Source organism: Apaloderma vittatum, unplaced genomic scaffold (genome assembly GCF_000703405.1).
Source record: "Apaloderma vittatum isolate BGI_N311 unplaced genomic scaffold, ASM70340v1 scaffold8737, whole genome shotgun sequence".
Lineage (NCBI taxonomy): Eukaryota > Metazoa > Chordata > Aves > Trogoniformes > Trogonidae > Apaloderma > Apaloderma vittatum.
Window position 1 is genome coordinate 1 of NW_009725712.1, and position 57,596 is coordinate 57,596.

General features: G+C 37.2%; 1 protein-coding gene across 1 annotated transcript; it reads right to left on the reverse strand.

Annotated features, from left to right (window-relative positions):
- Positions 1-1,570: 1,570 nt before the first annotated feature.
- Positions 1,571-24,047, reverse strand: STX18 (syntaxin 18; the record flags this gene model as incomplete). Its single annotated transcript, XM_009873004.1, has 7 exons — positions 23,925-24,047; positions 22,427-22,494; positions 10,167-10,282; positions 8,988-9,065; positions 8,818-8,884; positions 6,104-6,219; positions 1,571-1,659 (listed from the first exon to the last, which is right to left on the reverse strand). Coding segments are annotated over exons 1-7 (657 nt in total), but the record flags the coding sequence as incomplete, so codon positions are not given.
- Between the last annotated feature and the right edge of the window lie 33,549 nt (positions 24,048-57,596).

Here is a 57,596-nt window from a genome sequence, read left to right on the forward strand (position 1 = left end):
GCCAAGAATAAGATGTTCCATCACCTTTCTGGGCGTTTAACTATGAACAGAAATTCTCTCACTTAGGCCTGGAATCACTCCCCACCACAAGTAAATAAAAAGAACTTATTCTAGGGAAAAATTCAAATCCTAGGCGGGCTAAAAATCAGCATTTTAAGATGTTTGTCTTTCTTCAGCCTTGATAACAGAAACAGAACAAAACTCATAGACTTCAGCAACTCATATCTAAGTTGTGCAGTATCTGAGGCCTTGCCCTAAAAAGTAGAAAAGGATTTAATGAAAAAAGAAATATTTATTCCTGCAGTGCCATGGCAAGGGATGTAACATGTTTAAAACTTGGAGTGTGAGGCCTACAAAACGCAGTCCAACATTTAGCAGTCAGTTATTAGTAAGCCCTGTCAGACACATCCCCTCTGTTGCTTGTTCCCTCCTGAATCTCTGGAAGCTCACAGCAAGGGTGGTGGCTAATATTGTGTCTAAACAGAGAAGAATGAAAAGACATAGAATTTTCTTTGAAAAGAAAACAGAACGCAGGAGTAAGCCTTTAAATTCCAGACTGGCCCTCAAGGACAGTACGAGAACATCATGAGCAGCCTCTGAAGAACGTTTTCTCTTTGACAAACCGTCCCATAATTAGGTGCAACATACTCATCCCTGACAGGAAGAGCGATGCACGCTGTGTTTGGGAACATCTCTGATCACTGCCAAGGAAGCTTAACGCGTTCATACTGCAGCAGCCCTTTGCCTTAGCAAAAAAAACCCCAAAAATCAAACAAAACAAACCTGCTACTGGCTAGCTATAAAGCAGTCTGTCTGTCTGTCTGTGTCTCTCAGACAAGGCAGTGTGCTGACACAGAGGGGTTTTCTAAGATTTTTTTAATTATGAGCCATGTTCAAAATTATTCATTTTAAGAATATCAAAAAGTTTGTAACAGATAAGCCGTCAGCAATCATGCCTGTCAGAAATTTTGTATTATATCAGTTCACCTGCAAGCAGAATTGGATAAAACAACACAAAAACACGTTGATAATGGGGAAAAGCAAAAGAAAAAAAAAAAAGTAAAACTCATAACATTATGTTGTGACAGAAAGCTTGTAGCTATTGCTTCTTGCAAACGAACATGATTTTGATAATCCAAAAACTAAAAAGGAATAAAACCAAGTATAGTATAACTATTAAAGGTGAGTTCCAGAAATAGTCCCAGTTAAAAATGGCCAACCCTTTATTCTTTCAGAAGTTTCACAATACTTTTTCTGATGTTCCCCTGACTTCTTAAAAAAAAAATAAAAATCATAATTGTAATTTTAAAAACAAGTTGAAATTTTGATTGTTGAGAAATATTTGCTACCAATTCCATGTCTCTATGTAAGTACTTTGTAGCAATTTCAAATACTAGCTGCTACCAGAAGGACCAAGAAGCCATGTGCAAAACATATATCTTGTTATGGCGTTGTTATGCATACAAAGAAAGTTGAAAATGAATTTGGGTTAATCCATACTTTTAAAAAATATACTAATACAGCAGAAAAAACTTAGTCAGACAGACAATAAGACACAAGCTACACTTACCATTTGTATTTCTTCAGGTGACAGCTCATCTTCACCTTTGCTATCCCCCCATAATCCAAGGTTACTTTGGGCATCAGGCAGATTCCTGTCTGGAAAAGAACCAGACACCTGAGACAAAGCAGAACTGTCAAGTGAAAATCATTTTTCATTCATTTGAAAATGCTGATGACATTTTCTATTTGCAGCACAAAATCACACCAATAACCTTTAATTTCTCAACTGGGACAACAGTCTAAGCATGTTTAATTTTGTGAACTGCAAGGAGCTGCGCGAACATAGTGACATGACAGGGAAGGCACCAAGTACTGTAGCATTTGTAGCATGAGTTAGGGCATAAAACACGGCAGCATTTGTACTTTAACAGAAGAAAACACAGTTTTCAAAAGGACAGTCCGTATGTGACTACCTTCCAATGAGGCCTGAGAGAACCACCAGCTACTCGTTCCAAAAAAATAAAAACCAAGTTGCAAAGGTGTTCTGAGCCAAGCTCACAGGCTGAATTTGCTCTCCTCGTGCTGTTCACACTGCGTACGCCAGCGCAAACCCTACAGCTGTGCAAGGGCTCTCCCGGCATGTAACAGGAACAGGATCCGATCCCAAAAACTAACCCTCACACATCATTGCTGCTTCATTGATTTCAACAGCACTTCCCCTTTGATTAAACCTAATCATCTACATAAATCTTAGCAGGAGCTGGGCATAAAAGATCTTAAATGGCTATTTCTGGGATATTCCCTTCTGGAAGATTTATTTTTAGGCTTAATTATATACTTCTGATTATAGGCAAAGCAGCTAGAATGGAAAAGAAAAGAAACTATGTTGCAGGAACCTACTGTTTCTGAAGTTGTTCCAGCAGCGGTGTTTAAAATCCTGCCGACCCAACGGCACTCCTGAGGTGGCCTCTCTCCTCCCCGCTGGCTGTGGCCCGGCCAAAAACCCCAGCGGGGAGGTTTGCACCACCCCACCACACGTCAAATCTGACCCTGCTGTGACTGATCAGGTGCAGGTTGCAAATTAAAATACTGAAACATTTAGTTTTTCCTTTTTCATGGATTTTCTCAGGCATTTTATAGCATTTTCACTTGTTTTGCTACAACCTTCCAAACCTCATTTCTTTCAATTGCATAAGCAGTTCTGATGCTTCGTCATTCAGATACAAATTTGTCTTGGGAAGCCTCTGAAAGGAGCAGTCTTATTTATAAATAAATATATGAAAAGGATAAGTAGAAGTTTTTCCCTTTATCCTTTACTATAATATTTGTGAAAAATCTTGAAAAATAAATGTTATAAAGCGAGTACTGTTGTGCTTTTCTCCCTTGTAAATGTGTATTTTGCTCCTCACAATCAAACCAGGACATATAAACAATGTTACAAATGAGGAATGTGGATAAGCAATACAGGAAATTTTTAAAAGAAACAAACTACCCCAACTAAATATTCCTTCTTACAATAAAAACCAAGAATATTTTAAAAGATTGTTTAGAAAAGATTCAACTCTATGTTGTCCATGGGGTATCATCAGTATTTCATGTCTATTTCACAGAAACACATAACTTATTTACTTAGGTAATCAATGTATTTACATGACACCAAAATTATAATGAATTATTTACTGGATTCAAAGAAAGGAGATAATTAGTTTATGGAGCCAAGAAAAAAAAGATATATTCTTATTTTACCCCAGAGGAACCAATTACTTTCAGGCACTGCCAGTACTGTTAAAAAAACAGCACCTGTATCCAATGCGGTTGCTAATAAGCAAATATATTTATGGTAAGAGGCATCTCCCCAGGGTTCCTCCTGTCACTAAGGTACGTTTCTGGCTACTGGGAAAGTTGTCCTGCAGCTTTCATGGAGCCGACATGAATGCTTTTCTAGAATTCATACTGCAAAAGCCAAACTGCATTTCTTTTGCAGAAAGAGAAGCAGTTAACGCACGACTGAGATATAAAGTTAATGATAAATCCTCTGAACCCTCTTCCATGAGGAAAAGGAGACAGCTGCTAAGCTTGCGGACCAGTTCAAAAGCTACTCATTATTTACATTTTTTTCAATAAACAAAACATCAAGTTTGTAATATGGAAATAAATACTCTAAGAATATAAAAGCAATCTGCAGAGAGACTGTTCTCCTACCATGAGGCATGTCCAGTATAATTCCAATGTAAATGGGTGCTTTGCGTCAAAACAAAAATAATCACATTTTGCTTGCTTTCTGCCAAAAAAATTCCCAAACAGATAAAACCCAAATTGGGCTCCAGCATGCCAAGGAGGACATTCAGCTGTTCATCATAATGTTCAAATTACGGAGAGGACCACAGGCTGCTCTCAGAAGAATGTCCTTTACAGCTGAGATTATTTAAGGGACTCAGGCACACTGATGACAACTAATTCATAAACACTAACGATCACAATCCCCTAAACCACCAACATCCTGAGGATGAAATGGTTTATTTCTAAATGTGATAATTTCTCCAGTTTGAAAAGTTACTTTAAAAAAGCAACAACAAAACACAAAAATGAAAAAAATACAAAGGCTATCAAATGTAAACTGAGCTTCTTGTTTCCTAGTCATCTCCTTCATGCAACTCCCATGCTTTGACAACCACCTACCAGAGAAGTCACAAGGTGGATTTCTATAAGCAGCAGCAACTGACACTTACCCTGATGTGAGGAATCACAGGCTGTGCGCATTTACAAACTGTTTCTGACAGATTTATTTTGGTATTCAAGTTTCATAGTTTTTCAAAGACTAGTCAGCAATCCCTCCTAGAGTATTGCACCAGCATCACTTATACGACAGGACTCCTACCTTCTTACAAAAAAAATAAAAATACTGAAGCATAAACTAATGAAAGTGAAAACTGGAGTAATTAAAATTAATGTGCAATAAACAAAGCTTTGTTGTTGTTTATTGCAGTGGTTTGCTGTGTCCAAGGCAACAAAAGAACAGCATTTTCCACAGCGTGGCACATTGTTTTTGAGCTAAAAATTGTAATGACTCTTACGTGGTGGGAGTGCCCGCTTCCAGAGATTGCGGAGACATTCAGTAACAAGGAAAGAGCAGAGGGCAATGAAGATGCTACTACACTCCTACTTCTCTGCAGGCACCAGCTCACAGCTGCGAAACCCTGATAACATGTTAAGGTGAAACTCATCCACGTGCCTGGGCGCCGCATCACTTCAGGCATACTGTAACAACGTAGCAAGCACTAGAAATGACATATGATCAAAATCTTTACTTCTTATGATAATTCAGTGCCAGGGAAGAAAAGAAAAAAAAAGAGCACGCTGATAGGGCTGCATAAATACAAACTGGTTAGGAAGATAAGCAGTGCCATATCAGAAAAAGAAACCTATCACACACTGTGAGGTAATTCAGTATGAGAGTCTTCATCCAGAAATGAAGTACCCACTTCACGTGAACCCACCCTTTGTATGGCCCTGAAGTCACCAACCAGAGGGACTTTTCTAATAAAAATCACCAATGAAATAATAATTGTTTATCAGAATAATATGGCCATCCAACACATTTCTTCTATCCTGATAAAGCAGTATTCTAAGGTAAGGTCACATTTCACACAGCTTCTGTTTCTCCCAGAAAAACAACCAACAAACAAAACAAAAAAAATCGACAAAAAAACCAAACCCACACCAATTTCACGTTGTAAATCACAGGGTACCTTGGACTTCTCTAGCCAACACAAGCAGGAGAACTCAAGCCAAGGAAAGCAACTCCAGAATCACAGAAACAAGATTTCTCTCCAGGTACGAAACCTGCTATCACCTGCATAGCGGTGGTACTCCAAAGGGCACTCTGCCACAAAGTTCTGACAGTGTGCACATCCCAGGACAGACCGAAACAGCTAAGAAAAGGGATTTACATCTCCCAGCCTCTGAAGCAGGCCACCAAGGAATCAGAAGCAATGTTCCTAAGTCCTGTCAAGACCAGCTAAAATGCCCCAGGAGTCAGAGATACTGCTCTGGACTGGTGGCTATCTCCCGCCTGCTGGAAGATGAGATGTAATCCTTACCGTATGGAAACTCAATGCTGAGGAGAAGAACATTCCCAAAACTATCAGGTCTGGCAGCAAGGAACCTTCCCTCAGAGCTTATTTTACCTTCATGTTCCTACTGCAGAAGTGTCTCGACTCAAGGTCTCTGTGCTTAAAAACTAGAAAACATTCCCAGAAAGTTGTTGAGCTACCTTCCAACTCCTTGCCATCAGTTAAAGGAACACGGAAAAATCAGACAGATCTCGGAAGGTAAGTAGGTAGATGGGTACTGATAAAACTAAGTAAAAAGAAAGAGTTTATACAGAGTCTATTGAGAGGATAAGGAATCCAGCAAGGCATAAGACTATTTTTGGCTAGTTGAAGAAAGCATGTCAAAAAGGCTTCACAAAAGCCTGATCAACTCTAAGTAAATGAAAACAGAAAAGGTGCAAGTCACAGGAACAGGCCCATGAGAAAAGTACTATTGAAGAGACAGGCCTTGCCACAAAAAGAGAAATATAACTACATTTTATTCTTACCTTTGCTTTCCTCAGCAGAAAGTTTTTCATCAGAATCATCTAAAGGATTCTGTGAAGACTTCTCAGGGGAAAGAGGTGATTTGGACACGTTGCTCTGCTCAGGTTCAAGTCTGGACCTAGAAGGACAGGAGTCTGTTTCAAGTTATAATTACTATTTTACTTTATATTGTCAAATATCATAAAGGGAAGGTAATAAAATACAACAGAATTAGCTTTTCCCTAAAACAAGTATTTATATGTAACTAGTTTTAAAGAATAGTTTAACCAGAATGAAACTGATCCTTACCTTGATTGCCAAAAGACACAACAGACCACTTACAAGCAAGGAAAACTGTGTGCAGGTATACATATACACTACACCTAAGTTTCTGCTATATAATATTAATGCAAAGACAATGCAAGAAAGCAGAAGCATGTTTGGGGAGCACATATTAAATATCTCTAAAGTATGTTTCAACATGGCACCAAAAAAGGTTTAAAATCAGTGGTAATTTTTTTTTTTCTAAGGTTTCTTGTCTACAATGAATTCTGTAACTGCTACACAGTAGAAAGTTAAATGCAGCAATTATGCTCTCAGAGAAGCTAAAGAACAAAAAACCAATAAGCAGTGAGCTGAATCACCTGCTGTGGCACCTTCATCACTTCCTCCCCTCTCAAATATAATTAACGGTTAATCTCATTATGATCTGCAATCTTCCCCTGCTGCTTAACAGAAGGTGTTGCATTTTGTGTTCCTTTTCTTCTTTATATTGTACCTAAAGTCTAACCCATAATTAGAGAATTCTGAGAAAAACAGAATATAACGCATTAGTCATCACTGAGTGACTATGGTATTTGGACAAGAAACCCAGTAACAGGGAACCTTTCTTAGTTCTAAAAACTCTGCAAGTACTGGGCTTTTGGTAATTTTACAAAAAAACCCCAAACCCCAAGCCAAAAAAACCCAAAACCCAAACTAACCAAAACTTCTTATCTCCTCCCTCTCAAGTCCCAAACTTGTCTAATAATAAGGAAAAACACTTATCCAGACGACCATGCAGTTCAAATAATAGTTGTGATACTAATAAAACACCAGTTCCCCAGATAATAAAAATATCAGACTGATTTGAATAATTGCATACATAATTCATAAGATGTTCTAATGGAAAAACAGGTTTAAAATTGAAATATCATTTTGAATACCAATAAACATAAAAACTAAAAATCACAGCCAAGTAGCTTTACAGAAAAAGCTGCTTGTATTTCTATTTCTCAACCTTCCATTCTGGGGAACTGGACCTATGTAATTGGTAGAATTTAATCAAAAAGTATGAGTTAATACATAAAGGCAGCTTTTGTAAGAAGACTGTAACACTCGCACAATTTGTTGAAAGGCTTAGGACATTTATCAATATGAAAGGAAACAATGAAGAAGGATATTTCTACTGCAGACCTTTCACTATTGTCCGATATGCACATATTTTAAGTCAACTAAATTGCAGAAAAGAAGATCTGTACTAGGATTAATTTACTTCTGAAGAAATATATTCCTCTATTGTTTGTTGTCCTTACTTCGCACGGTATGCTAATGTACAAAGTTTTCAATTAAAAAGGAATAAAATGCCTGAGATGCACTATTTAAAGAATGTCTAATTCTTTTAGGTGACGAAACATGTTCTTATTATCACATGAAGTGTCTGTTGAAATCCTTAGGGAAATTACAAATCAACTAGTTGAAGATATATGAAAAAAAGTTTTTTCTTCAAGTCTTCATAAAGATTGGTTTATACACTGCAATATATTAAAACTGAATTTTAATTTAAATGTCACCTTAGCCATTACATCACATCTGCAATGCACACAGACTCCATCTGGTACACAACTGTTTTCTAGTTCTTGCATCCGTAACAAGAGTCAAAAAAGTATCTTCCAACATCATATAAAACAACTGCATATTCTGTGTTATTTTTTAATGTCTGATAGCTCTTTATTTAAGTCGTATTCTAACTTCTGATATAGCTTTCTTAGCTCCATATTTAGCATATTTTCTCTGTTTAGTCGCATCAGAAATCCTGAGCTTGTTCTCTGTTTAGTCATCTGAGAAAACTGGGATTTCACGTGGAAACAATACTGTCAGAACAAACAGAAGAGCTACTACATGGTAGCCAATTCTATAACTGCAGGACCCATGCAATGCTTCTTTGAAGTTCTTCGGCATGAAGAATATTATTAAGATTATCTATTTTTACACATGAAAAAATACCACATATTCTGTTTCTGTATGTTTCTTCTGAAGTTACGAGAATTACAATGCCTTACCTTCTCTCATTACTTCTTACCAAGTTTTAGGCTGGGTTTGAGGTATTTTGCTTACTTGGTTTTGGCTTGTATGACTGTTATGTCTCAGGAGGATATATTTGAGCGAATCTAATTGTTCTTAATCATGATGAATCACTCTGAATAAAATGTACTTAGGGACTTCTGAAAACATCTCTCTAGTTTCGATGTAAATAGCTGATTGAGCCAAACACCAAAAATTCATAGAGCAACATCAAGTTTTTGAAAACCGCTCACATGCCAGAAGTGTAAAAGAGCCCCAGAATGCACCTTCTGACAGCAGAGGTTGCTCATCCAGCTACAGATATGTGTTAAAACAATATTAAACGAGAATAATAGTTTTGTTGAATGTCCTACCAAAGAAAGGCAAAGTTAAACTATTTTTTGACACTACTCACAGTCTCTTCTTATCTATCACTCGTTTAACTCGGATGGCTCTTTGCTCAGAATACAGCTTACACACTCCTGTTCAAGATAGCAGTGAACAAAATTTCAGGTTAGAAGAGAATGATTTCTTTCTTGGAAGATACAATCATTCATTTTTAACCATTCAATAAATACCATGTACTTTTTAAGTAATCTTCAATGAACTCCAAGACAGCTGTTCTGTGCTCCTTTACCTGAGCAGACTGGACACCCTTGTGAGCTGAAATACAAAAAGAAAGATACAACACAATCTTTCAGATTTTTACTGAATTGCACAAAAGTTTGCATTTTCAATATATATGCAAGTTATATTCGAGAGCCTATTAACTTTTCACATGTTGAATATTAGTATTTGTTTTAAACATAGCTATATTTAAATACAGGTTCTGTGAACCAGCAAGTCATTACAACAAACCAAAAGCTGAAAGCAATTCATGTCTTACAACATTTATATTATTGATTTATTATATATGCCACTGGGTCATATTATGTCAATTAAATTTCTAACAAGAATAGATGTCACCAGGCTAAGCATAGCAAAACAGATCTAGAGATTTCACTTGCTTGAAATACTGAACTTCTAACATCTTAAATCCTCCAGCACATAGACTATGTGGAAATCTTTGGGATTTGTTGTGTCAAGCATCCTTTTAATTCACGTATATTAATATTTCTTCTTTCGATATTATGTAATTCCCATGCATGACTGACTTTCAATTATTCCAAGTAAAGCTATTCTGATGGCATTTCAAAGCTGATGAAAATCTGTGGTACAGTGATAAAACCCATGCAACAAGTCAACTTGAAAATGGCAAAACCAGGAGGTCTCTCTACAACTTTCACAAGATAGCGTTGTAAAGGTTTGACCCCACAGTCAAGTTGTCAAAAACACTGTTACTTTATCAGGACTCTGTTAATTAATTATCTCAAACTTGGAAAGATTATACTTGTAATACCTTACAGGTGGACAAGCTAGAAAAAGACAGCCATTGAATGCAGTGAGACTTTGGTTCAGGCCTCCATGCCGCAGTGCTAAATTACTATTCAAGTAGCAAATACTGAAAGACCATCTTTTTTACACTTATTAGGGTATTATTATAATACAATTCTATGCTCTGGCTTCGCCTTCCACGAGCATTGAAGAAAATTAAGTACAGTATTAATCAGCCAATGGGATTACACAGATGCAAACACAAAGGCAATGAATGAGACCTCACCAATCTCTTCCCAAAAGCATTTCAGATTCGCTATCAAGGCATTATATTGGCCTTTAACAATAACAAAAAAAAAACCCATCACAGTAAAGAGTTGCTCAGATTACCTTCTGTTCTCAGCTGATGAATGGCATCGGCACACGTCCTCATAAATATCTGAGCATCTTGATCTATCTGATCACGCTCTGTATCTGTCATCCTCACATACTCAGACATAATATGGCTGAGAAACAAGAAAAAATGGCACTTAAGAAATTCCCAAGATAAAATCTACAAGCACATGTTTTAGACCTTTCTTCTCACTCGCCATCTCCACAGCTTTTCTCCAACACTGATTTTCCCAGAAAAAGGAAAAAGTGCAATGACTGTCACTGACAAAAATGCCACTACTAGAAAGCTGAGAGGTTTTTAAAAACATTTTTGACTAGTAAAAGATGTAGAAAAAACCCCAATATATCGTTTAACTCATATATAAACAAATACTGAGCAGATAAGGAGAAAATACAACTAGAAAATATATTATAATCCTCACTACTTACTCCAGTGAAGCATATTTAAACTCTAAAAACATCAGAACAAGCAGGATAAAGGAATAGCTCAAATATTGAAGGCAGTATAAAAGAAAATGGAACTTATTTTACTTAAATTTACATTTTCATTATTGGAAATATTAAGCATCATTTTTAAAGTAGCTGTACGATGAAATCTGTGAATTCAAATCAGAGTAAAGAACAACACTGGAAAATAATGCACATTTTTAATATCAAGTCAATTGTAAGATATATCAAACCCAGATGCCACTGTTTATTTCTATTTCAGATGAAACATTATGTATGTAATATTTTCTAACAGGATTAATATATTTTTTGGTTACTAAATTGATAAAAATGGAGGCTCGTCAGTAAAATATTAACACACTGTAGACAACTGCCAGAAGAGCATACTGTATAAAGCTATTTAACAGTCCCTCCACAACAACAGATGACAGGATGATAAACCTTTTCTACAGCAGCTTTTCCTACATTCGTCTTGCGTTTCCTAATGATACAGTCAGCATAGCTTACTATATTTGTTTAAAAAATAAAGGAAAAAACCACTTTAACTCATACTCTCATTTTAATTTAGATTTTTCTTCATATGTGAAAATTTCCCCACTTGTTCACAGCATATATAACGCAATTATATGAAGGCAAGTAAAAAGCAGGGACCTGGAATTTGCAAGGCTAGCCTGACACCCTTAGAGATCTCTTACACGCTCCTCTGCACTAACACCAGATTTTTCCTGTGTCCACTGCCACGGGAATGCCCACAGCCAATTCACATCGCCTCAACTCACCAGCTCTCATCACATACAAAAACCGCTGTCAGGCTGGGTCTCCCCGATCTCCTCCACAAAATTTTAAGCTTACTCTAATGTCTCTGAGTATTACAGTAAAATGTCTTCATTTCCATCCCATGTGACTGACTGCACGTGAAAAAAGCAGCAGAGGATGCGTTTGGCTTGAAAATTCGTTTCTGCTTACTGGCCAGCTAGTATACAAGCACAGATTAGCCAGCCAACTAATTAGAGTAATATTGTGTATTTTACTTGTTTGTTTCAAACACTACCATGTGTTTGATATCTAGACATCAGGATTGTTTTTGTCTCTCATTAAACTACTCTAAATGCTATAAAATCATTTTTTGTAACTTACACTAAGCTTACAGAAAAGCAGCCATATATAGTGTTTCCACTAGTATTTTACTAGCTGCAGTGCTCTCCTTTGGTCAGGACAGATGAGTTTCATAAATCTGTGGCAAAATCCCCATCACATCTGTAATCAGTAGTGTTCTAGGCTGTAACTTTAATTTTCACTCTCTGAGAAAGCAATTTCTGAATGACGAACGATTTGAAATAGTCTGCTTTAAGAGACATGTGACGGAAAGGCTTTCCACAGCCTGGTTAAGGTGACATATTAGTAGTTAAACATGCAATCTAAGATTACTCACATTGTTAAATATATTAGGACAGATCTCTCCCCAACTCCCTTTGGAGAGCTTATGTAGATGGGGCTTTTATTACTAGTTTGTGGCGTAAGTTCTCGCCATGTGTAAAGCCATAAAAACCACTCTTACATCCATCTCCACACGGACAGAAGGGGACCATTAAGGTCATCTGGTACAGAACAACGCAGAACATTGTTCAGCGATCCATGCCCAGAGAGTTACTTGAGCACGTTAAGGCACATAGATTCAGAAGGAAAATGAGGATGGAGTGGCGACTTCATGACGGCCCCTTGATGAAACAAACAAAAAAATCCACTCTTCTATTTCAGTTTCCAATAGTAAGTTCTGGCTGGTCTCCTACCGAATAGAGTATAAAGTTCTTGTCCTTATGTGTCTAAGTTCTTGAACTGTGCCCACCTTTGTGGTACTTGCAGAGTTCTAGGCTTTCAATGCACTTCTGAACATTACAAAGCAAAATAAAGATCACAAATTGCAAACCAGACTTAGAAATACAGATGGAAAAACCTGCCTCAGGCAGGCTTTATTTTTTACTAACAGTGTAACTAGTAGTTAGCAATACATTGAGGATAATTGTAACAGCTTTTAAGGTTGGGAAGCGAGTTGCTCAGTTACTTGTCATAATCCCTAATACAAAAATACAGTATACGAAATTCTTAAATAGGAGTTTCACAGCTTCAAAGGTAGCAAAATGCAGCTTGATCCAGTAAACAAGAAACAAAATACTTTATATGTAAGCAGTTGTTTCCAGGTTACATAGTGGCTGGTAAGAGCGCTTTTGAATAAGCTGGGGAAGGCACTTGGAGGCAAGGACACCTGAAACCCAACCTCCCTGGGAAGGCAAGAGTGGAGTCATACAGACACATCTCCTTATGCCAAAATACATGTGGCACCCACCAGTGCTCACAGGTTACTGAAGTCCCCACTGAACTGAAAATCCATCTAATCGTTATCCTCCAGCCTTACCATAAACAAACCATTCATTTAAAAAGAGCAGGACAAGGAAAAACAAATAGCACAAACATAAAACCAACCAACCAATAAAAAAAAAAAATCCATCTATCTGTGTCCTGTATGTCAAAGATCCAAATACTTGCTCTGAAGTGCAGTGGCAGTATCACAGCAATGGACTGATATATCACTAAATCAAGAAAGGTCAAACAAAACAGGTTTTTCAGAAGCAATCAGCAGAATTAGCCAAGAAATGCACTGACTAACGCATGCAGATAAAGAAGGGAGAACAGGGGAAAAGAAATTCTACATTTTTATTCTAATCAATAGCAGAAAGTTTCATAAGAAACTTGGGCTGAAAGGCAACTTGGGTTATTTGTGATTTTTAAGAGAATGGCAAATTCCGTGAGCTTTTTATTGAGCTCAAACACAAAAAGGAGAATACAGAAAGTGCAATTTAGGTCTGATTGGTATTGACAAGTGTAACGGAATTCAGCGAGCAGGGACACAATCAGAAAAGGGTCAAGTGCAGGATGAGACACAAGGGATGGCAATGATAACAAGAGATTGCTCTACAAATATTACCAAGTGAAACACCTCAGAAAGTGGTATTGGCCTGTTACTCAGTAGAGAAGCATAATTATATGCAGAGTATGAATAAATTCTAGATGTTGATTGCCTTTTTTTTTTTTTTTGCACTAACTTTTACCACTAAGGTCACATGTAAGCTGCAGTTGCTATTTCCTTTGGCTTGCTGCTTCTAAATCACGTGGGCACAATTTAGTACCTCCATCATTAAAAAAAAAAATTGTTGATATTTTCATCAGTAAACTCCAGTGCCAGATGATATATTAATAACAAGATGCTGAGTGACTGAGTATATGATACAGAACGCTATGGATATCAGGTCGCAGCATGAGTGTATGTGAAGGTGCAGTGCCTCCTGGGATAAGGCTGAAGGCAAATTTGATGAAGCATGTATCCCTCTCTGTGTGCCAAAAAGTGTCCTAACTGCCTTCCAAAAAGTCCCAGGGTGCACACATATCCATATAGGTGTACTTACATAGGAGACCAGGCCCTGGAATAAAATAGGAAATGCATCAAATGAAAGGATGTATTCTCACTGCCAAGAACCAGGGGAGAATAAGCAAGTGCTAGGTTAATGATAAGATGAAGTGTAGCAACTATCTTTAAAAAAATAGGGTTAAGGAAAAGAAAAAAGCAAAGGACATTTAGACCACCCAGCTTAGGAAAACATAGGAACAAATAATGAAGCAATTTTTAAGCGCTCAGAAAAGAACAGAAAGACAACCAGTAGCCAAGATGTACCACGAATAAGTCGTACGCAGTGTACTTTATTTCTGGGATGCAGTAACAGGTCTTATGGATGGATGAAAAGCAATCATTGCTGTAAAACCTCTCTTTAGTTTGTTTTTTCTTACTATCTCATGTGACATTCTCATAAGCTGAATAAGTGAGTTAAAAGACACAAGCACCAAATGGATGTGGAACTGTTTGAAAAGCTGAACTCGGAATAGTTATATACCAAAACAGAAAGACGTGCTGTGTTGTGTTCTGCAGGGGTTTGTCCTGAATCTGACACTATTTTAATATTTTCATTAACAACTCAGACAGCAGAGACATAAAACTAAGCAAATTAAAACTGCATCAAGAGACAGAGATGCCAATTCAAAACAATACTGCCAACTCGGAGAAATGACATTAAGAATTTGAATAAGGAATGGTCAGAGGCTCTTCCCTGCACCAGCAACAATTACTTGAACCTGCAGAGAATGGGGAACAACTGATTAGGGAATAGTTCTTGAGAAAATCATCTGGGAGCATATCTGATTATAAATCAAACATAACAACAACATGTTGATGCATAAAAAGTCATCATTGCAATGGGATGCATAAATGCGATATAATCCATTACAAATGAAAGGTAATATTCACTTAGCTTTGGCTTCTGCTGGAGCTGTGCTTCTTTTCAGCACCTCAGTGCAACACTTGCCGGGACAGTGTCCAAAGGAGAAGAAAAAGTATGATCAGAGATTGAAGAGAACATGTACAAAACCCCAAATATACTGTAGTTGCTGATTCTCGAAGAGCCTGAGGAAAACCAAAATAAGTAAGTGTAAAAAAAATATATAAAATTCTAGTAACATGGGTAAGGAAACAGGAAAAAGCAGAGGGAGGATACAGAATCTCCACTGAAAGAATATTTAAAAGCAAGCAAGACACAGCAGTAGAATAACCTAGTCATTCTCTTTTTGATTGTGCCAGCCATGCTTCTCCTGGCCAATCATTTCTGTGATCCTATTTTGCTCATAAAGCACACGACACCAGAGCTGATCTGATGGCGGGTGTTACATCAGCTTTTGGAATTAGGAACTCTTTCTGCTGGTGCATAAAATATTTTCTGCTTATTGATTCAAAAAAAGATACCAAAACAAGCAGAAAAACTTGATTTTCCTCCAACAATGTGTTACGAAAGAGAGAAGCGGTAAGCTGAAATAAACCAGCTGTGAAATACTGACATGTATGTTTTAGAAGAGATATGCTCACCTTGCCACCTGCAGGTGTTGCCTTACAGATGCATATCTAAACACTCCTACACACACATAAGTGTGTAGGCATATGCACATGCTCACGTGTGTGTATAAACTTACTTGTAAACACAGCAGGCATTTTAAAAATATTTCAATTCCAGTATGTTTTATATTATCTTATTTTTTACTTTACTCCTAAATTTAAACATCATCTAGTCGAGAGGTGGCATCCCTGGTGGCAGGGAGGCTGGATTAACATCCTCTCTAAGGTCCCTTCCAGCCTAGGCCATTCTACGATTCTATGATTTTGTGATCATTTATTATGTTTTGAACATTTTAATTCACTGCCTTTTTCCATCCAAATGCTGTTGCACATAGCCAAGGCAAAAACTTGTCTAGTTGCATGACAAAACATTCCACAACAATATATTTAATACTACCTTTTTTTTTAGTCTTTTTTAAAGTCTGTGGGGAAGCTTCAGTTACTAGAAGTGGCAGAACAGGCATGCCTGAATTAGTATTTTTAGTTTTGTAAACTATTGCTGAGACATTCCAGAATGCTGCTAGGAAGAACTTCAATTTCAAAAATGTGATATAGGAACTTAGCACAACCAAAAAAAAAGGAAAGAAATACTTTGAAAGCCATTTCCTGGAGACCAGGAAAATACTACCTACTCCTCCATGATGAAAGGCCTTATAGATCATCTACATGTTTTACTATATCTATATATCAAACAAACCTTGCTTCTTGTAAAAATGCAATTAAGTCAAGACAAGAAAGCAGTCTGGCATTGTAGGGGAGCCAGTAGTACACTATTTTTAGAGTCCTTTAATAGCTACTCTTTTTTCCTTTATTGATTAAGCCCAGGAAATACTCTCCACAAAACACACAGTAAGTATTCAACAATTTTCTACTAGGTGACAAATGTGTAACTGATTTATTGTCTTTTTTTTTTCCCTGCCCAGCTTTACCAAGGAGATCAATGCTAGTGCAAGAGACATTATCACTGGGTACCAACACTATGGGGCCGGTTAGCTCAGTCAGTTGAGCGTGGCGCTAACAACGCCAAGGCTGCAGGTTCAATTCCTGTTCGGTCCCCATGTGTTGCCTGATCTAGTCAACAGGTGGCGTCCCTGGCGACAGGGAGGCTGGATTAAAATGATCTCTAAGGTCCCTTCCAGCCTAGGCCATTCTATGATTATTTTTAAGACCAAAAGTATATTATTTACAATAAACAACATATGAAACGTTCAAACACTTAACTGCACATCCAGCCCTTCCTGTGGCAAATTCACCATTTCTACTCAGAACCGATCTATGCTACACTGATGAACTAAGTAAGTATCTCTGCAGTTAAATTCTATGTCTAATATTCCCAGATGGAAAGCTCTTCTCAAATATGTCCATTTTAAGTATGAGGTGTTCTGTGTTCAAAATCTAGAATTCTTTTCACTCGTTTCCAACATCTAATTGAAACAGCAGGAGTAACTGCTGGTCTTTAAATCGTCTAAACTTTAAGATCCTTCAGAGAAAATGGAGTTTGTGTAAGAATCCCAGGGAGGCATTTCAAAGTCCAAAGTGTTAGGGCACTACAGCTAGTTCTTTGAACTGTATTTAAATAAACATGTACAAACCACCTTGGTGGTTCAATAACCAAAAATATGAAGGAGCTAATAGCAAGCATACAAGATGAAACATCAGACAAGTTTCCAAAGACTGAAGACAGCATCTCTCACCGCACAGTGTAGAAAGCAAAAATGGACTGAGAGGAAAAAAATATACAGAATGCACAGCACTCAAATACTAAAAATGGGAAGGTAAGTAACAGTCCTTATCTGACAGGAATGATCACAATTTGCTTAATAAGCAACTGTAAAAAAGCAGCTGCATCTTGTTAACATCTCCCAGAGCCAAAAGTCCCTGCCTTCTCTCCAGGAAGAAGGATCAAATTCTGCTCCTGGAAACAGTTCCCGACCAAAGTGAGATGAAAGAAATAGTCACCTACAGCTAATTATGTACAGAACTGAAAAAAAAGGAAAGGTGCTATTAGTTTTTCTGTTAAGGCAACATAAATGAGAAATTATCTCACTAAAGTCTCACCAGCATATCATTTACGAAGAAGAATGCAACATATAGTCAGGAAGGACCCTTTACTTCAAGTACTGTTTGGCACCAATTCAGTGAAGTTACACATTAGCCAAATGAAACACTGCTGGGTAAGCCCTTAAAGGCTACAACGTAGCAGGGATACTTTTCTAATACATAGATGCCTGGTGTCTACCATATTTACTCATGAAGTGGAAATAACTTTTGTGATTAACTAGTAAACTTCAAAAAAAAGTTAATCAGTTCTGTTTTAACGAAAAGTCCTTGGTTATTTTTCTTATACATGGCCTCAAGGACTGCATCCCATATGTGCTTTCTGAACACCCCTATGAAGCTTAATAAGCCTGGTTAAAAAAGCTGCTGAGGAAGTCAGAAGAAGAGATAAACCCTAAAATCAGCAGAAGAGATAAACGCTAAACCATATATGAACAACTATTAAAATACTGTTTACCATTGCTGTTTTTAAGTATTGTCAGAGCATTTTCCAACATAAATTAATTTTCAAATAGCCTGAGATGTCCTAAAGCATTTCTTTGATGAGATTTCTTTGAAGAGTTTCAGTTCTTTCCAAAGATTCTTGGAGAGAGACTGCAGTTAACAACATCACAAGTCACAGCTCAGGCACAGCTGCTATTAGCAGGAACAGCAATGATGCAACATCCCACGATTTAGACACGTTTCTTATAAAATACTCTGCCACTGAACGCGTTCACTGATCACAAGTATGACATCAAAAAGGCTTTGTTAGGTTGTATATATGAAGCCACACAAGAAAACACTTGAAATTATTTAAGTCATTTTTCCTTACGACAAGGCTCTAATGTTAAATAAAAGTGATGGCATATATAAAGTTATTGGTTATTCCATTAGTAGGTGTAACCAGTAACAAGTCACTCGCAGTCTCTGCTACTTATTCAGCCCAAGTTTTCACAATTATAGCCAATATAACCCCCAATTTTTAAAACAAAAGACAAAAAATAACCATACATTTGGGGAGAAGTTTGAAAGAGGAGTTTCTATACGTGCCCCTCTGTAAATCAGTCTTCTAACACACCAGCTTCAAGTTTCTTTCCATCGTTAACTCTTCCTGTCAGGGGAAGATGATACCACACATTTTTGGTACCCAGAGGAGAGAATCACGGTAGACAGCATAAAACAGGCAAGGACAAAACAGAAAACTTCCTTATCACAAAAAGCTGAAAATCAAGGTTTTAGAGAAAACAAATGAATCCTAATAAACAGAAGAGGCTAAAGATGCAATGGCCTGTAGGATTAGATCACCGCACGGCTCTTTTCATGTGTTCTGCCATTCACATATTTTATAGCTAAACAGTCAAATCAAAAAGAAAGAAGGTGAATAAGCAATTACTAATTCTTGAGCTTCTTGGACTCAATTTAGGTATGTCACTTAAACGTTTCAAGTGTGATAAAATGGGTCAGGGCCTTAATTTCAATTAACCCTTCTTCCAGTTGTCTTTCTCATTGCTAAAAATCTTCCTCTGAAACAAATTAAAGACATCTCCTCTGTAGCAGGATATCTTACGCGTGCCAAAAATAAAAAATCTATTATTAAAGTATTTATAGTCTGCAAAAGTAAGGTCAAAAAAGCAATCAAGAACCTGGACGTAATACATTCTAAAGAAGTTTTAAAAGGCATACAGTAACGCAACTTGGTAACTCAAAACTCAAACTCCACCAACACATCATGCTATAGTTGGAAAAACAAATAGCAGGGCTGACAAAAGAGAATTGTCAAATTTCATGCGCAAAATTAAACCTCCTACATAAATTCTAGTCTTAAATTGTCTCGAAATTTTCCCGATAGCTTAAGTACTGAAAAGTTACGATGCCTTGAATGAGTGAGGCATTTGCTAAGGTTGTAAGACTGACAGCATAGATGCTGTGATGCTCTTTGCATCAATAGAGCAGAATAGCATAAGCAATTTAGTATGGAATTTGACTGTACTACCTATTTTAAGTTTGACCATCAAGGACAGGTTCAACTGCAGCCACAGATAAAATCTGAAGGATTATTTTATGGTTTAATAAAGGAAATTACATATCTTTTTCTTCTCTCCTTAGTTAATAACTGAGGTATGGTGGGGTAAAAAAAAATCGCTGAGAATTACTATGATAACAGGTTAAAAGAGAGTTTCCAAAAAGGACATAAAAAAACCTTTCGGAAACTGAAATAACTTGAACAAATTTTTACTCCTCTTATCACTTCACTGTTATGCATGCTATTGCTAATAAAATACAAACACTATCCAAAATTTAACCACTACTTACTGTTTGCTACTACTGCAATCATTTGCAGTTTCTCAGCCTATGCTGAGAACATAGTTATTTCAGTATTAAATTGGTAGCTCCATCTAGTGTTGTTCATGCCCTACTCCAACAGCAACTGAAAAGCAGGAAGGTACTTGTCAGCCGTAGCTGCACGCTACTTCTGCTCGCTGCATGGAAAAGCAGCTCCTCGTACACCTTGCACACAGAACTGACACCCCCAGCCCCTGGCTTCATTTTCACCCGCACTGACAAACAGCTCTCATGGCCTTATACTTACAAAGGATGCCAAAAATCTTTTTTGTTTTGTTTCGTTTTTGAAACAGCAAAGCCCTGCTTTTAAAATCTCAAGGATACAAAGAAAGATGCTCAAAGTCTTCTGGCAATTTATCTGGGCACACATTTCGATACCACTGATGGCACAGTATTGCTGTTCCTGGTGACAGACCTTTTCATGCCCGAGAACTGTTCCTTGGAAAGACTGTTCCTCCAGTATGGACTGAGGCTGAGGAACAGCAGATGGCTCATCTGTTTCTATGGTCTTCTCCTGGGGGACAGATAGTTACCTGGATAACACTCCTATTTGGTATCTGCGAAGCCTTTTGGAGAAAAGAGCTTAGCATCTTTAACCCAAGACTACTTTAGATTGCATTTTCTCTACCTTGACTGCAGGAACAGCTTAGCTTTACTCAGGGTTGTAGCAGAATCAGTCACTCCACGCAACACTGCATTATATTGAGGGACTGGAGAAATATAACACAGGAAATCACGAAATTTCAGAAGATCCTTTAAAAGGGAAAGCTTATCTACACTGTTTCGCTTGGATATCACTCCCCTCCAAACAAAATCCAAACAACCTAGTAGGCTGTATGCTTCTCAGATGACTGTGAAGAACAGACGTTCAGCTGCTTTAAGTGATATTGCCAGCACCAAGAAGGGCATTGCCACAATGATCCACCTTTGTCACTTCAAAACCAGCTTGCTCTTTTTCTCTTTAAGGTGGAAACTTCACTTGGCAGAAACTCTTTGGCATCTTTATAAAAAGTGGACCCCAGTTCATTAATGCATCCCAACTGGGATGTGTTCCATATTGCACACTCTGTACACTCTTCCAATTTTACATCTCATCGGAATTCTATAGGTTTTGGTTTTGAACCACGAATCTCAAAATAAAATAGTACCCCATAATCCTGAAGAAAGACTCAGCATAACCAGGGTGTCAGATCAACCCACTTCAAATAACTGTGATGAAGGCCAGGCAGTTTAGGTGAACACTTTTTTCCTCACACAAATACATTTCCCTGAAGACAGCACTGACCGTATGCTATGTTCATTTTTTATCTTAGACTTACCTATAAACCAAGAAAGAAGGAAAGGAACGATTAGTTAGATGTGTGGTCTGAGCTATAAAGATATGCAGGGGATATGCATGTTTTTCAAATAAATATTTATAGCAGTCCTAAGTGTGTCACAAACCCATTTCTACCACATGAAATAAACTGATGATCAGTTCAATTGGAACTGCTAAACTTATTTAGAACGGCAAGGAGAGTTAAGTGGAGATACCTATGATGCACTTCTTACTTCAGGAACGAAATACTGTGCAACTTATAATACGACTGATTTTGCATGTAACATTAAAAAGCTAGTTTTCTGTTTCTCTAATGATATAATTATTTGTACTCATTTCACTAATATACAAGCTGCAGTAACATTTAGATCTTAGGATAATTTGATTTAGTATTTCATTAAGAATGTTAAATCTGCGGATTACAAAATACTCTTATTTTTTCTTACCAACATCAATCTGTAAACTTGTATTTTAATCTTCTAAAAATCCTACTACTAAAGCTATCAGCAATTAAGCAGATACAGCGGTTTCAAATGTTGCAGAAGAGAATCAAAACTTTCTCCATACAATAACAACCACCAGAACTGAAGACTAATGTTTATCACAGAAAAGCAAATCTCATGTTGCTGTCCCCTGACACTGTGTTCCCAATGGTTCCTACAACTGGAACTCACATTCTCAAGCCTGAAGAGTTTGCACCATCCTCCTCCAGGACCTGCAGATGCTACTGCCTGTGCTCTTAGTGCTAAGGGGCAGGCTCAGTGTCACAGAGTAGAAGGGAAAACTAGGATCACCGAATCACATACTTGGCTCTCTTGGGAATTGCTTCAAAAACCTACTCTGCAGGTCCTTAAAAGGTGTTGAACTAGAACTGTCAGGTTGTTTCGTTACAGAACTCACTCTTGAGAGCCAGAAACCTTCAAATTCTCAGTCTCATTTTATCTGAGACCATTTTCTTCTTGTGGCAGCACTATTTTTCATCTTAAGTAGCTTACGGTCAGCTAATTAATAAGCAATCTACATTTTGGTTTTAGTCATTACACCGATAGATTTTGAAGTAGTTCACTTAGTAAAACTGAAGAGAAATAATTCTATTTAAACACAACGCACACTTACCTGTAAGCATTAATGTAATCTTTTCTATGTTGCAACAGAAAATCTTTCAGCTTTCCGATATGAGAAATCTAAATGAATAGAAATAATAAAATTAATCCATTATCTGAAGTTTAATTATGGTTAAAGTTCATTATTTCACACTTCAAACATTAATTTGTAAATTTATTTATTCTGTAATTAAATAGAATCAAAAATTCACGTTTATATTAGAATTTTCATTTTGCATTACATTAAAATAATGTAAAAAAGATCTGTTATAAGAAAGTACAACTCAGAGAAAAGTAGTAAAAATACATAACCTATTAAAAAAGTATAAACTAAACACTAAATAAAACTACAGCATTTAACATTAGAAATATTAAACATAATAACACAAAACATTATCTAAGCTGACAATCCAGAACCTAATATACATTTTGCAAACCAAATTAATTTTCGAAGATCATGCAAATTTTAAACATTTTGCCAGGAAAAATGATCTAAATACTTAAGTTCAGTTCTCAGAACTTGTAGGACAAGGTGCTGTCCCCTCTCCTTTCTCTTTTTGCCATAACAGAATGATCAGTTTGTGCTCAAACTGGTGTAGTATTTCTATAACCTGATCATCATTAATAACTTTTGCCAGAACATACATCTCTCAAACTTCTACTTCTGGATATCTACTTCACCATCAAATCCACTTGATTATCTTTATCTTTACAAAGATCCTTTGAACAGATGAAAAAAACCTCTTAAAAACCAGAAAGAGCTTTTACAACTTTAGTGTGATTTGAAAGATCTGGTGTAGCATAAGATGCTGCTTGGTTTAGAAAATGGAGTAACCACAGAAATCTAGTTTAATTGGCCACAGAAATGAGACTACCAATACAACTTCCTTGGCAGGTCCTGAAGGAGATATGATGGGGAAGAGGAGAAAGGGAGAGAATATATATCTATTAGTGGTAAATATTTTCAAGAAGAAGGCAGGAGGAACTTTTCTAAAGCATATTCTCAAATATTCATTAATAATTCGGTGTAAAAAAAAAAAACCCAACCATGGAAGGAATTTTACAAAACAATAGCTGTTCTACAAATACCATAAATGCGGTTTGCTCCATGTATCTGGGAAAAAGCATCAGAAGCTGTTCAAGTCTTAAAATCCTATTTTCATGCAAATATTCCTTGTAATTAAACAAAACAAAAAATCACCACAGAGAAAGAACACAGAACAGTTTGGAGAAATAGTAGATTAATTCCCCTAATTATTTTTTTCAAGAGATCAGTAGCTCTTTGAAAAAAGAGGAAAAGACCACACTGACTTGTACAACTAAAGTGCTTCCTTGTGCAAATAAGTAAGCATAGATCTCCCTATTATTATTATTATTTGCTCTGTTTCATTTTTACTACAACTCATCCTACTAGATAAGAATTTCCCCAGTTTTCACGTTGAAATTTTTCCATGCGATTACCAATACAGGAAATTTAATACCATGCCTAGAAAAGGGAGCTCTGTTAGTACCTCCAGCAGATCCGAGTTTTCCGAGAGCACGATAGCACCCTCGTACGCAACGAGGGAAATGCCGAAATCGCTACAAGATCTAGGAGGCACAAAGAAAACCATTGAACAGATGCTCCTTCTCATCGCCACTGGAACTTATTTTTGTATAGTAATCTCTTTCTCAGCTCCCTCATGAAATTTGCTGAATAGGTCAACTACGCTTGACTATGAAGCAAAACATATAAAACACTCATACAGTGTTTCAGTAGAACAATACTACTTAATAGGCAGAAAGAAAGTACTATAGAGGACAAAGAGTAGAAATGTAAAGTAAGAAACACATCTCAATACACATTAATACATCAACAAACGCTGAACTAGAGAATAGATCAGAAAATTTTTATAAGTAATAAATCTTAATATTACTGCAACAGCTACAATTTAGGAGTGATTAACAAGCAGAAAGAATCAGAATGACAAGCAAGAACACTGTCTTACAGTAATTAATTCATCTAGTCACAAAGAGCATTCTATTTAGGCTAAAATTGTCATCGTGTGTTTGAATTGCACTGACCCCACTTTGCCTTTCCTTCATTTGTAAAGCTATTTTCACGAATTTAGAATGACACCATTATGCCCATACTCACATCAAGCTCTTAGTTCCCAAGATTTGCATCAGAAGTGAGACTTGTTTTTCTACTTTCCCTCAAGTTCTAACAGCATCTTCTGTGATCCCGCACTGCTATTTGTCTTTTGCCTTTTCTTCCTGTGTATGACTGGCAGTATTGAATTTAATTTGTCATTACCACACCAACAAAATTAAACAATTTTAATGAAAAATAAAGTCTCCCTAGCATTAAAGAGAATGTGAATTATTTATACATATATGAAAAAGTGTTTTGTTCTGTTTTGGTTTTCCTGGTAAAATGCTTAATCTTCTGCAGACACAGAATATCCTTGATTATACAAATACAAATCTTGAAAACAACTCCAAGGTCATTAACCTGTAATTATTCTGGGGTTATCAGAGGCACACCACACATTTCTTACAAAATTATAAAGCTCCAGCCTCAAGGTAATAAAGCATCTCCCTGTTACAGCTGAAAGGTTTACTAGAATCCTACTGTTCTTATCATGAATAAGAAATGCCAAATTTGCAGATATATTGATTACCAACTTCTATCCTTCTGTTCTTGCTCCAAAAACAGTCTTTTCCCTTAAAAGAGCATGCATGTAAAACATGTGTTTGAGTTTACCATTAACAATGTTATCTCCCTCTAACTTCTGTGGCCCCAGATGACCTCAAGCTTTTAGCTTCTTCTCACAAGACATTTCTGAAGTCACCTAACCTGTAACTTTTCTTTGTATTTGCATCAGTTTGTATCCATCCTTTTCCAAGGCAGAGGACTAGGAGAGCATTCAGTAGTGTTAGCTACTTTGTAACTCATCAGAAAAATCTCTTCTCCCACCATTTTCATTCATTACTTCTGAGCTTTTCCTTTGTTTTGGTCTCTAAATACATATTCTAACGCTGGATCTCTTTCTTCACCCCAAAATTCCAGACCTCAGAGTCATTCAGCACTTGCTGTAACATACCATGCTCCTCCTTCTCAGCATTCTCTCATCGGTAAGTTTTACTGATCCATCTTACTCTTGGATTGATTTTAAACTTCATCTTGTTTCACACTGTTCTTACTTCGAGGAATACAAAAAGTAATTCCACTACTAACCTCTCTTCAGGCCAACACTTTTTTAAACACAGCGCTGCTTCTGCTTATCAATCTTATTCAGTTAATATTTTCTCTGCTAATCTCCTCTAGACTTCATATTTGCCTTTTCCAGACACAACCACCAGACATCAGGTCATCTTTTCTAAAAGCATCAAATTGCTTGGGCACATTCTGTTTTTAGTAAGATAGTAAATTATATTGCACTCTATCTTACTTTCTATTTATCTTTTTACCTTTAAAATCTTTTCTCAAGCCTGGACCACTTCTGGGTCAGGCCCTGCTGAAGCCACTGTCAGTCTCCCTCTGCTGACTTAACCATAGACATTAAATTTGCTTCCCTCTGATCAAATGGTAGCACCTTCAATTCAACATATTATCATTAAAAATAGCTGCCTTCAGAACATGAGATTTCTCAAATCCACTGTGTCTGAACTCAATTCAGAGATTATCTGACAACCATAATTCAACTGTATTAAAGCTCTAAGATTCTGTGCAGATTTCCAGTTCTGTGCTCTGGACATATTTTGCTTTTCCCCTACATGGCTATTCTTAACTTATACCACAGCTGCATGATAAATCCACTTTTTTGTTAATTCTCTTTTAATTTACATAGCTAAAGAATACTTGAAGTTTGGGGTTTTTTTTAATCCTGTTAGCTAACTCATTGTGAATTTTGTCAAATCTGATTTTATCTCTGCAGAATGTTTTCCTCTGCAACCGTTTCCTTGGCCAGTTGGTCTTTCTCTCCTCTCCTGCTTTTTACTGCCTTTAGGGTATTTTTTTGGTATTTTCTCTAATTCATTTTTCAAGTAGACCTAGAACAATTTTAAATCCCACTTGCATTTCAGCATAGCCTTTTTTCCATTCCCATAGTCCATCTACGCTTCCATCATAACCACAAGTTCCTATTTGCTCTGTTTGCCTATTTGCAAAACAACTACACCACCAGTTGACACAATCCTCAAAGGATAGATGAAAGCAATTTGAAAACGAAGCATAAACACATATAAGTATTGGCCTCTTGTCATGGTTCCCATTCTCTGTCTTTGAAACTTAGCTTTTTTCTCTGAAAGTCTGGAGTGGAGAAATAAGTCTCTCCTTCAAATGCTTAAATTATTTCCTTTTTTTGCCCTGAAGGGATAGGAGGGCTTATAGAAACACCCTTCATAGTTGCAGTACTCTTGCACTAAATTATGACTAAACCTATCAATGTAGAGAAGAATCCAACTGAATTTCCAGATATAGCTGGCATTTTCCTAAGAACCATGGGGTAAAAATTACCTTTTCTCCCAATTTTGCCAAGACCAGCTATATTGTTATACTAACAGTATGTTCTTGAGCCTCTGATCACCATCAGAATAATGGAGGGTTAGGTTCTCCCTGACAATAAAGACCATTTATGAAACTCCAGGCTCTCCCTCTTCCCATTCCCACTGGCACTCCCTTGACCGTCAATCCAACACATCAAAACATGGAAATGACTATTTTTTTTAAATTCCTCTTCTGCAAACTGGAGTTACTAATGCTTAAGGCCAAATACAAGGAATCAGTTTCTTTCACTTCAGCTCCACAAATACCTGTATCAGCACAAAGGAGAGCAGCAGCTGGATAGCACCAGTAGCGAACTTCCTAAAAGACACATATACCAGGAAAGGAGGTGTATTTAGTTACAACTTGAGAAACCTGACAGAAATTCCTAAACTCAGGTATGAATCTGGAGGCTCCAGACATTATATAAAAACTCCCAAGTGCAGTTCCAATCATGAAAAAACAACTGAGTCTCTCTACAGTGAAGCACCAGCAGTGTGGCCACAAATGCATCAGCATCACGCAAGCAAAAACACTCTATAAAATCCACCTTAAAGCCTGCAATGTAACTTTTAAAAGTTACTTTAGGCTCTACTTTGCACTTTTAAAAGTCCATCTTCATTGTAAACTACCTATTTGATGCATGTATCTGTGGGGTTTTTTGCTACTGTAGATGTTTTTTAAACAACTCTTATTAAAACATAAAAGCAAATAGAGCATATAATGCAGGTCTTACAAAAGGAAGCTGTGAATGGCTGCCATCTGCTACCACAGGTGGCATGCACAGCTCTATTTATACCGGGGGCCTTCACTAGAAATGCTAGATGTTCCTCTCTTTAGAGATTTTTCCTACCACTTTAGAGCAGGCTATATTTTTTTAAATAAGAAGAGAAACAGAAGAGCATTCCCTCCAAAGCAGCATCTTCAAAAGATGCATATACTTTCGAACGAAGACGCTCACTGTGCTTCCTCCAGTATCTTAGCAATACGTACAACATTTCTTTCCACTCCCAACAAAGAATTGATCACTCATGAAACAGTGGGTTCCAATTTGCATACGTTTAACCCACTGCAAGAAGCAGCAGCATTGTTTACGATTAAAATGATTGGAGTAGGTTCCCGTGACATATTGTAGAGAGAATTCGACAGCGCTGAATAGTTATTTTCATTGAACAAACTTAGAATACTAGGCTTGATAAAACGCTACCAGAACAATAAGCGAGTATTTACTGCCATATAAAATTGACTGTTACACTTCGCGCTATATTGCCACTCTGAATTCTTAAAAGATGTACTTTGTTAAAGGAAACTTTAAAAATACTTAAAAGCAAAACATAATAGAAAGGGTCTTGCAAAAGTTGTAAGAAATGAGGCATTTACTGCTGGTTAAAAAAACAGCAGCACTGACAAGCATTGCTGATGGAAGCATTATATTAACCATTTAAAAAAAGTTTTACATTTAATTTTTCAATATGATCAAAAGGACTGATCTTCAAATGTCTTAACCTAAATAGACTTCATCTAGAGAATCATGAATTGACCACATTCTGCTCTTAAGAGCAGAAAAATTAAGATTACTTACAATATTAATAACTAGACATCTATCATGTTTTTGTTTCCAAACATGCAGTCAATCCAACATAGCCACTGCCTATTTCTGAAGAAATTAAGAATTTCAGTAAAAAATTTGGTGATGTAAAAGGACTGCATGTTTCTGACAAAAAAAAATCGTACACAGTGTCAGTACTAGTAGCTACAATAATCAAAAGAAAACAAAAAATATTTTCCGTGGTTAGTGCCTGTAATGAAGGCAAGCATTTTCAGAACTCTGGCATAAAACCCAAACAGAATAGATACTGTAAACAAAAAGTCTACTTATATTAAATACATTTTAAAATAACGAGCTTGGGTTCTTACCTAAACTACTACAGTTGGGAAAGATTAGTTAGAAAAGTTTTGATACAGAAATGACTCCTGTGGAAAAGCTTCCACTGCAAACTACCTCTGATTAGACAGAGTTATGAACTTTTAAAAAAAGATACAGCACATGAAAGGCCAGGTCCCACACAGCTTCCTTCTAGGTTATATTTTATGCGCTGTCAGCCCATTGAATTCACACAGGCTCCCACAGGATGTTGCCTAAGAACAGTTAAGATTTTGTTTTAAAAATACTATTACCCCGACTCTACATTTCAGAAACTGCAATCTTCAAAAGACAAAAGTATGTCATTCCTTGATACAGTGACACGCAACAAAGATTAAGCCAATGAAATTAAACCAAAGATTAAACACAGAGCTTCACCTCCGAATTTAACAGCGAGAAAACGATTCTTTCAAGGCGGGGCGGGGACTTTCTAGTCGGCCACGGGGCGGCGCTGTCCTACCAGAGCGGCGGCGGCGGAGCCCTGCCTGCGGCCCAACGCCACCCGCCGGCTTCCCGCTCCTCGGGCTCCTGAGGGGCTACATTTGGTTTAGGTTTCCCCAGCAAACGGGAAAGTTGCTCAACCAGGTCACGCAGATCAATTGCTCTCGTAACCCGAAACCCCAAAAGAGTAAATCCTACCTGACCTGTGGCGTGGGGGTGGCCCGCTGCTGGGCGCGGGGAGCGGGAGGGAGCAGCCAGCCAGCCTGGCTACCCCTAATCGCACCGAAATTGTGCCTTGGTGCAGTTTCTGCTTTACATCAGCCCAGATGTTACAGCAGCAGCAACAGGGAGGGAAACATTTTAATTTCACTTCATTAGCAGGCGTGCATTCAGAGCAAAGCAATTAGCGTAACCAGGAATGGAAGAGCCGCATTAATAAGATGTGCAGCACACAGGATAAGTTATTTGAATTAAATTAGTTACTTGAAATAGTTACTTGAATTAAAAAAATTCACTGTTTGAAGGCTGAGGCTTTTTGACTCTTTGAGGTAAAGATGGTACAAAACTTCAAAAACGATTAAAAAAATTAAACACATAATACTACCAGTATTTTTCTAATTTCAAACAACCTAGTATCTTTTAATAAAACCAAAGTAAAATTTTTAAGGAATCACTGCAAAAATTTGCATTAGCTATTATGGGATATTGGAAGATAGAAAAATCTGTTTGCAGAATACCGCAGACAGTATTTAATGATATTTAGCAAATTGATTAATAAACCTCTAAACTGTAGTAAGAAGAAAAGCCGATTTCCTAACACCCGGTCTGGAGCAGAAAATGCTTCTTTTTGGTTAATATCAAACTGGTAAAAAGGAAAAACCAAAAAAGCAATCTTGCACAGAAAACAAAAAAGTTTTCTTTCAAAGGAAATACTTTTTGGGTTTTAATTCCTGCTTTACTTGACATATATTTATATACACTGACTATGGCTCAAAAATTCTCTCTCATTGACTTTTAGTACTGTCAGTTCACTTTTGTAATACTTAAACAAATGCAGATACGCAGTGCACTTTAAAGGCTATTTTGTCTGGGTTTTTTTAATTCACTGTTTATCATATAAAATAGAAAAACTGGCAGTAAACAATGCACTATCAGACTAAAAGCCTCACATTTCTTTTTACCAAGCTTTCCTTAAAAATAATCCAGAATTGGTAAAAGATTTGGTCAAGTGCATGATGAAGAGATTACTTTGGGAATTTTGCAACACAACTGTAAACAATTTTTCATTCAAGACTTCTAGTAAGAGTAACACAAAATTAAAACCTAAGAGCTCAAAAGCTCCAGTTTTCCATGGATGACATTAAGAGACTGAAAGTACCCAGTATCAGTGGACTGAAGTTTTACTGGGCTGTTATTTAGGGGTGGGGTTGCTGCATGTTTTAAAAATGTGTATGGTACAGCAAACTCGAACTGTACAGAAATTTTGAAGCTGCTGAATTTTTAAATTGAAACCACCCTAAAGTGTATTGTGTATTCTTATAACTACTTTAATGCTTTGCATTTCAGGCATTTATAAACACAGAAAAAAAATTATTACTTTGTAGGATAGTTATTTATAAACACTTAACTTAAATCCTGAAAAAGAAAACTGCAATTCATATAGAATTTAAGATAAAGAGATCTGTGCTGATTTTGTTGCTGCTTTCTCAGGTCTTGTGGGAACATGCTGGTTTGATACCTGCTTGTACAAAAGCACATTTAAATATTCTGAAAGTTGTCCATAGAGACAAGAGGAACACGAAGGGCCCTTCAGAAAAAAAAATAAAAAAAACAGGCTTTCTACAATGTAACATCATGCTAAATGTTTTTAGTAACCAGTCTTCATTTTTCCTCTGTAGCAACAAATACTTTCACCAAAAAAAAAAAAAAGGCACATCTGTCTTTAATAAAACTTACTATTTCCGTTTTTTTTGTTTATTGTCCAACTCTAATCATAACTTTCTTAGCATTTATATTTTTACACAGTCATCCAAAACCCCATTGACTAAAATATAAACCCCCACAACAATTGTGGGGAATGTCTCGGTTGAGAGATAAAAGTAAATTGGTCAAAATACATATTTGCAATAATTGGCCTTTACCATTGCTGTTCAAAACGCTCAATTTACAACCTTTCAGTAATTGTATTCAACTTTGCTTATGTTTTTCTGAAAGAGATATTTTTCTTGTCCCCTGTTCTCACAGTCTGAACTCATTTAGTACTATGTTTTCTTGTCTCAAAGCTGTTTTACAATATGGATTTCCAGTCTCATTTAACAGTAATAGAAGGTTACTCTGACCATCACTATGAAATTCAGAATCCGAGTTTCTGTAACGCAGAGAGAGCCACACGTGCTTCACTTTGGGACGAAATGGGATCTGTTTCAGCAAAAGCCGCCCCAGGGCCCCGGAGCAGCGAAGCCGGTGGCACGGGCTGTGCCAACTGGCTCTGCTGAAGCAGCCGCCAGCCCGGAGCCCCCCTCAGCCCCGCGCTCCTCTGCCAGGCCCTTCGCGTTCAGGATCCCACATTTTAGGTGTATTTACGCTACTGCACCTATATGGTGATGCAGCACAGCACTTTGTCTCGAAATCCTACTGCGCTGTCAAATATGGCTCAGGGGGACAAGCACGACACGGCTTCGGTGTTCAAGTATTTTTCTGGATTTTCAGCCTCAGCGCAAAAATCCTTTCACCATGTTTCAACATTGACATTACGCAGATGAAACATTACTTTAGGGGTTGCTCTAGCATTTATGCCAAGTAAGTTTCTCCCACATTAAAACACTGGACTGGACCAAGGAAAAGCCCAGTCGGAAATCAGAAGTTTATAATTCCTCATCAAAAAACATGTACAGATCACACAGAAAAGCAAATTAATGAATATACCAGAAAAAAAGCTAATTCTGTACACATTAAGACTTTAACCAAAGTGCTATATCATATTAGCAGAAAATTCAAGATGAAGTGCTCTTCCCTTCCCTGCCTCCATTTAACAGGAAACCTCAAGATGTGGATCATCTGCCCTAAATTTTAGGAGCTTCCTGGGCCCTGGTCACTGTAAGTCCCAACACGGGTGATGCGGAGCAACTTGCTGGGAGAGGCTACTCACATCTTGGGTAAACCTACACAGAGTTTCTCGGTCAGGCACACCGATCTCTTCCGTGCCACTCCACTGCAAATGAATTGTTTTGCTGTGTTTTCTGAGCAAACTACTGTTCCTGCTTCTAAGAAATCGATATGTCTTATAAAATGGTAATTAAAGTAAATCATGAAAAGTTTTCAACTCTACAGCAAGGGCTTGAGCGCTAGAAGCTCACTGAAGCACAAGCTGGCCTGAAAGCATCACTGAGAATGAAGCACCTTACTTTGTCCCCAACTCTAGAATCTTCTGACATAACTGAAGTCCAGACATAATGTCTGAGAAAAATCCCTTTCTTTAGAGTACATCACTCTGTCCTATTTTTATTACATTAATTACCAAGAGACCATTCGCTTCCCAAGGTAACGTACAATGTGGCATGAAAAAGTGTCTCTGGACCCCCGCATTTATATACCACAAAATGCTATTTAAGTTGGCTTTAATCTATTTGCTAACTGGTTTGGCCCATGAAACAAAATGATTCTCCCCAACCACAGGGGAGAATAATTTCTGCTTGAAAAAAAATTCTAGTAGACAGTCACGTAGAAACTTCTCCTGAGAAAGTGCTTGCAGAATTTGGGAGCAGTAAGCTTTAGCTGTAATTAAAAGGGAAATCAATGCTATTCTTTCATATCTGAATAATGCTGACAATTCAAAAGTGTATTTTTAATCACTGAGAGCAGAAACTCCTGACAAGAATTTAAATTGTGAAGTAAGGCACTTTTCCTTTGTCACTTTTTCTCAGCCATGAATCTCAGTAAGTTTTTTTTTAAAGTCCATTTCCTGTAATTTTGGTAATTTTTGAGTATAATTATTTTTACATTTTTATGATGCCTTTGGGGTATCGTTACAAATATTTTTTAAGCATTTAAACTTAGAAAAATAAAATTAAGTAATAGCTTCTCTTAAGGAGAGACTGTCAGTCCTCTTCTGAATAAACAATCCCTTTTAAAAGCAATCTTTAAATTTATATCTGCTGTAACCATAGAAATTAATCCTGAGTTTAAACAAAAGAGAGTAAAACATAATTTCTTTAATGAAAATCAGAGCGCTGCTATTGCAAATGAAAACTGGGTTTCTGTTTTTTCCTTTTTCAACAGAGAGCCTTGTATGCAGTTGATAAGATTATACTTGATGAGCTACTTCTTACAATTTAATCATATTCACTTAACTGATCCAAACAAAGCATTCAGATTTCTAAGTATTTTAATTTTACTTGGGATAGGTGTCAATTAGCAAGAAAAAAAAGACTTTTCAGATTAAAGAAGATGAAGCTAAATGTAAGAAACATTTTCAGTGATATGAGCAATCATGAGAAACCGTTGTGACACTGTGAGGCCAAGAGGAAGAGAACACAAAAACTTTTAGGAGTTTTTGTATAAAAAGTTTGGGAATAGCAGAGACTAGTAAATAACAGCACAAACTGGTAAACATTTGTACACATCAGCATAGCTAAAAAGATGACATCATGTTCAAAAAACCCTGTACTCACTACAAACTACCAGTAATTACAAGGTTACATGAACCAATCTAGCATGCCGATCACCAAAAGCAATGATAATGTATAAAGAACTTCAAGGTTACAAATAACTAAATATTTACAGCTGAGTTAAGTAAGAGCTAGAAGAGCATCAGCATTTGCTGTATTTTCAAAAAGGAAAACAACCAGAAATACTCAAGAGGAAACACTGATATACTTCACAATATAACATCAAAAGACATCACAGTGCAAAACCTACAGAATTTTTCACATCATAATGGATTGAAATATTTTCCTCTGGGAACACTCACAACAGCCACATATATTTAGCAGAAGTTGTGAAAAATACACAAGTATACTGCAGAAGGTATCTTTATCAAAAGAAATACAATACATTTCTCTAATTCCCATATATATAACAATAAACTATTATGTGGCACTTCCAGTTGTTACATTACCTGTAGAGAAGGCCTTTTTCTAAGCCTCCTTCAATCTTAGCAATAGGAAATTATCACACCATACCAGGAAAAAAAAAATTTTAAAAAAAAAAAAAATCAGTCTTACTTATAACTAGAAAGTTAAACTCTGAATTCTAAACCCAATTATTCTATTATACAATGATAGACATAAAACTGAGGAAGAGAAAGAAAGAAAACTAAGCTGCTTAGCAGCCAGAAGTTTCTGAAAAGCCAGTAACTTGGGAAGCCCCTCCATGTGGGGTGACTCACTGCCTAGCTTGGCTATTTGAAAACCAGCAAGCTGCTACGATACCTACAGCTGAAAAACTGCTTCCTGTAATTTAAACTTTTATTCCAACTTTAATTTATTTCTAACTGCCTGTGATGAAGTGAGTTCCCAGTACGGCACTGCCCTTACTTCCTTGACTGAGGGTCTTTTAAAGAAAGAAGGGAACATCTGAAAGTGAAAGGGCACCCATTACAAGAGCACCAACTTCTAAGAGCAGGTTTTTGTTGTCATCACATAAACCAACATCCTCTACCTCAACGAACAAACTATTCTACGGACATCCCTCTCAATCCAAGTATAACTTGCAGTGTTACTCGTTTCCTCCAAACACTTTTGTCCATAGATTCCCCTGTAAAAACTTGTTTGAGAAAAATCTGAACCTGGCTCCTCATTCACAGCCAGAAAACACAGTATTACTTAAAACAACTTTAACATCTATTGTCAAGAAAGCAAAGGTAATGCAATGGCACACTGACAGTATTTCAACATGAGCTCCCTCCAAAGTCTTCTCTCTCAAATGGTGAATGTAGGTGACTTTTCCCAGCAATGCGACCTTCTCCTGTGCTGCAGAAAAGGTAAATTGGGTGCTCCCGTTACTCTCCCACCACTCCCTCCTCCCCACATGCACCCTCCCAGGACAAAACTATATTTCTTCCAGCTGCGCCCAAAGCTCAATGACAGCAAACACACGAAAACCACTGTATGTAGCAACACTCCTTAGCAGCAATAGCAAAAATATGTCAAAATAGCACACATTTAAGGCCCAGAGCATACTGGCCCAAACTGATACTTGCTCTTGCAACACCACTATTATTAGTTGGCAGGAAAGAAACACAGATGTGACTGGCGCAACTAACAGTGTAATGTGACACGTGAATATGCATCATCCTGACCAATGCTAACATGGGACACAGAAGCTTCTGGTCTTCCCCTTACCTCGGTTCATAAAGGAGAATCATCTAAGAGACTCAGGGCTCACACAGACAAAAGAAAGCTTAGCTTGTAATACAAACGCAAAAGAAGAGACTCACTTAAGTAAACTTCGCAAGGCCACATAAGACACATAAAAATACAACAGTCCATTCCTGTCTCCTAGTTAACTCACCTGTAAATAGGCTACCTCTCCCTGCAACGTATTACTCAATTCCAAAAGCACTATATCTACAAAGTTTCAAATTCATAGGAACTCACAACTTAACAGAGGAGGTAGCTGTTCGATGGAATGCATCCACATTAAAAACACATAATGTATAAACAGGGAGAGAACACAGAAACTAACCAAAAGCTAAAGCAAAAAATGAGTACGGACAAAGAAGAAAAAAGGGTTGGCTTAAAAGGAAACAGCATCTGCACCAAGACAGACCACCACCACATACTGCTGCATCGAGTCTGAGGTTTCACCCAGTCATCAACTCTAAAAGGCCTCCAAGAAGAACAAGCTGTAAACTACAGAGTTAAGGTCGTGGCCACTCAGGAACACAGCACAGTCTCTATCTGAAATTACTAAGTAACTATAAACACAAGGGAGTACCCAGCCAGCTGTGACACAACCTTAGGAAGCAAGATGGTGAAACACACACCAACACATTTATTGACAGATTTATGTTCATAAGCACTTTGCAGTGAGAGCACAGTTCAGTATTCCAGGACCTATGTACACCAAGGTAACAAACTGTTAACTATCAGTGGGAAGAAAGAAATTGTGCTTATTCTGTAAACTCTGATGAATCAGAAGACAAAAATCTATTAAAACACTATTTTGTAAAATGAAATTGAGTTCCAATTTTACTTGAAACAATCTGCTTGAAAGGATCAAACAGGAACTGCTTGCTTCCCTCTCTTTAATCTTTTCAGATATATTTTACGTATAACAAAACAGATTCTCAACAGCTTGGGGCACAACATTTCAGAGATGTAACAGTTTCTGTAGAGTCCTCACTTTTGGCAACTTTCTGCTAATCTAGGTATGGGCATTGCTGTAGCATGTAGGGCAGGAAGGAACCATCAAGAAATTAAAGCACGACTATGTCAGCAAGTACACATGTACAAACTGTCTACAAGTTCATAGATTAAGCCGTAAGAGTTATTAAGAAGGTTTGTGTTAAGAATCAGTGTCTAACAAGCACCTTGACTGTGTCTCATCAGCCTGTACACAGTGAAGAAATGAATGTTACCTCCGTATCTTTTGCCACGACTGGTTTGTCCAGGTTGGACTGCAGTAGCTGAATATTACTGCATTGCAGGGATAAATGACAAAACAACTGGATAGAAAATATACATATCTGCTGAAACATGAGTATGTAGAAACAGGAGTATCTCTTGCAAGATGGACAGTGGTTTGTATGTAATTTTCACTGAAGGTTAGAATAAACTGCTACTGGAATTTGCAATACTGATATTTCACAGCTCTTACGTTAATTCTGTGAGCAGTCTCTCGTATCAAAGACAGAAGTGATAGTCTTCCAGTTTTTATTTGGGTTACAAACAACTGATTTATAGATGTCATACCACTGCTCCATAGTTCTGCTCTATAATTCAGTACTACTGAAATATATTTTGTCGGTATTTCAGTATTCTGCCCTTGCACCGGCATGATGCATGAGGAAGAAAGGTAAACATGAGGTACCTTCCCACTGGGGAGCTATTGCACTAGCAACTTTAAGATGCAAATCTTGAGGCTATGAATCAGAATTAAAACATGAGAGCTTAATACTGGGAAGAGAACTGACCACAATGAGATTGGTCAAGATTGCACGGTAAATGCCAAGGAGATACCTGACTGTATGAGTAGGTAGAACAGAATTTGGTAGAGCTCAATGTGCATTGAGTTGGGGAAAAAGAAAAAATAAAAGAAAAGAAAAAAAGAGAGTAACACTGAAAAGCAAAGTAAGGGAAGGCTTGAAAAAGGAAGAGAGAACAAAAACAGTAGCAGAAGGGCATGGTCTCAGGTAAAGAATGAAAAACCCGAGGACATCATAAGACACCTCCTGGCTGAAGCAATGATGATATTTTCAGTACAAACGTGAGACAAACAGCAGAGACACAACAGCTAGCATGTACTTGGAAGAATGGGATCCACACTTACGGGAATAAAAAGAAAAAATGCCAAACACACTAAAGGGGAAGAAACAACTACCCCAAACCAATAATTAAATATATTAGGACGTAAAATATTCTCCTTGAAAGTGTTTGAAATAGCTTAAACAATACACTCTATGCTATATATACACAATAGCAAAGAGAAGGTTAACATGACCTCATGTTTTAGTCCTTGGAACATCAGCATCAGAACCAGAGCATCCCAAAACTACAATTTTTCCCTAAAACAACCATTCCTGCAGCTCTAATATCACACCAATGGAAAAGCATATTGTTGAATGCACTGTATAGGTATATAACTATGCAGTAGCAGTGCAGATACTAAAAGCCTTTCCTAACACTGGTTTGAAGGTATCTTTTTCCTTTTTATTTTGTCCTGAATATTTTTCAGTCCCCTTCACAATGACTCAAACACTGTTTCTGCAACACGCAGCTCGTCTGCCTGACATGACTAGAGCATGAATAAGTGCAGAAGAAACACAGTAAAGTTACTAACGGAAAAACAGAGAAGAAAAATAAAAACCCTTGCCTAAATAGAAAGTTTTACTAATGTTAACTTCATTTAGTTATATTTAGTTGCATTGTATCAAAGTAGCTGAACTGTGACTTTTTATGAAGTTTAAGTAACTCAAGGTGGTTTTTCTTTCATTTGAACTGATTTGAGGAATTCGCACTTTAGAAAATATAAAAGCATTGTTTCAGTGACTGCATGCATCTTTTCATTGCTTAATTATCATTAATATGAATAGAGTCCAAAAAAGCAAAAAAGTCTAAAAAGTAAGAGCTGGACAAGGGAGGGGAAAAAAAGACAAAGGAAAAATTAATTACATAGATTAGGCCTTCAAATGGACTGTCCTCTTCCTATTAATTTCTTTGTCTTTTAAGACATATTAGACAGCAAGAGAAAGAGTAAGTCTTCCACTGCAGAAAGTAAAACAACTGACTAGATATTTGTGGGCAACCAGTTTATCCTTCCTCCAGTTAAAGATTTCTTACCATTTAAATAAACAAGCAACTATTAATTCTGTAATATGTGCTCGTAGAAAATCAGGAAACAAATATAGTAACAAAGAAATCAAATGCAGTGCAAAGCAGAAAACACCAACAATAAGAAATCAGTGACACTAAAATTGTGAGATTTCAACAAAGAGCTATGGCAAAATACAACACACAGGGCCAGAAATAAAAGCACACATTGTCAAAAAAAAAAAAAAGAAAAAAGTTGGAAGCAACAAATGAAGGCAAAAGAAAGCTGCTCCTTTTAAATGAGTTAAACAGAAGAAAATGGAGTGACTCTATAAAGCCATTGTTTTTTGCCAAAGTCAAATCCTGTGATTATAATATAGCTAATATTCCCTTTAGATTTTAAAATAGTCCTACAGGGAAAATTAAATGCATTTACATGAAGAGAGGCAGTTAAAAGACGCCTGCTCTCCGCCCGGTTCAGAGCTTGTGCTCCAAGGCAGCGGACACATGCACAATTACAAGAGCTGATCTAAGTAACATGGCTTGAAATCAGTCAACATAAAAATATCCACTGAAGCACAAACACTTTCACTTTCAAAATTTCCTTTCCCATTAAACTGAAAGCATAGCTGCTTTTTAAAAAAAAATGATAGTACCATTTTCCTCTTACATTACAAACATGACATGTATACTATGCACACGGCAGAAATATCTATTAAGCATTTTTAGTTGAATGCAACTTCCTAACTAAAATCCAGTAGTTTCTTACTATAGGCACAGAACAAAGTCCTTTTGCTAATGAGCAAAGAGGCAGAACCACACCAACCAACCCTCACCTGGGAGAAACGGAGATTGATGAAGTAATGAAAAATCCTGAGACACACTACAAAACAGTCAGTTTTCCATTTTTACTGCAACACAGATTTTGTATGTCATAGCAGGCATTATTCTTTTTATGATTAGTGTTAGTAGCCTTAGCATTCGGAGTGAGAGAAGGAATATCATTGTACTTTAGAATTAAAATAATACAGATTACACTGAACACTGCAAAATCTAGACTTCTCATTTCAGGTAACCTGCAGGCTAAAGGCATTACCTTAGTTTACTCTGTTGATCTACAATACTTTCATTTCTGCAGTTCTGTGCAACACTGAAGTCCTATAAAATGAAACAGAGCAAAGACAGACAGATTCAGCATCCTAGATGTACTAGCCTTCTCCTAGGAAGTTTATTACACCAATTTAAAATTCAGCAATTTGTATCAACTGTCAGTTACAAAGCCTGGTGACATATTGAACTTTACAAGAATTTCCAGATGAATTGTTTATTTCTTATGGCCATTATGGTAAAGAGGGGAAAAAGTAGTGCTGGGGGCTTATTGGATGTGCTCAATGTTTTTAGACGCTGTACGGTCCTATCTTCTATGATAAATCTAATGCAAATATGATTGTACAACAATTATGGCACTTGACATTAGCAAGAGCTGCAGGATCTTCTCAGCTCCTGAAGAGAGGTTAAGGCAAGGAGGAAACAAGAAGTTCTGAGTGCTTTGTAAATAGGATTTTTATGAAGGCCTGAAATTGAAGACTGGATTTCCTGACTTCTGAGTGCATGACAGTCATTCTTTTTTGAAAGAAAAAAAAACCAACCTAAAACAAACCTAAACACCAGACTGATGTGATATACGAGGAACTGGGATGTTTCCTCAACATATACTATTACAAATATGGCTTTAAAATTACGATTAAGAATATAATTTTATATATTTCCATACTGCCTTTTCAGAATACCATCATTCATCCAGAAAACTACTATACACTACAGAAAAAAATATCCAGAAGACATACTGGAGAACTTTTCCCATGCTTCTAAAATATATTCAGAATAATCAATGCGATTTCTTGGGCCTCTCAGCTTTACAGTTATGCAACATTTCATTATATCAGTTTTTTCACAAGTGTTACAAAGAAAACCAATTAAACATCAAAAGATTCCTGCCTGTCACATCAAATTTACTACTCATTGGAACAGTTTGCCTTATTCACTAAACATGTGTTGACTCAGATGTCATCACGAACCACATTCTTAACTAATCAGAGCAACTGCTACAAAATACTGATTACTATTAAGAATTGGTAAGTTAAACTAAACACACCAATTACCATAGCCTTCACTCGCCAAGAGACACCATTCCATCAAGAGCACACCTCACAATTAGAAGCTAAAAACACAGTGGTTACTCTGTCCTTAATCATTGCTCCTCCACTTCTACCCAAGAAATAGGGAAGATACTATTGCAACAACAACAGTTGTTTTAACAGAGGTTGGTTTCAGCAAACTACACACATCCTTATTGCAAAAAGCACTTTTGATGGAAGGCTGCACATAAACCATGCTACAAGGAATAAGAACATCATGCTGGCAATGTTATTATACCAGATAGCAAATGCAGCCCAGGATACTTATCAACAAGACGTGCATCACGTATCATTTTGTTTGTGGGATAACATCAAAAGGTGTCTGGGCTTCAACTGGATGGTCAGAGGGACAACCTACGCTAGTTGCTCCAACTTGTAGCTGTGTATGTATTCTTTAACACTGTATGGCTGAAGGGATAGTCTGTTTTCTCTGACTGAAATAAATTAATAAAATAGTTGAAAATCTATTTTCAGCATAGTTTCTAATCTGCGTCAGCTACAGGGAACATTGCAGTCAGGTAGGTTTGTTTTTCTAAAATAACAAAACCCATCAAACTGGGTTTTTTTAAAATCTGACCATTAAATATAAGGATATAAGCACAGAGAATAAATTACATAATTTTGTTCACATTCTTTCATAATTTCATCATAGCAACATTAAAGACTCAAAAGAGCTGATTAATCCACTTCTGTTATACTTAACATTATTTATTCAGTAAACTCTAAGGAGTTGGTGTCATTGTATTAACTTCAGTGGGATCGAAATGTAGTTGTAAACATTAGGTTAAGAAGTAAAAGCTTTGACGATCTAGCAATGAGGCTGCAAAATAAATCCTTTAAAGACTATCAAACGGAGCTAAAAATAAAATTAGATATAAATTCAAGTTTTAGACTGTGGTCAATCGAGGTCTAGACAAAACCCTATGTTTGTTCACTGCCTAGTCTCCAGTCTGCTCCAGGTTTGAAAAGGTAATTGAACTCGGTCTATAATTACTGGATTAGATACAGATGGGCTCTGTACATTTCAGGGAAGGAAAGAACTGTTTTGATTCATTTTATGATTGCCTGTAAGGTCAAACTTTTCAAAATGTTCTTTCATCTGTTAAATGGTTTCTCAAAGTCCCACAGGGACATCTTCAATAACTGATGTTTTAAGCAATTTAGGTCTATCAGATCCAGTCTTTGAATGTAATACGCTGTCCATTTTCTAGAATTATAAATGTGCATGTAGGTTAATTGCTACAAGTTGTACATATTTTCAAAACTACATTTTTATGAGAAATTGCAAGTTTTACCCAAAAACTGCTATGCAGAAACATTTGTAGAATTATTTTGGTTTAGGGTAGAGAGTATCTTTGGAAATATGAACAAATAACACGAACTAGAAATGTCCTTACTCATAATTTCTTCCCATTTGTCAGAAGTTTCTGAGAATGTTCTCTAAGGACCCAACTCAACAATGTAAGAATAGTCCAAATGAATTCAGCTCACTTCTTACAAAACAAAAAACAAACAAACCAAAAAAGCACAGCACTTGAGAAGGCTTCACTTTCAGTACTCTCTTATTTGAACCTTCATCTTTACTCTCAAAAGATAAAATGCTGAACAAACAACAAGCATGAAACTTCTGCTTTGCTAAAAATTTTTTGAAAAAAATCTGTTCTTCAATTAAATTAACCATAACTCTGCAGACTGCTTCAGTACAACCAGGATTTCATCCTGCATCTTGAAATGTCTTGCTTAGTTAAAAGTTCAAGTGCTCCACAAAGGATATCTAGCCCTGCCCTCAGTTAGGGACTCTCAGAGCTACCATAATAGCAATTTAAAGCAGGAAATACACCATGCAATCAGAAAGCAATGTAACAGTTCAGTAGACAGTCTTAAAAGACATAGGAAACGTAATTGCAAACAACTTATTATTTGAGAGCTTTAGTGTATTTGCATACAACATTCTTGCTTACAAAATTCCAGTAAGAAAGTAGGTTTTCTTATGACATACTTCTGTGTTTAATCAACAACATAATCTCATTGGCAACACCCTCAGTCAAAAAATTATCTTCACAGGATCAGACACCTATAGAGCTGTTTTGCCACAGATTTAGTACTTAAGGACTGGTAATAAGTATAACAGTAAATAAGTTAGTATGATCTCCCTCTGTCTCCAAGCGTTCTCATGAAAGAGGCTTAAGAGCGAGCAAGTTATCTCACGGAATTCCCAGGCTGTACAGAATTCCCAGTACAACTAACAAGGTTCACTGAAAAAAGAAACTTCTCCCACTGTATTTTTAAGAACTGATTGATACAAATCAGTTTGTTCAAAATATTTCAATGAAAAAAGTGCCTGCAAAGAAATGATGAGTTTCTGTAATAGTAGCTCTTTTTCCAAATGTAAAAGCATCAGTAAAAACCATGTACAAATAAAAAAAACTATCTTTGAAATAAACTTTTGATTCTTTTTAGTGCCAAAAACAAGCACATAAATTTACTCAAAAGATAAGATCCATGTAATACTTGCATTATCTTTCTTCTCATACCTCTAATGGTTTCTTTTAAACGTATTTCTTTACAATAATATTCAGATTAGAATTTATATAGGGTGTACATGGTTGATTCAGTAAAATAAGAATCAATCTTTAAGAGCCACATAGAAAAAGCTTCTTTCCACCATAAGCAAAAAAAGTTTCTTTCAGAAAGTGCACATGCCTTATTTTTCCTAAAAAGAAAGTGCTGTGTATCGTGTGAACCCACAAACCACTGCTGAAACTACTGTAATTTTTCAGACAATAAATTGGGAAGAAATAGTAAAGTAATAGCCAGACCACAGCACCACACATTCTGTATGCCATAACACAGACTAAACACTATATACAAAGCCATACTGGATGACATTTTAAACAAACTGATTAACTCTGATTATTTTTCTCCTTTTTCTTCTCCTTCACATTTTGATTATCTCTACGAAGAATTTTCCTGTACTTGCTGTATGCTCCTTTACATCGTGTTCAAAAGCATAAGAAACAGTATCTGAGGTCTCATAATTATTTCACATCTATACTTTAATATTAGAGTTCCATAGCGAGCTAAAACTTTAGGAACTGGAAACAACATCATTAAGAGAAATAAATATTCTTACAATAAACACATTATGCTATAGCATTGTGTCTTTGCACAAATCTTAAAAAAAACAAAAGAAAGGAGATATCTGATTCATATACAGGAAACAAAGCCAGTACACAGACTACATCAATTTAGTGTTATTTACTAAATGGATACCTCACATTGGTCAATGACTCTTTCAGTCTTTAAAAAAAAAATCATTTAACCACATTTGTCTACCCATTCATCCTCTGTAACTTGTAAGGAAGAAATAGGAAAAGAAACTATCAAAATACATTAAAAAGCAGTTGCTTACTTCACAGTAAGTAATTTCTGGGGTAGATAACTACACAAAGCACCTTGTTGAGTCAAATAGAGCTATTATATTTTGAAAATAATTTTAAGATGTTGTTTCCTGAAAGTTCATTTATTATTAAAAACGAAGACAGAACATTCATACATTTGGACAGTCTAAGGTCAGACTGATCAGCGTCACAGGTCACTGGAGCAGCAGCATGGGATTTGGAAAACCAGTATCCAATTCTTTGCTTTGGTACAATGCAGCGTCCCACATGTAAAAAGGAATTTCTGAGCCATCTCTATGCATTAACTCCTGCATTATTCGTTGAATACCATGTGTATTTTGGAATATGTGCTTGACTCAGATTTCAAGTGATGTAGAATCTACTAAATCAAGGATCAGCTGAATGATACCACAAATAATGCATGCTTTTTTCAGTCCTGTATCTTGGTTTTGCTTTTTCATAAGATCCACGACAAAATCAAATTTTTTTCTTGCGATCACATCCCCTAACAAAACAGAATCAAAAAAATCTCCCACCACAAAGTTGAGTTTTCAGACTCTTGATCATTTTTGTAGCTCTCTTCTATGAAAAAAAAATAAAATAAACACAAAAAACAACTTCCCAGAAGAAGTTTTGACATCCAAACTGGACACTATGTTTGGTCATTTCAGTAGTGCTACATGCTTTTCCTCTAACTGATAACTCCCTCTACACTTCAATAAACTCATATCTTAAAAAACCCCACATCCTTAAAGTTTCATTATTTTGGAATAGACTCCTATGAGCAATACCTATTAGGAGCTGAAGAGGCCAGTTTATGCCCTACTTTATCCACAAGCAGAATTGATGAATGCCACACCTAAGAATCTTTGCAGATATGTAACAATTTTTCTATGTAGTTCAACAAGCCATGCCTCAGTTTAAGCTTACATAAAGGAACACTTTCCCACAACAGAAACTACAGAAGTATCACACTGTCCAGCTGAATCGACCCAAAGAAAATAATACATAACAAAGACAACTGAAGAAAGAAGAAATTTAAATTAATCAAAAATTTGTAGCTGTCACTTGAAACTGGGTATGCAACAAGGTTCTGAAAGAAGACTATCCCAAGAACACACACATCTGTTTAATATTACAAGCCAACTGTCAACATTTAAGTGAAGTTTTAATTTAATATTTTTTCTTTCTTGATGTTTTACCTTTAGTCAATGCCTCGTGAGAGTATCGGCTTTCTATAAGAAACTGTTAAATATAAAGAAATGTTATTGTAGCATGTTTATAAAATCATAGTTCGAGAACTTTATATTTTTCTAAAGCCTGACCACAACTTAATTATCTGCAGGACATTCCAAGCTCACAATTGCAAGCTCCAGTTCCCAAGCAATTTTAAACATTATCTACTGTACAGGACATAGGGTACTGCAAATACCACAACACGGTAGTGTTTCCAAAAGTCAGCATTAGAGCCTTTAGACATGGTTTTTATTTTCAATAAATATTTGTTTCTCTACTAATCATTAAATAGTTTTCATCACCATTACATGTTTGTCTTTCATGTCAGTTTGCTATCAGCATTTATTTTTAATATAAATGAACCAGTTACAAAAAAGACAGATATAATTTATAACATGCCTACTTGAAGTGTCGTAAGAGTAACAGTATGTTCCTCTGCAGCTCAATGTTTTTCTTCTTTTCTAGGAAAGAGCAAGAAAAAAAGAAGCAAGAAAAACCCCCACTTGTTAAACTGAAGATAAGGTAGGGGGAGAAATTGAAGTCTAAAAAAAAAAAAATAAATAATCTCTTAAAAGAGCCTGGGAATTCAAAATTGTCTCTACTTTGTAAGAACATGTCAAACACCTGAAAACAGGCAGGAAAAAAATTCATAATACAACTACATCTGCATCTCACACGTGCCAATCTGAAAACCGACAGATGATACAACACTTGTTCTACAACCACCCAGAACTCCAAAAGCACGTTTGCCTCCCCAAAATACCAGTACTCTGCAGAACACGCTGGGTTCAACACACTGCTGACTACTTCCCCTGTCCTCCTGCCTCCTCAGTCAGCTTTCCCTTCTCTGGAGGCTGCTGGAGGGCTCTGGCTACTTCACGCTCCCCGGCACGCTGCCGCCGTGTGAGGGGTCCCCACACGTAGCGCTCGTGGTGGGACCCATGCACCTCTTGCACTCCACCCCCAGCTCCTCTCTTTACCTGCCAGGCCACAGGCGTGCATTTCATTCCAGAAACCCTCCTAAATTCTGCAGCAAGATTATTTCTGGTCTTCTAAAGTAGCGATACTTTACTTTCACCTGTACTAAATATTGGAAAAAAATTTCTTGAATTATTGTATTAGAATTCTAATTAGACTATTAGTCCATATTAGAGCTCTAACAAACTTACGAGTCAAACCAAGGCCCCTTCTCTTATTTTCAGCCACAGGCCAGTATTTAAGAGCTTCTGGATACCCTCACAGAACCTCCTCACACTTGCTCTCCAATTGAGATGCAGAGGGTGGGAAACACCACTTAGCTGCATCTTGTGCTATAGAAACAAAATATTACATTTAGAATCAGTGAGATCACATCCATATTCAAAATAGTTTTAAAGTCAGGCAGAGAAGGAAATATCCAGTGGGAAACGTCAAGTAATCTATTAATAGCGGAAAAACAAAAATTGAAAGAAGGTGCATTTCACTTAACTGTATCTGTTTTTTGGTTTGTTTGTTTGTTTCTCAAATGCTGGACAATACCTAAGTAAATGGAATAGACGGAAATTTGAGCAGATGCTGTACATCTGTTTTTCTGTTGCTCTCACCACCCTCCATCAGAGGGAAGGCAGAGTCAGAACGAAAGGGTAAAAAGGAACAACAAACACCTCAAGGCTCATACCTGAACACTATAAAATGTTATTTTTTCACAGACAGAAAGCTTTGACACATCACCCTGAAGCCAGGAAACCTGTATTTTCAAGAAAGTATTCATCATTTAAAATTCTATGCAATTAAATCACACTGCAGTAGTTTCAACACTAAAGAGCATTTTCCAATATTGCTGGAAGAGATTCGTAACTCAAATTTTCACCCTTTAATTGCTTTTACTGCTGAAGCTCTCATACCAGGTTTTAATATTTGCCATTCTGAAAAGCATTTTTAAGCACAGTGGTCTGAAGTTTCAGAGGCAGAGTGTATAATTACATAATCTTTCACTGAAAAATTATATCCTTTTGTCTATGGTGAAACATACAAATACTTAATCCTCTCATTACCAAAAATCACAAGGAATTAGCTGAGAGTTACAGCAATAACTAATCCTGATGATCAAAACCAGGAAAAAAACAATTAGCAAAACCACAAATGTCAGTACAATGGTTTGTAATGTATTTTCTTGCAAGAAGCTGCAAAATCTCTATGTTTCAAAACAGCTGTTCCCTGAGATTAGGAGTTTAAACTTTTTTTGCTGATCACACACTTGAGACAAAACTAGCATTCTAAATTACATTATCTCCCCATTTTACTAATACTGCAATACACTTCAGAGTTCAAAGCATCTGTGTGATGACTCAGAAATTCTGTTTGCTATTTGTCACAGAGAAGAAAAATCCCTAGTGTAAGCCTAGATTTAACAGAAGCTAAGAAAAGTAAAATAGTATTTTTCAAATGTCCAAAAACACCCTTCCCTATCTAGTTTAACAAGCAGGACACATCACACACACAGAACACGAGAATTCCAGGATGATGGGAAGAGTCATGGTAAATTCTTCTCTAAACTTGTCCTATCAAAAAAAAAGAGGAGGAGGAGAATTGAGACCTTAAAGTTACTCACTCCTCGAGAAATTGTTTTTATTTTGGCCTCACTGCTAATAAGTGGAAAAATAAATCCCAGCAGTTAAATCTCTAGGAAATGACACTGATATTCTTTCAAATCTGTCTATTTTAAAGTAAATTTCTATCCCAAACGAGATTATATTGTAAAAAATATAGAGCCCAAAGCATCTAGCAATGAAAGTGTATCTAAGTACTCAAAATAATGAGCTGTTTCTGCTTCAAAATCTTTGATAAAGAACTCTGAGGAACAGTAAAAAGCATTATTTCACTAACCTGCATGTATTGTTTCAGTACTGCTCTTCCTTCTTCCATTTCTCTTCCCTTCTTTTCTATTTAGATTTATTCTATCATAACCTCCATATAATTCCTTGGTATTCATACTTTTCTTTTTTTTTTCTTTTTTAACCCATATATTTCTACCTCTCATGTTAGACTGTCTCTTCTCCAACCCATATAATTCTATGTTCCTTCAGCTAAGTCTGCTCACTTTTCTGCTGTCTTTCTCTTCTATCTCTCCAGCTTTTCAGATGCCACAGGACCCACCATACTGCCTCCAGCCCATCTTTCCCCTTATTCAGATGTCATGCTAATGTAACCTACATTTGAGAAAAGGAGGAAGCTACAAATGATAAACCTCAGCTTTCTTTCAGTCCCACGTGCACTAGAAACTTCCAGAAATTTTATCCTTATTTGTGGCAAGATGACAAGTCAAGAACTCACAGAAGGCGCAAGTTTAATGGACAACCACAGCCAGGAAAGAGTTTGTGGAGATGAGCTACATGATGTAACAATTTCTCCAACAACAGTAAAGCCAGGAAAGAACCTCCTACAATCAACCTTGAAGGAGGTGAGGACAAAGACCACGTCCTCAAAATGGGAACTGCAGCCTGGACCCCTCAGCACTACATGAGGTCCACTTAATCAAAACAAAACTAACAGGCAACTAAGGAAAGTTGTATCCCAAATCAACTTTCAATCCTGCCTTTCAGTTATATTCAGAAATAATTCCCATGGAGTTAAGGATGTACCGAAAAACAAACAAACAAAGCAGGGGAGCCAATGACAGGCATTTGCACAGACAGTTCCCGAAATCTAAGAGTTCATAACTTTTCCCCCAAGGCCAACCTATACCCTCATCACTGTTACTTACTGAGTTTTGCTAAAATCAGAAGCATCACATGGGGAACATGAGTGATTTGGCATTTAATCCTACTGCATTAAACAAGGTCAGCATTTCACCCCTCTCCAAAAATTTTTTCACAAAAAAAAAACCACACAACAAAACAAAATCCAACAACAACAAACCTTTCCATTGCTATTTCCTTAACTGGCTTTTCATACTTCTCCTCTACTAATTAAAATTATCAACTTCTTTCCCCTCCATCTCTCAGGCTAAATTTGTTCTTTAACAAGGATGAAGGAAATGAGAAACAACACCAATAAATGCTCATAATAAAAAACTAACATTAACCATAATTTGCAGAGGGGAAGAGATAAATCTCTAATATTAGAAAGCATTACACTAACTCCCCAACTGAAAAAGTATAATTTAGTATCATATTTTCTGCTTAGAAAATTGGGAAGGGAAACCCATGTACATGTAAACGAATACAAAAAGCAGCACCATCAGCGAACTTTGAGGAAAAAAGTGACTATTCATAACTGTACATGGGAGAAGACAGAACTAATTCTAATGACCTCGGCTATGGGCACAATTTATTAGAACTTACCTCTCATTAAAAGTTAAGAAGTAAACTGAAATATCACTTGCTGTCCGAAATTTGGCACAGCCATTAATTTCTAATCAAGACTATAACTTGCTATACCATAAACAGAATATATTTCCCTTGCATCCAAATATTGTCTTGTGGGATTTATTCTTATGCAATCATTACAGTCAAAATGATCATATAAACTGACATAAATCAGGTTAGAATTTTTTAGTTCAAATATGGAATCTAAAACATTAAAGCACACCATTTTAACTGGTTTTAGCCATTTCCTTCACAGCAGTGGTATCAGCTATTCAGACACAAGAGAAGCAGCTCACTACATGACCACACAGTTTTTGATGCCCTGCCTGTGTTCTGCCGTGGCCTTTAATGGTACCACTCTTAGGTACAGAAGTTCTCTAGATTAAGCCCCACTCAAGTCTATTCTAGACAAATACTGTCCCGTATGGGATATGTCCTATCCTATAAAAACTTAATATAGCAAGCTGGCTCTTCCATTATTTTGGATACTTCCTGGTATTTTAAAATGCTTAGATACAATTTGATACATTCTGGAGACACCAACCGGAACTTGACTCACAACCATTAGTGTGATAATTATCGTCATACACCAATAAAAAATGCAATACTCCGCATTTTTACTTTTCACCTTTTACTTTTAAAACAGGGATGGTGTTACTCCCTGCATCAGTGGACTGGTACTCATCTACCATCGAAGCTACTATGTATCCAAAAGTAGGCAGTGGAAAAGCCGGCAGACCTCCCAAAATGGAAACCAACTCTTTTCCTGGTGATACTAAAATGGTATTAAGCACAACGATCCTTTGTTTGAAGTCTAGCTACTAATGTTTTTCAAATTCTTTTTGATTTGTCAACACCTAAAAATTTTCCACAGAGGGTGCAGATTTTCACTATCAGAGCCACGTACTGGCTACTGATCAGGTACCGCAATCAGACCCATCACACAATTTCAGTGGCTGAACTTTTTTCTTGGTATCTCTTCAAACAATTCTGAAGAGTCTGAAAGGGATCAGAAAGCATATATCTTTAAAAATACTCACTTTTAATTCCGCTATTTCAGTAACTACGTCATGCTATTCAAGGTGGTCCTATACGGTCAATTTGAGGGATCAGCTACTGGTTTGTGCATTCCCCGTGCTTTTTGGACCTTTATTAATCCAGTGACAGTGGCAAAGATTAAGCCACTGTAAACATAATATAAAAACACCCCCCTCCTTTCTCTCCTATGAGAATGCTCCAACCACCAAACTGCTCAAAGATGTGCAGGAATGTTCCGTGTTTGGGACCAAGGACAAAACATCAGTTCTTCATCTCTTCTAAGGGCAACGCTATTTTCAGTTATCCCATGGGCTGCATCCAAACAATGAGATACATTGGACTTAACGTAGGGATGCAGGAAAAACTGTTTTACTTGGATTATGCAAAAATAAAAATAAAAAAGCCACCACTAACCCATATGAAGCCAGAGCAGTACACTACAAAAGTCAGGTGGCCTTGTAATGAAATGGTTTGCTCAAAATTTATACTGAACGTCATTTGTTCCGGCTTTCATAAAAACTAGTTTTGGATACAAGTTTTATGTGGGCATTTTTTCTCCTCGTTACGTATTTGTACAGAGCAGTTGAACATATTCTTGTTACGAATATTGGCCTATCACACCACTTTTTTGTAGAATCAGTTAATCATCCTACAGAATCCATACACAGAAGTTATATGAATAACAGATGTAGCCTCATGAATCTGGCATCCTCATGCATTCAACCGCTTCAAACACAGACATTTGATCATTCTGAAATTTTGCATTTAAAGAGTTAGAAACATTTAACCTTTAAAACTTTCCATTCTCAAGGATATGTTTTCAGATATGTCTGGTACTGCTTTTGAAGAATTCATGCTCCACACTTCATTTTTCAGCTTTTTGCAAAACCTTTGAGAATCTCCCTAGCAAAACACAAAGTGTCATTCATGGCTGTAATCAAATCCACCACGAAATTCAGCTTGACCATTAATTTATCTTTATTTCTGTCAATAGGCTATATCAGCCCTGATTCCATTTCTCCAACACATATTGAAGAGCAGTGACAAAAAGTTCTCATTCCTTCAAAATTTTCAAATAACTAAAAAAGAAGCATACCTGACAGATGATATTTCCAATAGCTCTTACTTGACATAAAAACGCAACAGGAAAGGCTTAAGTTAGTCAGATTTCCTAAGATTATCTTAAGACAGAAGCTCAAGCGCCAAATGCCTTCCAAAACTCACCACGTTTTAAAATATCCAAAACCGCAGGTTTAAGACCACAGTAAAGCTGCGAATGAGCATTACATAAACTGGGCCTATACTATATCTAAACTGCTTATGTGTCACTGGGCACTTACCTCACAGTCAAAATTTTATTTAAATACTTTTGCTCTAAAGCTTAAAATTCTTCAATCATTTAGCACATTAACTCAACTTAATTTCAGATCTGATACCATACCAGGAAAGTATTGTATTTGGTTTCCATGGCAAGGTTTTGGTAGTGGGAGAGCTGTAAGAGCGGCTTCTGTGAGAAGGAGGCTTCCCCTCTGCCCAACAGAACCAACACCAGATGGCCCATCAGCGATGGTAGTAGCATCTCTGGGATAACATATTTGAGAAGGTGGAAAAAACATGCAATTGCAGCCAGAGCCAAGAGTGAGAATATGAGAGAAGCAACTCTGCAGTCACCAAGGTCAGTGAAGGAGGGGGAGGAAGTGCTCCAGGCACCAGAGCAGAGAATCCCCTGCAGCCCATGGGGAAGACCGTGGTGAGGCAGGCTGACCCCCTGCAGCCCACGGAGATTAATGGTGGAACAGACACCCACCTGAAACCTGTGGAGAAACTCATGCCAGATGGATACTCCCAAAGGAGGCTGTGACCTCACGGGAAGCCTGCACTGGAGCAGGCTCCTGGCAGGACCTGTGGACCCAGAGGTGATCCACACAGGAGCAGTCAGCTCCTGAAGGACTGCAGGAAGGGCCCCACGCCTGAGCAGTTTGTGAAGAACTGCAGCCTGTGGGAAGGACTCACACTGACGAGGACTGTCTCCCATGGGAGGGACTCCTTGCTGAAGCAGGGGAAGAGGGTGAGGATTCCTTCCCCTAAGGAGGAAGGAGTGTGCGATGAACTGACCACAACCCACATCCCCCATCCCCCTGCACTGCTAGGGGGGAGGAGATAGAGAAAATTGCGAGTAAAGTTAAGCTTGGGAAGAAGGAAAGGGAGGGAGAAAGTTGTTTTTAAGATTTGTTTTTATTTCTCATGATCCTACTCTGATTTGATTGGCAATAAATTAAATTATCTTTTCCGCTGTTTTGCACACAACAGTAATTGCTAAGAGATCTCCCTGTCCTTATCTCAACCCATGAGTCTTTTGTTATTGTTTCTCTCCCTTGTCCTACTGAAGAGGGGAGTGAAAGAGCAGCTTTGGTGGGTATCTGGTGTCCAGCCAGGGTCGCATCAGTGTAAAAATCTAAGGAAGAAAAAATGCCGCTTTTGTTTTGACCAAAAAGCACTAACATATACATAATGAATTCTAACACTCTTCTACAAATTGCAACAAAGTCTGTGGCTGTTATTGTAGCTTTCTTGTACGGAATCCCTCAACAATGATTTCTTACCTCATCCTAGTGATATGTAACTAGCGAACAGGTGGAGAGATGCCGAAAACATTCACCATATATACAGCATTAGTCACCTTTCACTACGTATCAGACAACCCAATAGTTGTACAAAGCAGCTGACAGACCAAAAAAAGAACCCAAACCAAATAAACAGTGATGGGTCAATGCTGGGTCAAAGAAAATCCTTTCAAAAGTTCAGGGCATAACATCCATCTTGGATTTAGAAGAGCAAACAAAACAGTTTTGTCACAGCTTAACAATATCACCAGCAACAGCAGTCTCTGCAACTAACATTACAATTGCTTTAGATACACTCACAACATCCCTGTGTTACCACTTAATCTTAAATACAAAAACCTTCATCTGCCCCTGAGACTGCAGCAACACAGTATACCTGAGCACAACACAGTCAACTCTGAAAAAAAACAAATACAGAATGTGGAAGTATTTTTTGTGACTAACACAAAACACCAAGAGTACACAAAATGTGTACTTCCATCTCTAAACCGGTTTCCACACATAATATTGATTCAAGTGAAATCTCTTGTATTCCACATTCTCTATGCCTACTTCAATACACCGGAAAAAAACCCATGCTAAGTTTGAAAATGTAAAACAGGACGTTATAACCACATCTCCCAGGTGCACTGAAACTCTATCATAATACAGAAACCTACTATGCAGACACAGAGCTTTCTAGGAAAGAAAAAAGAAATTCAACAGAAAATAAGGAACTATTAAAACTTTGCCAGCTTCTTCTCCAAATGCTAAGCTCCTTCAATCTTCCTTCTTAAACATCACTTAGAGTCTGTCTACAAAGATGACAAAAAACTCCACGACAAAAAACAAACAACAACTAAACACTTCCACAGTCCTACAATAAACTTCACAGTCCTTCAGGGAGAAAAAGAAAGAAAATATAATACGTGAGACAGACTTATATTGCTTGACACAGTGCAGCCAAGGGCTCAAACACATTAATAATTGATACAAAACCTCTGTAGGATGGGCTGGAAAGGAGAACTCTGATCCTACAGGCAAGAGGCTGTTCCAGGCAGGACCGAGCACCCACAGCCTGGAGCGCAAGCAGCATCAGCAAGGCTCTACCTGCAGGAAGCCAGGCAAGCCCATCCAGAATATAACACTGAAAGGAGTAGGTCTGTGTGTAGACTCTGCACAAGTATTTCAATATTTCCATATTTGTACGTCAAATGGAGATCTTCAACTAAGGACTTTGTCTATTTTGGAGGAAAGGAGGTTGAGGGGCAACCTTGTTGCTCTCTACAGCTGAGAAGCTTCCTGAGGCGGTGAAGTGGACAGGGAGGTGCTGAGCTCTTCTCCTTGGGATTCAGCAACAGGACACATAGGAATAGTTCAAAGCTGCGCCAGGGCAGGTTTACACTGGATTTTAGGAAGCATTCCTTTACCAAAAAGGGTTGTCAAACACTGGAACAGGCTTTCCAGAGAGGCAGTCGCTGCCCCAGGCCTGTCAGTGCTTAAGAGGGATTTGGACAATGCCTTTAACAACATGCTTTAACTTTTGGTCAGCCCAGCAGTGGTCAGGCAGTTGGACTAGACGATTGTTGTAGGTCCTTCCAACTGAAATTATTCTATTCTGTTCTGCAACCAAATAAGGGATAATGAAAGTGGCATAGGTTATTCAGGGTCTCCACTGTTACACTATGTGGTTTCTGACCAGTATCTTTCACTACAAGTTTTAAAGACAACACTAGTTAACCACTTGCTATGCTCCTCAGATTAAACAATAAACAAAAAGACTGTACATAGACAGGGAGGAATTCACTAACTTTTAGACAGCTTTTTAAAAAAGAAATATGTTAAAGAATTAATGCATCTATCAAAGATTACATTTGCAAACTAAGTTGTACAGTCTTGGCAGATACAGCTAAATTTTCAATAGTGAGGCTACCACAAACTATTTGAAAGAGGACTTGACAATACATCATCAAACAAAACTGTATTTTTTGTTTATTTGGCTGAAACAAGCAACTAAAATCATAATTTTTTTTACTACAAAGCTTATTCTTCTAGCTGCAGTTCTAATGTTTTATTCGCATACTAATGGTCATCCCTGGTTTGGCAGAGACACACATAACTGAGTTACAGGAGCAGGGCAAGGCCAATCCACCTCACTCCTACTCACTGTTGTTGATAGAAATCATGTTCAGACGTGCTTCAGCAACACATTTTTAGCCTCCGCTTCTCTTCCAGAGTCATTGTTTATATAAGCATCATTAATTAAAATCATTCTCTCTCCCTCAGACAGACCGTTCATCTCATCCAGAGCATTAGGTTCAAGTGAAGCATACGGCTATCTCAAGCAAACAAGATACTGTGGATAAACCATGTCTTTGGTCCTTCTTTCTGTTGCCTGGACAGTGCCCTGAAGAAACTCAAAAAGGATGAGGAGCTCAGAGAGAACACCGGGCCAGCAAGACATAGGAGCTGCGAATGGGAGGAACAAAGGACCAAGGCATGAGGAAAAGGACGCAGCTATAGCACGCTGTTGCTGCACAGGACTACGGCTGGGCAACCAGAAGACAAAGGTAAGGCTAGGCTTGAGTATGAACAGAACTTTAACAAAAACAAACCTGTGAGGAAACAAAAGCAATTGGTGTTAGGAAGGGAAGGCAGAGAAAAGGATGAAGACGTGGGTGTGAGCCTAGTCTGAGGCTATATATTATTTGGAATACAGATATCAAAACTGAAAAGGAGAAACCACAGTGCAGATAGAGACAGTACAGGAGGCCATGGGGCATGAACATGAGTCTGTAGCTGTAACCAGCATGTAGAATAGAACCTAAAAACTTCAGATTTCCTCTTGCTTCCTCTGCTACTGCAAAAACTGTGAAACACTTGGAAACACATCCAAAGACCATCTAGTGTTAAACCCTTACAGGGTAACAACCTGCCCTCAGCATCAGCCCAAGTGCTGGAGGTCTGAATGGCAGATCTAAAAGTTGCAGCCTTGCTGATGATGCAGATGAATGTTAACATGATGCCCTGTGACAAAATCGCAATCCTTTTTAGAATTCTACTAACTTAGACACACACAAATTGCATTAAAAATTATAAAAGCTGCCCTATTATGGGGTAAGACTGGAGGAGCATGTTCTCTCCAACACTGTAGAATGTGGAATAGCATTAGTTAAAATCAGGAGATGCAGTAAGCAGAAAAGGCAGATCTCATGGACAAGTATTCTGAACGTAGTTTTATGAACTGGTCTGATCACTGCAGATAGATCTCTACCACACAACTCACAGTTATTAACTTTTTTGAAATGGCTAATAATTATATGTGCATTTAACAGGTACCCAACTTGACACTGTCTGCCTAGGCCTTAAAGCACTCAGTCACTGAACATCCAATATCAAGTGTTACAAAACACATTAGTTTACAAGTATTTTCTCTAAGAATTAGGAGAAGTACAACGAGCACAGAAATTGGCATCCGTATCTGTGCTTGAAAGCTAAATTATTCATAAATTAGAATATGCCTGAACAAGGTTACTTGTGCATTCCTAAACTCACATATGTGTTCTGCAAGCCAGTCTCCTCAGGGTACTGAGCAGTCTTTTCCTCTTAGGTTTTCAAAATATGGACCAGTACCTTATTAAACACGTTAGTCAAACTCCACTTTGGTATCAGACGTTTTTCCCTGCCTTTTAGTCAGTATAAAGAAAAATAATCTGCAATAAATATGTTTTTACAACACAACGGTGGACTGAGGACTGTTATTAATGCTGGTCAGCCTTCAGCTCTGTAATTCCTTAACTCCTCTGCACTTGTCTTTTAAAGTTGTACCGCATTGCGGTTACTTTTGCACATGTAATCTGTACAGAGCTGGCACTTTACAGCCATACCGTGTGACGGGGAAAAAGACAAAACTAAAGGCAGGACGAAGAGGGCGCAATGCGAGAAACGCCCACGCTCGGGTTTGCCGGGGGAGCCTTCTCTGACGTGGCACCCGGCAC